General features: G+C 39.0%; 3 protein-coding genes, 1 long non-coding RNA gene and 1 pseudogene across 5 annotated transcripts; 4 read left to right on the forward strand and 1 right to left on the reverse strand.

Moving 5' to 3' along the window:
• Positions 1-206: 206 nt before the first annotated feature.
• On the forward strand, positions 207-14,851 carry LOC122641353. 2 transcript variants are annotated; one of them, XM_043834560.1, is made up of 7 exons: positions 211-587; positions 3,003-3,057; positions 6,182-6,256; positions 6,435-6,526; positions 11,977-12,058; positions 14,126-14,209; positions 14,325-14,851. In XM_043834560.1, the coding sequence occupies exons 1-7, from the start codon at positions 271-273 to the stop codon at positions 14,448-14,450; spliced, it is 831 nt and encodes a 276-aa protein (XP_043690495.1). In that variant the 5' UTR covers positions 211-270; the 3' UTR covers positions 14,451-14,851. The 2 variants fall into 2 exon arrangements, with proteins under 2 accessions (XP_043690496.1, XP_043690495.1); XM_043834561.1 differs by lacking the exon at positions 6,182-6,256 and having other exon boundaries at positions 207-587.
• Positions 14,852-18,785: 3,934 nt separating this feature from the next.
• Positions 18,786-20,705, forward strand: LOC122643017 (GATA transcription factor 12-like). Its single transcript, XM_043836647.1, has 2 exons — positions 18,786-19,308; positions 19,748-20,705. The coding sequence occupies exons 1-2, from the start codon at positions 19,171-19,173 to the stop codon at positions 20,420-20,422; spliced, it is 813 nt and encodes a 270-aa protein (XP_043692582.1). The 5' UTR covers positions 18,786-19,170; the 3' UTR covers positions 20,423-20,705.
• A 12,024-nt stretch (positions 20,706-32,729) lies between these two features.
• LOC122642535 lies at positions 32,730-33,164 on the reverse strand. The gene is made up of 2 exons (XR_006330059.1): positions 32,991-33,164; positions 32,730-32,950 (listed from the first exon to the last, which is right to left on the reverse strand). It is a non-coding gene; the product is annotated as an uncharacterized LOC122642535 (long non-coding RNA).
• A 1,042-nt stretch (positions 33,165-34,206) lies between these two features.
• LOC122642533 (pentatricopeptide repeat-containing protein At1g71490) lies at positions 34,207-42,669 on the forward strand. Its single transcript, XM_043836037.1, has 3 exons — positions 34,207-34,329; positions 34,427-34,438; positions 40,026-42,669. The coding sequence occupies exon 3, from the start codon at positions 40,050-40,052 to the stop codon at positions 42,330-42,332; it is 2,283 nt and encodes a 760-aa protein (XP_043691972.1). The 5' UTR covers positions 34,207-34,329; positions 34,427-34,438; positions 40,026-40,049; the 3' UTR covers positions 42,333-42,669.
• An 882-nt stretch (positions 42,670-43,551) lies between these two features.
• LOC122642534 lies at positions 43,552-45,541 on the forward strand (annotated as a pseudogene).
• The last annotated feature ends 26,548 nt before the right edge of the window (positions 45,542-72,089 follow it).

Genomic DNA, 72,089 nt, shown 5'->3' on the forward strand with positions numbered 1-72,089 from the left:
GTGTGGTTTTAGTGATTCCCGAAAACTACAAAAAAAAAGAAAAAAAGAAAAGGCATACACACAGACAATTACATTTTCATTTTACTCATATTGTACACAACATGTGGCTATCGGTTGTTGCGTGAACAAAAATTTCTTCCAAAATATTTTCTGCAAAAATCTGTGAAATCTCTTCCTTTCTGTCGGTGATTGAAGGAAGGCCTTAACGTTCCAACAGGGTTTTTCATCTCCTACGAGCCTAGGATCACAAGAACCTGAAGACCTTCGTTTATGATTATGGCGCAGTTCACAGTTCAAGAGGGTCTGAAGCTGTTCTTCCATGGGAACAGAGTGTCATTTCGTTTAGAAGCTAAAGACCCTTTTCATTATAAACTTGGTGATTTGTCAAGATTCGGGGAAAGCTACCCAACTCAACTTCTCAACAACAATGTCAGGTTATGTGGCTTTACCCGTGTTTTTAGTTCTAGAGATAGGAAATTGATCACGGTTAATGTAGAAGAGCATGACGTTGTTTACTATGAAGATGGTGAGTATGAAAAGGATGAGTTGGATTGCTTCCGAGGTTTGGTCTTGGACACCTCTTACAGGTACGTTAGCTTTTCTTCTACTTTGAAGTTTGTACTTGAAAATTTTAATGAGTTAGATTCGAACTACTTTGCATTTTTAGGCTAGACAGTGTTCGTTTTTTTTGATTGATTCGTCTAAAATGTATTGCAGTAATCTTGGTATTCAGTGCCGTTCAGTGCCGTTCATTTTGTACATTACTGTTCTAAAATCGCAATGATTTTGATTAAGAACCGTGCTTAGATTGAAAGTATGACAGTCAAATTGGAACAGTTGGATTGGGCTTGAGCGATTTAAGCGATTTGAACTGACTTGAGCTAGCCGGACTCATTGTGTTCCACATTGGTCATCTGGAGGCAATATTATAACTGGCAGTAAAATTGGAGCAGTTGTAAACAAATAGTACGTCCTTCCACTAAAATGGGTTGGAATGCCTGGATGCCTAATCTATGCAAAGTGTGTGCTCTATTAATCAATACTGGAATTAATAGCATAAAACATAGCAGAATAAAATTCTTTCATAGAAAGATGGGGGACATAATTTACATGGAAATAGTAAGCCTCGCTTGGGCTGCTATAATGGTAATATTTACATTTTCTCTCTCTCTCTCTCTCTCTTGTAGTATGGGGAAGGATATCAAAGGGACCATCCCAGAAGGTAATTTTAATGTGGCTGATGTTTCTAATCTTGTATGCTACTAACAATTGAACTATACCATTTGATCCATCTATCAGCAAAAAAATTTAATAAATGTGGGGGGATTTGACCAAGAATACTATTCTTCATTGAATCTTTTCCTCTTGGTTGAATGGTTTTATTTCGTTTATATTTTGGATTATTTGACAACGATGTGGTGGTTGGATTTTGATGCGTTTCTTTGTGTACTATTTTTTCACCACATCAAGGGCCAATGTTTTTCATTGCTTGTAACGATTGTTATGGATGGTCCCTCTTTTGAGCACACTCTCAGAGAGGCTGTCCTATTGAGGTCTGTATCATTTTCAGGACTAAATCAAGAGAATGAATTGTAACTGTTGTTTAAATGGTCAAGAGATGACATAGTTGGTCCCTCTGCCGTGAGCAGCCTTTGGGGAGAGTTTATTTCTCATCTCTTGGTCGTAATGCACTCCACAACAGCCTTTTTGACTGTTATTTTTTCCATTTGGTTACCAAATATGGGTAAGGAGTTTTCCTTTCTGGTCCAATGTAAATTGAGCTGTCTTAGAGGTAATGGATGCTTAACCACTTCTAGACGTCGCGGCAGTATTAAAGGTGAACTGTAACAAGCTAGAGGCTCTAAAAGGGGAAGGCAAAGCTGATAAGTACATGCACTAGGTAGAGTCAATATGGTGGTCAGGGGCATATGATAGTTCCTCTGTGTAGTTGTTTTGTAACCTAGATGACTCCTAGACAAGCTCGGTGTTACAAGTATATTTGCCATTTTTCATGTACTGTTCCTTATCTGAGGTATGTTTTCCTATTATAGGTATATTTCCTTCATCATTTGGGTATGGCACCTTGAAACATAAGGCGATTGGTTACCTTGGGCATCAAGGCCCGTCTTGTTCCTTGACGTCACTTAGGGTGATGCCTTGACAATTATGTCCTATGTGCAAGTTAATGAAGTGGCTGAGAGAGCTATTTTCTGTATATGCATTGAAGGAATGATTTGAATGTGCTTCTGTAGTGGATACGTGATTCCAATGGATGTTTTGTCAGATTCTGAGAAGTGGATATTGCCACCTGTGTTGTTGATGCTTTATTCATTGATTATAAAATGTAGTTGGGGCAGGGGTGGCTAAGTGGATATTTCATTTTTTGCTTAGGTAGATTCACATCCTAGACACTTATTACCTTGAAACTGTTAAGGCTTCCTAATGATGCTGGGTTATTTCATTTGGGGATGGTGGGTTATGCTTTCTTATTTTGCTTTTTGGAGAGTGGATTCCAGCCTTTGACAATGGATGAAGTTGAGTCCTTCGAATCTGTTATATCATGAGGCTTTCTGCCTAGAAGACAGAAGTGTTTGCCTTATTGGTGGTTCCTCAGATGTCCTTAAGGGTTGGTAATGTCATATATTTAATGTGTTTCCAGATCCTTTGAAGTCCAAAGGAATGTGAACTCGAGGAAATGTAGAGGTATGAGAGGATGCATTTATGAGTGGATTTATGTTCGGCTCATTCACCTTTTCTGGTTTTACATGTTTCTTGTTACTTCCCATCATTCACCACTGAAAGGTATACTTAAAACATAAGCGAACCTTCCCTCTGTTGTGCTGGAAATACCTCTTATTCATCTAGAATTGGACATTGTTGAAATATTAACTGAATTAACTGCCATAGTTCGTCTTTTGTTTTTATCATCTTAAGAAACAACCTTAGTTAAAAGAGAAATGTACAACTGAATTTCTATTTTGTCTTTGATTATTCTGTGTTAGGCCTATCAATGTTGTCTGCTGGAGGCGTGCTATCTGTTTGGAGTTCAGGGAGAAGGTTAGACTGGTAGCTTAGTTAATGGGACCTGCTGTTTTCCTTTCAATTGCTTGGACAATTTGTTACCGTTTTAATGGGTATCGTGTTATAAATTTCTGTGGCTTCTGCAGCATATTCTCTCTTTCTTCCTTATGATGACTGACTTATTTAAAAAATTAGAACCTTAAGATGGGATTATTATCCTCTCCAATCCCTAAAGTGTGGCAGTGCGGCAGCGCTAGGTGGAGATGTCGACACCTGGCAGCTGCGGCGCTGCCGCATCCAACTGTCCAATCTCATTGATAGGGACCATTGGATGCAGCAGCTGCCAGGTGTCGACATCTCCACCTAGCACTGCCGCACTGCCATACTTTAAGGAATTGGAGAGGATAATTTTCCCTTAAGATGCCTATAGACTGTAGGTAATCATAATAGTAGCCTACTGCCTACCTATGTTTCGTGCTTGTAATTGCACATGTGTGTGTGTGTGTGTGTGAAGCCTGCTATTGATATGCTGAAACACCAAAATGCATAAGTTGAGAAATGGAATATGGGCCCCAACATCAATTTGTTCAACTAGAGTCCATCTGACTTCAAGTAATGACTATAATCCTTCTCCCTAAATTTTTCTGGATCATTTCTACAGTGCTCTTTGTTTCTTTCTGCATTTTTTTTAATGGCAGTTTGGTTAGGAGAGAGATAAAGTATGATAGAGAGGGGTTTACTGCTAATCCCAAAACAATCTATATGGTAAGTACCCCTTCAATGTATCAATCCTTTCATTACTCATGTTTTTTAATACTCTACACAATGTTAGCCAGTACGGGCATCTTCAAGAACAATATTTGATAGCATATGCCAAAGAGTGGCCTTACCTTTCTTTGATAACCGGTCAATCACTATTGAGCCACTATTGTAAACCTGAGCCACTATTGTAAACCTTCCCGTGTCAAGAAGTGCTGCAGATCCGCGGCTCTCTGAAAAATAATCTCATCTCTATTCTTGCTGAATCTATATCCTAAATTAGGTCGGAAAAACCAAAACATATCTCTGAAGCTGTTGGCTGTTACTGAAAATCTCTCTAACTCCCGAGTCCTGAAGAAATTTAGTTCCTGGAGAGCAACCATCAAATTCAGCCTAGGAGTGCACAAGTGGTGCAACCCAGTCCTGATGGTTTTGTCGCAGATGGGGATATCACAGTTAAACTCCTAATGATAAAATCAGAATAGCAGGGATGTCCAATTGTTATAGAAGGCCAGCCTAGCCAAGCCAGTAGTAAGAGAGTTTACCACAGGAGAACCAACTACACTAAGAAAAAAAGACCCATGGTGGGGATCCTTGAAGACACTTTTTCAACAAAAAAATAATAAAATACAAGAAAATGAAACTCTTTTTTGACTTGCCTTATAGACGAGTATGGGAAATACAAAAGCAATCCCTAGGCCAGCCCATGTCGTGCAAGAACCATCAGATTTTGGTGGACTTGCTTATGTTGTTGCTTACGGGCTATGAGGGATGGTGTATCGTGGTGTGATGGGTCCGGCTGGCTCAATGACTGGTCACGATGATTGTTTTCAAGAAAGAGTCTCAATCCTATCTCTGTTGATCTTGTTATTTGGCCCCTCTCAAGTCTCAAGTGTTTCGTGTACCAACCGTCAGCACATTCCTCACCAAGGCTTGGTTGTTTTACCAGAGGGAATGAAGTACCTCTTTAGAGGAAATTGGTGATGTTATCAGGGTATATCCAAATTGGATTAACAGTGCAGGAACATTTATGTGAAGTTGGAGCCTTGGGAAGAATTCCTGTTGACAACCCTTACTGAAAGTGGTTGGATTTTTTTTGGAAGCCTTGCATGAGGTTGATGTGCATAACAATTGGTTGGCTATCAGAATTAGTTTGGTGGTTTGGTTGTTGGTTTTTTCATTTCATCTGATTCAATCTCTCTATTTTGGCGTGTAGGGGTACATTTGGTATTTTGAAACTATTATATGTTTTGTTTGGGTTGGATTTTTTGTCTATTCAATTTTATTGTTATTATATTCAGTTTTTGGTTGCCAATTTTAGTCGTGTTCTAGTTTTGAATTGTGTTGCCTTATTTTAGAAGTTTTAAGCTCAGGTTTTAGATTTTTCATAGTTTTGAGGAAATTATTTACAAATATTGATCCCGGGTTTGAAATTGTGTTTGGAAAACTATGCATTTTTGGTGAGAGAGTCAATAAGATGATCTCTCGGCAAGATAATTAAAATATTGACTTCAGATGACAAGATCATCCTATAGTTGAAACATTTAATTGTGAGGATTGGCTGAGCAAGAACAGCACTTATCCATAGTTGTTTGATTGTGGCACTGCATTGGTTGACCCATCATGGATAGGATCCGGGCCAGCTCAAATTGATCCTGATACTGTGATCCTTAATGGGAAGTTGGACGGACTAATGGAAGGATCATCCAATAGTTGAAACATTTAATTGTGAGGATTGGCTGATTCCGTACTGAAATGTAACACCGTGGATCACCCAATATGCTGGCAAGATCGGGACTTATCCATAGTTGCTTGATTGTGGCAGCATTGGTTGACCCATCATGGATAGGATCAGGGCCAACTCAAATTGATAATATCCTTGATGATCCTGATCATGTGATCCTTGATGGGAAGTTGGACGGACTAATAAATTCTCTTGCACCCATCATGTACATTTGTGTTTCTCACAGGTTGATTGACTGATGGGTTTCCTTCTTTTCACTCATGTATATGACTATATGCTTTCTTTAGTTGTTTCTTTGTTTTCCATTTTCGTGACTGAAGGTTCTTATAGCTTGTATGGTTTTCATCTAGTCTTATTTTGTACTCGAGGATCTCCAAGGTAGACTTACATGTTGGCTCCAAATATAGCACGTGTGTGACGTGTGTCAGGTGTGCTGTTTTGCTATTGTCTGGCTGGCTAGAACCCGAGGTTTTGTTTAACAGAAAGAAAAAAAAGTTTGTTAGTCGCCGATTAGACATACTTATATAAATACATGTATACAAATTTTTTTCCTGTTATTTTTGCATATAAATCCCCTCCCCCCCCCCCCAACCCAAAAAAAAAAGAAAAGAAAAGAAAAAAAATCTGATCAATTTTTTTGTCTTCGTCCTCTGCCAGGCTGATGTTCTAGAATATTATGATCAGACTGTAAACTCTTCCAGTGGATCCTTCTACATACCAGCTGTCTTAAGGGTAAAATGTCAATATTTATGGTTATGGTATTATTCTGTATGTTTACTTGGTACTTCACCTTTTTTTTTTTTCTTTCTGAGGTTCAAATTTTGTTCCATTAAAAACGTGCTTCTGATCTTTACTCCACTCATATCGGGATCCATCCATTTCAACTGATTAAAATCTCTTCTACTTCCAGGTTCCCCATTTACTGCAGGTTGTTAAGAGAAGAAGAATCAAACAAAACCTTAGTCGAAAAAGTATATTTGATCGGGATATGTTCACTTGTCAGTAAGTAATTACCGAAGCATATGGACTCTTGTGATCAGCTTGCAGTTCGCAGAACAATTAAGATAAATATTTGTAACGTTCAATGCAATTGGAGGCTCTAATTAAGTCATTGAGCTAATCCTTGTTAGACTGTAAGGTAGAGAAATTGGATGAAAGCATCTGTACATTACAGGTAATAAAAAAAGGGGCTGTTGTGAAGTAAACATATCACAAAATGTGCTATCAAGCCTGATTCATCAGTTCTATCCCAAGCTTTAGGATGACCTATTTTTAATACTTATTAGATTCACCCAAAATCTCTATTTTATTTTAATGTCTATTGAATGGAGGACCTTGAGGGACTTACCATTTTAAGGAATGGCTGGTTGATGTTCTAAGCATATCTAAAAGGGGCATAGGATTAAATAGGGGTGTGTTACACAAAGTTGATGGTTTTGGTTGGAGATAGTAACTGGGTATAGAACTTATTGGTGGGTTATGAGGAAAGATGGCTGATTTTTATGGAAAAGTAAAGGTGGCGTGGCATAGATGGATAGATTTGGTGGTCTGCATGATGAGATGGGTGATTGATTGTTTAAGGTTTGAGAACTAGGCTTTGAATAGAAGGCTGATTGTGAGTGGAAAAATGGGGAAATTTTTGAGAAACTAAGAATGGTTCCATAGAAGAAGAGTAAAAGATAAACCTTTAGTTTTAAGAGGCTGGACCAACCTGGCCTGTTAAACTGGATTTTTTAACTGTAAAAGCCACCTTTTCGTTTCCATCTGGTTTTTAAGAAAACAGGATGGTTAAACCAGAAACAGGAACCAGACTACTTTCCAGTTTGATGTCAGGTTGAGTTTCTAAACTATGAGACTTTAGAATCACCCTAGTAGGGTTATGTGAATCATCTGCATCCCATCTTCCATGGATTCGGGATTTTTCAACATCTAAAAAGAAACAATTGTAATTTTCCACTCACCTTTGAAAGGAACAATTACAAAAGCCTTCAATGGTGTTTGCTACATTTATTATCTCCCTAGTAGGGTTTTATATGAATCATCTGCATCCCAACTCAAATTTGATTTAAGCACCCCAAATTGATGCAAACCCAAATGGGTAAGCAAGCCAAGATCGAATCTGGAAGAGAATAAGGGCAGGAATGATGAAGGTTGGTGGTGATGTTGATTGAAGATGGTGATGGAAGATGTTGAGGATAGGTGTGTGGCAACTAGAGATCCACTAGTGCCCTGGCTCTTAGAGATCCACCAATTCCACCACCAAGGAGATCCACCTTGGATGTAATTTGTTGAGTCCACAGCCCACCTGAGATCCACAGGATATAGTCTTTCAAAGAAGGATTTTTTTTTGTTAAAATTCTGGCTCTTGAAGCAGTCTCCATGATTTGGTATTTATAGGGGAAGAGGAGACTAAGCATCCTCTTGAGATACATGCATTTGTCATAACGAGACTGTTGGGATTCCCACACCTAGAAAACAAAAACCAATGTGTAGAAAATAAAACCTAGACCTAGAAACTAAAACCAAGAAATAGAAAAATGTTCCCAAGACATAGGAACTACAAACAAGAATAGTTAAAGAAAACATTAAAACTGCCTAGCAACATCAAAAGACACTTAACTAGAAACTAGAAAAATTAAATAACACTTTGTTGGAATTGAGGAGTCACTGCTGGGATTGAAAGTCACTAGAATGTTGTTGAGACTTGGCAGTCCCAAGGGTCCATGAATTTGCTGTGAGGGACAGAGTTGTAATCAGTCCAGGTTGGACAGAACTGGGCTGGTTTTGAACCTGGAATGGACTTGAACCTGGGCTGTTGAACCAACCGGTTGCTCTGCATCACAAATACTTACAACAACAACAAACTCAGCCTTGTCCCAACTTAATGGGGTCGGCTACATGGATCCAAATGACACAAAGTAGAGAAAACATAGATCTACCCAAAACGAGAGAAAAAAGATGGGAAAAGCGGGATGGGGAAAGAGATGAGAAATGAAAAAGGAAAAAAAGACAAATGAAAGATAATAAGTAAATAGCAAATTAAAAGATAGTAAGAGGCAAGAGGCACAACCTAGCACGTCGGGAGAATCTCAGCTAACCAGGATCTGTGACATGGATCCTTGCCCTCCGATAGGCTCTGTCCAAGGTCATACTTGGTACAAGACCTAGACTATGCATGTCCTACCTCACCAATTCTCCTATGATCATTTTAGGTTGGCTCCTAGCTCTTTTAGCTCCTTCAATTGGAATCATATCACTCTTCCTTACTAGGGCTTCCCTAGGCCTCCGTTGGATATGGTCATACCACCTTAAATGACTCTCTCTCGGAGCTTGTCATTGATTGGAACAACTCCCAAGTCCGCTCTTTTATGTTTATTCTGTACTTTATCCTTCCTTGTTTTTCCACACATCCATCTTAGCATCCTCATCTCTGCTATACAAAACTTATCAATATGACACTTTTTAACTGCCCAACATTCTGCCCCATACATCATGGTCGGTCGAACAACAGTCCTATGGAACTTTCCTTTAAGCTTTAAAGGAATACGTCGGTCACACAACACTCCAAACGCACTTCTCCACTTCATTCATCCCACTTTAATTCTCTATGAAACATCATCCTCTATATCACCTTCTTTATTAATGATTGACCCCAGATATATAAAATAGTCACTTTGTGGTATCTCTCTTTCCTCAATTGGCACCATATCAGTACCCATCATAGTGTGACTAAAATTACACATCATATACTCCGTGTTCGTTCTACTAATCTTAAAGTCTCTTGTTTCCAAGGTTGACCTCCAAAGTTCTAACTTAGAGTTAATCCCTTCTTTTTTTCTCATCCACCAAAACGATATCATCAGCGAAGAGCATACACCATGGGACCTCGTCTTGAATGCTCTTGGTTATATCGTCTATAATAAGCTCAAAAAGGTGTGGACTTAAGGCTGAACCCTGATGTAATGTAATCGTAATTGGGAATTCCTTGCCCTGTCCTCCCACAGATCTCACACTAATTACCACGCCCTCATACATATCCTTAATAACATTCACATATCTACTTCATACCCCTCTCTTCACTAAAACATGTTGGATTAGATCCCTAGGTACTCGGTCATAGGCTTTTTCTAGGTTGATAAAGACCATATGGAGATTCTTCGTACTATCTCTATATCTTTCCATGAGCCTCTTCAATAAGTAGATAGCTTCTGTCGTGGATCTACCTGGCATAAAGCCAAATTGGTTAATGGAGATATGAGTCTCTCTTCTCGAATGGAATTTAATAAATTTTTCCCATAGTTTTATAGTGTGACTCATGGGCTTTATGCTTCTATAGTTATTACCATTTTGGATATCACCTTTATTTTTGTAGATTGGGACTACAATGCTTCTCCCCCATTCATTTGACATCTTCCTTGTGTTCATAGTCCTGTTAAACAGTTTGGTTAACCAATAAACCCCACAGCCTCCTAGGTTTTTCCAAACTTCAAATGGAATCTCATCTTGGCCTGGTGTTTTGCCTGCTTTCATCTTTCTTAAGGCTTCATTAACTTCCGGCACAGTAACCTTTCGTAAATATCTTTGACCAATGGTGTCTTGTTGAGTAATGTAATCGTCCGGGTCATTTCTGCTCGACCTATCTCCATTTAGTAGGCCACAAATATACTCATCCCATCTCTTCACAATGTCCTCATCCCTTACCAAAACTCTTCCGTCGTCACTTTATACACCTCACCTAATGGAAATCTCTACTCTTCCTTTCTCTCATCTTAGCTATCTTATAAATAGCTTTTTCCCCTTCTTTTGTGTTTAGGTTAAAATAGAGATCCTCTATTTCTTTGCCCTAGCTGTCCCCATGATCTTCCTAGCTTTGTTTCTGGCATCATAATATCTCTTTTTATCATCTGTTTCTTTAGTCCTTTGCCAAGTCCTAAAACACACTTTCTTGGTCTTAATAGCTGTTTGGACCTCATCGTTCCACCACCAAGTCTCCTTAGGGGCCTGCCGACTACCCTTTGCTTCCCCCAACACATCTTTGGCAACCCTCTTAATACAAGCACCCCAAATACTTATTGGCCTGATATTCAGCTCCCCCCCCCCCCCCCAAAAGCTGCAGATGTTTTGAGCCCACTCCCCTATTCTGTCTGTTGGGTATTTTGAAATGGAAGAAATCATGGAGTGGTATCCCATAAAAGTGGAGATCCATCCACATTTCAGCTTGAAGTTGATTAGTTTTTGGTTGATTGGTGTCTACATCTAAAGAACCCATAGACTTCGATATCTGGGATCATTGGGAAAATTAATGGTCGTTGTTGGACTTGGCATCAATCCAAAAGAGCTCCTTTCACAGGGTCCCTGGAGGGTTGGACTGGAATAGGTCCTGACCTTTGCCTTTCTTTTTATGCAAGAGAATATATTAGGGTTTTCTTGTAATAATCAGTGGCATGTATTGACTTGTGAGTGTTAGAAATATTCTATATAGTTCATATTCAGAAGAAAGGGGGTCTGCATCAACATTAGCTTCTCTGTGCACATGAATAATGGAGAGTCGTTAATAAAAGATTTTTGTCCCCATTGCTGTAAAGAAGCCTTTAGCTGTTTTTCTAGTGCTGAAGAGTGAAAAATACTCTTTTTTTTGTACCTTTGCCCTTCCATAAACACCATTTGAAAATGTTAACCACCATGTGGGATCTATTTCGATTTGAATGCGGAAAGTTTATTGCCTAGTTATTGATGAAACACCTTCCTCTTTGCCTTGAAGCTTCAGAAAAAATTTCTGTGTTTCATTTTTAAGGCTCTGGAGAAACACTAAGCAATCTGCCTTATCATCCTTGAATTTAAAATTCATGTTCAATCGCTTGGTTCAGTCACAAAGTCCCCTTCTGCCAACATGAAGCAACAAGGTTGCGTCCAAAATTCTCAGAGCATTATCTGTTCCCTGTCTCTCGGTATGGTAAATTACCTGTTCATGCCCCAGGTTTTTTGAAAGAAAAGCAGGTCTGGATAACCAATCTTTGATCTGCTAATATTTGCTAAGAGCAGTAACACCCCCCCCCCCCCCAAAATTAAAATTTTCCCTTAGGCTATGCTTGGAAGACAAGAGAAGAAAAAATTCAAAAAATTTTGAATTTGAGGAGAGAGATAGACACATGTTTCAATGATTGCGTCATCATGTTTTTTCTTTTCTTGCATAGCCTTATAGTATGACTCAAATATTTTCTCTAAAGCTGAACTGGAAAAAATGAATATTATATCCATAATTTTTATTAAGTAAACATTCTAAGAGATTTCATACAGCTTGTATTTCCTTGTCCGATGTTAACAGTCGTCTAGTGGTTTTTATTCTGATTCAAAAACAGTGGAAATTTTAGCAGGTAATTGAATGGGTAGTCTGAAAATCGGAGGCATATATTAAGAGCCAAGCTTACACATGTTTTTATCTTCTATAACAGGTATTGTTCTTCAAGACAGAGTTTGACTATTGACCATGTTCTGCCAATATCTCGGGGTGGAGAATGGAAATGGGAAAATCTGGTAAGCAGACCTAAAACTGTAATGTTCCTTGAGATATATGCGCAGGAGTACGTATGTTTTTGCCACTCTGACAAAATGTCACCCGTCTCTGATATGGTTCAGTAGATCTTTTAGGAGTTTTTAATCTTTTTTCCCCTTTAATTTTGTAAAACATTGATGCAGTTAAGATTGTCCAATTGGGTCAATTGGGCCTTACCTTTATTTTGGCTGACCTTAGGCTTCTTATTTTTGGGTTTATTGATGTAATGAGCCTAATTTATCAACCTATAAAGTGGGGATAATGTTAGTACACGGGATTAGTAGTTAAATTGAGTGTTAGAGTTTGATTAGGATACTTGAAAGCTAGATAAAATTCTGTTTTGAGTTTATTTATTTTATTGAATGTATTAGAGTGATTAGGAGTCCTTTTATGAGTCAAATTAGGAATTTTAGAAGGTCTATATATATGTAATACATCCCCCATCAATTAGAGATGATTTGGGTAAAGAATATGAGCTTTTTTTTAAGGGTTTTGGTACTGTTGAGCAGTGCATACGGGATTGGTATCCCAAATCTGTTTTCTTCTCTTCTCTTCTTTCTTCTTTCTCCCAAGAAGATCAATCTCATCTCTCTTCCCTCCACTTCCATCAATCTTATTTCTTCCCTTGACAACGCAGTTGCATCCTTTATCTCTTTGATTACAGATTTGATGCTAGAATGAGAGGATAGGATGCTCGTAGAGCAGAGTAGACTGAGTTCTCTCTTTACCTAGCCTCCCCTTACTTCGCTGCAAGTGCAAGAAGGTAGTTTACTTACGGGGACAGAACATAACTGTTTGGTTCTCTCTTCCAGGCAGAGGGCTTACTCATATGTCATACTTGTTGTAGCTCCTTTCGTTCACTCCCTCTATTTTATTATATACACTTAGTGAAAAGAATGTTTTTTGATACACCTACGACATGGATTCTATATGAACCAATCGATCGTGACAAGTCGTTACTACTAGTAATGACTTCCTCTTCCATTACTTCGTCCTTTCCATATCCCTCTCCCTTGTTCTCAGTGACTCATCAAATGGCACTCAGTTCAGATCTTTAAGTTAGATCATTGACAAGGTTCAAAGAAAGGGTGGGCTAAGAATCCCACTCATTATCTCCTATTTTTTTTTTACTATGAAAGGAAAGTGTTGTTCTAAATTCTGCCTTATTCCATGAGATCTAGAAGCACTTCTGCAACCTTCTCTCTGTCCTTTGGTGTTTGCTTAGAGATCAGTGATGACTTGGGAATAAGAATGGATGCCTATTAGAAGGCTATCCAAGACTTGGCGGACGAATATTGTGGGTTGGGCAACGACACGAAGAGAGCCCGTTGAGGTGCTCAAGGCCCAAATCCAAAATCTGCTACTATTGCTTCTGTGGGAGCTGCTGTCGGTACTGGAAACGTCCTTAGTTCCTCGATCCATTCCGTGGCAAGAAATCCATCATTGGCTAAACGTTATTGGGCCTACTTGCATCTGAGATCCTTAATCCATATTTTCAGATTGCATTATGTATGTTCTTGACAACTGTAACTTAAGTTGTCCAAGCCCTTAGGTTTTTCTTGGGTATTTGTAGAAGATTGAAAATCTTGGCTTGGACTTCGTTTTCTGATTGATGGTCCCTTCTTGGCTTTGAAGTACGACAGGTTTTTAGGATTGGTGAAAAAACAGAATATATTTGCACCCCACAAAATGAGAGAGCACACATAGACCTAGGGTAATAGTAGAGTCGTCTTAAAATAAAATGGGGGGGGGGGTGGTTTAGGGGTAGTCCAGTTCATTATTTGTGTGGATGGATCGGCCTGTTACTAAAGACTCCTAACAAACTGGCTGGCCATACACCATGAGGAGATAATATGACTTCCTGCCTTTCGTGGCATTTGCAGTTGCATGGTAAAGGCAAACCATTGGACACTATTAGATGAGTGGGTCCTCTTATAAGGGCATTTCTTAGGTCTCCACGTTCTTGCACTAGCCCATTTCTCACCCACACAATGCACGTCATTTTTGAGGTTAAGAACTTGTATAGATGCGATTATTCCTTACTGCAGGTTACAGCCTGTGCAAAATGCAATTCAAGAAAGGGTCAGATGACTTTGATGGAAGCAAATATGAAGCTGAACAAGGTCCCCAAGGTCTCTGCTAGTCCTCTCCTTTTTTTTTTTTGAATCATCACTATCTTAGGCGACAGGATAAGAAAACTTCCACTGCATCGTCACTTATTGGCACAAGAGCTTGTTCATCTTGCAGCCCCCAAAAGAATATGACATGCTAGCCATCCCTTTAACATTTGCTGCTTTGAAGATGCTGAGGATGCGAGATGGCACACCAGATGAGTGGCGTCAATACCTGGCGAAGCCATTTTCAGAGCCATGACGTCAATGGTACGTGGCTGTAATGTGCATACCTATATTCTGTACATAATTGATGCTATGCCTTACCATAGTGCCTGGAAAAGTTTACTAAGCGCATACGTTTTCCAGTAAGTTTCCCCACTGCATATAAAGTTCATGTATAGTTACAAAACCGCAGAATGTTATACTGTGATCCCCATTAAACCTTTGCTTTGTACCCACAAATTATTTCACAATTGGAATAGAACTATCGGTACGTCACCGTCATGTAAAAGTTTCACATTTTGATTCCCACCAAGGCCTTTAACGAATCAAATTTGTTCAGACTTATGCAGGTTCTTGTTTTGGGTTTCTTAAATTGGGATCAGATTAGAGCATTTTTCCATATTAATCATATAGTGAAGTGGTTGAAGTTATTGACTGCATTATCAGTTGCAGTGCTCCGCTGAACTGTTATTCCTTTAGTACACATTCGTGAAAAGTAAAAGAAAATCTTGCACACTCTGAAGCTACATATCGGCCTAAAAGTGAGAAATTATTTTTCTGAAATGTAATACAAAATTTTGGAAAATTACTTTCATTTTAAATTTCCGGGTGATTGGTTTGTGACACTATCACCACCCATGGAGGACACCAAATATAGACAGAATTTTTGCTGTAATCATCCTTAAACATACTTCCATGTCATGTTGGTAAAAGAAAAAATTGGCAAAGAAATACAAGATAAATTCTGTAAAGGGTAATATTAAGAGGATTTCAGGATTAATTGTAAATCAGTATCCATTATGTCTTACTAAAATAGTGTAGGTATCATAAATATTGGTACTCTTGGACTCTTGGTACCCATGGTAGACTCCAGCTCTATAATAATATGACAGGATTATTTCCTTCACTCAATCATGTTCAACTGTATATATATATATTCTTATTCATAGATCCCATACTAGAAGTGCTCTCCAAGAGGATCAGGATCGTGTCCAGGGAGCCCAGCACCCAAGGTGCTGCCAAGGGACATCCAACGGTTGAGCTGTGCCACACACATTTCGGCGCATGCCTAGGGATGTGTGTGGTACAGCCCAACGGCTGGCAGCACCCTGGGCATGCTGGGCTCCCTAGAGACGAGCTAAATTCTCTCCAAGAAACTGTTCCCTTCTCTTCCTCTCTCTCCCTTTCCCATCCTTCCCTCTTTCCTCCCAAATTTGGATTAGAAATTAGAATCTTCAACACATAAATACCATAATTTGTGGGATTGGAATGAGATTATGAATTTATTGTGTAGTAGATATGAGTTTTGACATAAAAACAAGGACCGAGTTTCCCTCCACCCACGGTGAACGGGATCCCATTCATCGAGGGGTGGGAGAGGGCAGGAATGGATATCGAAAGGGTATTTTGGAACATATTAAAACCTTAGGAGGGGTTTGTGAACCCTCCTCTATGGGTGGAGGAAAACTTTGTCCTAAAAACAAACTACTGAAAAGGAAACACAGCCCCAAGCCCCAACCCTCTTTTTCAAATGAAGCCATCCACTTCTATTTGTGAGATTTAAGTATTGGATTTGATTGGTATATGTATTAACTGATACGATACCACAATTTAAACTATGTTCATGACTGGGGAACAAACTGAAAATAGATAATAGAGTAAATTATACATCACCCCCTGGTTTTGAAATGAAACTCAGATTACCCCTTGGTCTTTGAAAAAACTCAAATCACTCCCTCTACAGTAACGATGTTAGTCTGCTATTAGTTGTTGGTGTGAAAGGACTATTTTACCCTTGTACTAAAACATTAGAATTAAATTTACAATACTATCCTTCTTTCATCTTCAACATTGGTCAAGGGAAGTTTAAAGATTTAAATTTATTTAACTGATTGACATCATCACTTAACAGCATAAAACTAACGGTAGAGACTAATTTGTCATATTGGGGTCTAAACCAGGGGATAATCTGAGTTTCGTTTGAAAACTAGGGGGTGACGTGTACTCTAGATAATAAATTCTTCCTTATAACAGTAGATAGAACAACGGAGCAACGAAAATGAGAGAAGAGAAAAAAACTTTTTTATGGATTTTACTGAATTGAAGAGGTGCAATTGGTAGAAAACTTTCATTTACATCTAAGGTCATCTTTATGAAATCAGTAGAATGGATCATCTACACGTACGTGCAGGGTGAACATAATACATGTGAGAGATAATCACTTGTCCTTTTTAATTTTATAAATATCCCTCCTCCCTTTATGTTGAAGGGGAACTGGACTCTGAAATCAGTATGTATGGGGTTAGATCTGGCTTTGAGACCCAAAATCAAAACCTACCGATTAAGTAATTGGTCCTCAAAGTCAAAATCGAGAACAATTAATATTTGATTGGTCGGTTTTGGTCTTTAATGGGTTTTAGCTAATCAGTTCTTAATCTTTCCATTTAGTCAATTTTTAAAAAAAATAAAATTTCTTTAGATAATCAAACAAATTTCACTCCCGGTTTTGGTCTTTCATAGGTTTTGGCTAATCGGTCCTTGATCAGTCCATTTATTAATTTTCAAAATCTTTTTGTTTTTTGACACCCCTAATAAGGTCATCAAATTGGACTCTCTTACTAATACCTTGGATTAATAAGAGTAAGCATTAGTTTAACTTTTAGTTTTATTGAAAGGTCAAATGTTAGGGACCAGCTTCAAAGGCATATGGAATTATGGAGAGAGAAGGGTTGTCCACACGAAATCCTCATTTCTTACTTGCCAGAAAAAAAAACAAGAAAGAAAAGACGGAAAGAAAGAAATCCTCATTTCTTCTTTTAAGAAGGAAAGGATGGTTCCAGTTCCACTACTGAAATTAGGTACGAAGAAGGTTTCTGAGTTCTGACTACAGTAGCTTAGGGTGGGCCTTCATTAAATTAAATTGAAGAAGCTCCCCTCCCAACCCAATCCTCCTTAAAAGTAGAGCAGTTCGTTGGTGACTGGTGACTGTTCACTGGTAAGGTCAAGCTGATGGATGAATTGGGTTATCATCAAATGCATTTTGATTTCCTCCTAATTACTGTCACAGGTCTTCTAATTATTTATGTGGATTTCTTAATTAGAGCTTAGGCTGCAACTGGATATAAAGATACAGTAATGGCATTCCCTGGTAATGAGGGATATTGATTTGGGTTCTCTGTAGATTCAGCTAAAATGGGTAATCTTTAAGAAATCATTCTGGGTAGTTGGATGTTAGGACAAAATCCTCCGTTATAATCGAGGAAAATAATATAAATCATCTGTAACAAAGTAGTAATTGGTTAGGACAAGTGCAGGAAACTTGTCAAGAGCAAGCCAGATGCTCAGTAGTGCCATCCTTCGATATTATTATGAAATATGAATTGTTTAGCCATTGCCATTTGTAGAGACTCAGAGATGGCAGATTGAAAAAAGCTTTCTGATAGAAGCAGAAACTAGAAACCAGAAATATGACCCAAGTGATGGATTATTTTCTTTTCTCCAATCTTTGATTAAGTTAATGCTGGGCTTTAACTCTCTCTCTCTCTCATGCTAAATTACTTGCTTGGTGATTTCACATTAGCTAGACAACTGAGTGACTGACAAAACATTAAGGACAAGGGCAGGACTCAGGAGAGAGCAGTTCCTGTATTTGAAGGAATGAAGTGTATACATACATGTCTGCATCATTGGTAGATGTACCCATCTTGGATTCTATTCCTCTGCAGATCTTTCCTGCTTATCTTAAGCCTGCCAATCCATTTGAGGTTTGAAAAGATTTTGAATGCCTAACCTGAAACTGAAGCTTAAACTCCAGAAGCAAAAGCCACCATATAAAATAGAACTGAAACTTAATTGACATTTGTCACTCGCATGGTTACATGTGGACAGAACTGGCATGTGCAAGTTTGAAATTTACAGTTGCATCCCATGTTAGGGACTTGAAAACAGTCCCCCACCCCACCCCACCCCACCCCACCCCACCCCTAAGCTTAATAACAATCACTACAGATGTGCCCTCAAATTAAGAAAGAAATAGAAACAGTACAAGAAGAAAAGAGGATGCTATACTGTCCCATTAGCCCATGAACACTCCTTTCCTTTCATCAGAAAAACTCTGCAGTCAATGTAGCAATTAGGACACACAAACCCAAAAGTTCAAACTGTGGTTTAACCAAATCCCAAAGGAAAAAGAAAAAACAAGGCAATCTCAGTCTCCAAAGCTTTCATGAGAGGGAGGAAGAGAGGGAAGGTGGGACTTGGGAGGGAGGGAATTTGAATGCATTAGTAATTACTGGGGCCCACAAAAGCAGGCCCACGTTTCCCTCTCTTCATAAATGGGGAGGATCAAATAATAATTTGCAAAATTTTGTTGAAATCTGGATAAATAGGAAAGAAAAAGAAAATACAGAAACGAAACGAAGTTGTGGGCTTTGTAGCCTGTGGCCCTGTGGGGAAGACCTTGTGGCCTGTGGGGGTGTGTCTGTGAGTGAGTGAGTGTGTGAGAGAGAGAAGGCGACAGAGAGAGAGAGAAAGAGAGAGTGATAGCGAGAGAGAGGTTGTGTGTGTGTGCTGTGTGTGGGGTTTCTCTTGACTGGTTATTGTGGTTCTTCTGTTTTTTGCTTTCTCTGCCGACAGAAAAGAGTCCTTAAAGATTAAAGAGCAGAAAAAGGCTATAAAACAGAGTGTTTCTTGTTTATTTCTCTCTTCCCTTCTTTAGTTCCTTTTGGGTGGCTGAGCATTCTATATACAGTCTGGACATGGATTTCTGTCGAAATCTGTCAATTTCCGGTGGCTTGCAGTCCGAACTCCCGCCGGAGCAGGTTATGTCTCCGGTTTGCTCAAAGCTTGATGGCTTATCTGGTTCTTTGGACGACCTTTTCCCCGCTGAAAATACGGTGAGTACCTCCACCTCGCCTTCTTTTACTTTTCCTTTTCTCTTTCTTTTCCCAGTATATTCTTTCTCCCCTCCCCCTTTTCTCTGTGGTTGTTTTTGAGGTTTGTCTTTTGGGTTGACGCTGAACAAAGCTTTGTGAGTTCTTATAGTTTTTCCTCATTTCTTCCCTTTTTTAACTAAATTTTTTTTTTTTGGGAGACAGAATTTGTTCCTCCTCAAGATTGGTTTTTTTTTTTTTCCCACCTTATTTTTCTTACTGGAGGAGTGAGGGTGGGGGGCAGGGTTTCTTTAGTCAGATTTTATTTTTAATGCATTATTCCTTTGTTCTATTGTGCATTTACCATATGTTTCTACATTTTTATATCTTTCAATTCTCTTTTTAGTGGGTATATAAGCTATGCTTCTGTTGAGTTGTTTTTCCTTCTTTAATTGAAGTGCAGGAAGGTGATGTTGGCTTGGAATGGCTCTCAATCTTTGTTGAGGACTGCTTATCCAGCAGTGGAATCTGTATCCCAGCACCCACGATTACCCAAAACAACCAAACCCCAGAAGCCTCAAAGCCCTCAAAGAGAAACCACCAGAACCCATCTCTAAGAGACTTTGTAATCCCAGGCAAGGCCAGAAGCAAAAGGAAAAGAGCCACTGCAACCCCTTTAAGAAATTGCTCTCATCTGTGTCTGGACCCACACAACCAGCCCCTCCTTCTGGGCTCCTCAGATCCCCCTCTTCTCCAACAAGCATACTGGTTAGCTGATAGTGAACTCATGGTGCCCAAGAAGGAGAACAATGATAGTCACAGCAACAGCAGCAGAAGAATATGTGAAGAGGAAAGAAGAGAGGAGAAAGTGGTGGTGTGCAAGGAAAGCTTAGAGGGTGGTAGTGTTGTGCAGCCAAGGAGGTGCACCCATTGTCTAGCACAAAGAACCCCACAATGGAGGGCAGGGCCTTCAGGTCCAAAAACACTGTGCAATGCCTGTGGGGTGAGGTTCAAGTCAGGCAGGTTACTGCCTGAGTATAGACCAGCCAAGAGCCCCACCTTTGTGAGCTACAAGCACTCCAACTCTCACAAGAAAGTGATGGAGATGAGGATGTCTGTTCATACTCAGACTGAGTAGTGACAGTTACTTTAATTTCTACTTCCAACTTATGTAAAGACCAGACTATCAGAAAGGAGAGAGGAAGAGGTAAATGTATATCAATGTCAGTGTATTCAGTGTTACTTGTAGTTTGTTTGAATGGAAGATGGTGAGAACTGAGAAGGAGAAGTGCCTTTCAGATTTAATACATCTACCTAGTTTATGATCAGGCCAAGTCTATGGCTCTGCGTTTTTTACTGGTAACTAGTCCAGAAAAGGCATTCTCTTCTACTTCACTCAAAAAACTCATTCTTGATTCTTTTTATTTTTTGGTAGGTCTTTCTCCGTTTACTTTTAAATTTTTACTGTTTTTGCTTTATATCTTTTGGATTTTATTGCCCTTTGTTTTTTTTATTTATTCCATCTGTTTTTATAGTCTTATTGCCTTTGCTGGCTTCCTTTGGTGAGATAAGATATGTCTCCTGGCATGCACGTGACTTTATTATTCTTTCATCCCTAATATTCGCACGGAAATGGAAAACAGTTCTAGGATTCTTTTGTCATTTTCTTGGATTCTTGTCCTATCTTCTGTTTGGATTACCAGAATACCCCGAAATTGTTAAAATTCTTATGCCAAATATGCCCTCTTTTTTTTTTTCCCCTTCCAGTCCCAGGAATTAATGAAACAAAACCCTTTTCAAAGAAAGACTAACACCAGAAGGTCCAAAAACTACTGAAATAGAAAACCCAATGTAGCCCATCAATTGGTTGAGGGAATACAAATATTAAAAGGGTTCAACCACTTGATTTGTAGTTGTATACATCTTGAACAACTCAATTCCACACAAAATTAAGCTTCCTTCCACTACATGAATCTTGTTTTGGAATTCTACTCTTTGTAGGATGCTTGGTTCATCAATATCCAGAGGTTTTTACAGCAAAAATACCAAATCCAAGTTGACATGTAGTTTGCTCTTGAAAATTAGCATAAGATATTGGAGATTGTGTTTAGTATTGAAGGATGGTTAACCCCTCCAACAAAAAAAACAAAAAAAAGGTTGGTGGGGAAGGGGGTTTTATGTAAATCACTTGATAGTCATTGATTTGAGAAAGAAAATTTAAAATTTCAACAACCATGTATGGTAGTTTGGGCACATAAAGAGCTAACAACTGATAATACCTCTCTACCCCCTTGCCTGGAAGGGTTGATTACTAAGGCGTATCTTTCAGGGAATTGGAGAGGATTAATTTTTCTATCTTTTAGCATCAAAATAAAAGAAAAAGAAAAATACGAGGGAGATGCTGATATTGGCATCATAAATGCTTAGAGGGGAGAATTTTGATGGACGTTGATTAATTTATAGAGTCTATATCATTAAATGCGGAGAGATGAGAGAATAAAGAGAATTTTTGAATGGTCTTGCACTCTTTTTTTTTCCCAAACAAAAATTGTTGATATTTGGGATCCAAACCAAAATTCATTTCTAAAGACATAAGCTAAAATTCAACCCAAACATCCCCCTCTTTGTAGAATTACCCATACATTTCTAATTAGGAGGAGAGGGTAGTGGTTTAAGCTGAGGTTACCTTACTTGCAAGAATAAAACAATCTTTCTTTCTTTTTTGTTTTCTCGATTTTGAAAGAGTACTAAAAGGACTTTCCGTGATAGGCAGGCAATTTGCCATTATCTCACTCCTTACATCTCTTTTCATTAATTCTTACCAAATAGGTAGGTTTAGATCTTCAATTCTAAAATTTAAAGATTCCAGAACTTTTGAAACTTAAAAACCATGTCTGATCCTTGTAGACTTAAGGTAACCCGCACACCACCCTCCTCCCCTCTTCTTCCTGCCAACACATACACCAGTGTATAGTCAAGAGTCAAAGCTCATACTTGATTGGTTGACCATCAATATATCCTAAGGTGGGATCTCTCTCCTCACAGATGACCCAATTGCATATTGCCACCTATGATTTTCAAAAATTGGGATTGAATTGGCCAAATTGTTCAAGATTCGTTCCGACTCGAGTTGGATCCCGATTTCGTGTTTTTATACCCTAATATGATAGGTCAACTTTATTCCCTCCTAATATACAGGATTCTTATTCATAAGCTCCATGCAATTGAGATTGGAATTTAAATTTAGATAGAAAAGATAATGTGTCCTTTGATTATGATGAACATGCAGGTCATGTAAAGTGCCGACCATTTATATAAAGATGTTAATGGAGATATTTTAGAAAAGGAACCATTACTGGGGTTAGCGCAGCTGGTTTGGAGGGGACATGAGACTCCGTCTCAAGAAGCGAGGTCTTGTGATCAAATCTTCACCGCTGCATAATTTCTTGGGGCCACCTGCCTGAGGCTCATGAGGACCCATACTACCAAGTAGTGATCTTCTACCCTAACTTTAAATGGGGTTAAGTGGGAATTGAAGATTATACTTAGATGATAAAAGGAAGAGATCACATCCATGAAAGGTGGAGATTAAGCACCAAATAAAATACTTTGTTGTGGTGGTGGTGGTGGTGATGGTGGGGTAAGGGTGGTGACTCCATGATTGATGAGTGTCTGTTTTAGTGTATGGGGCTATTGTTTTTGTCTGCCTCATGAGTCATGACAAGGGTCCCACCAGAACCCATCTATGATCTTCCTTTTTGAAATTTTGAAGAGAGAGAGCGCGCGCACAGAAAGAGAGAGTGAATCAATCAGTGGAAAAATTACGGTGGGCAATGCCAACGAATGAATAAACCCAGGTGGGGCTGAAAGATGTTAAAACACCGTTACGAGTGTTAATGATAGAGAGAGGGGTCCAGATCCTCTGGGGCGCAGCTGTCCGTCTTGTTAATTTGTGCTGCGTAGACAGAGGGCTGAACGCAAAAATTGCCTTATCTCTACTCGGGCAAGGTGCTTGGACAGGGGTACGGTGGTTTATGCGCACGGCCCTGTGTCTACGCAGCACAGATAGGATGGGCAGCCGCACTGTAGAGGATCCAAATCCGAGAGAGAGAGAGAAAGAGATGTACAAAGAGATGGTACATCTCTTTTACAAGAAAATATTATCTGAGTAAATGGCATAGAGGAATTCACCAATCAAGTGCAATGAAATATACATAAGAGGGCAGCAAGGTCATTTGATGTGAGCAAGAGAAAGAGATAGATAGACTGCACTCTAGAATACCCTCACTCCCCTGGCAGCTTAAAGAACATTTTCCCTCTCTAGTTAGATTAGTAAACGGATTTAGATCCTTTGCGGCTTGTGGTTAAGCAGTCATCGCCATGTCGGATTTCATGCCGATCTAATGGTCGATAGATGAGCTCCAACCATTTTGAATTTTGACCGATAATTTTGAATTTGAATTGAACTCATCTATCGACCATTGGATTGACATGAAATCCAACGTGACAGCCTTGAAGTTGAGCGCAACACGATGGCTGCTCAACCCCAATCCACGTGGGATTCAAATTCTTAGTAAACTTATATTAAAAAATATAATTCCTAAAAAAAAATGCTATAACAAAATTTAAAAAAAAAAAAAAACCAACAACGGCGGAGTAGGAATTGCTTTTGACAAAAGCCTTGGGGTGTACACCAACGCTCTTTCTCGTCATACAAAATGTGATACACCATTAACTACGGGTTTTTGAATGTTTACCACCTATTTATTGCCGGTTGGCCACAGGCCCACAGCACCTACTAGTCCTGAGTCCTGACTTTGGTGGTTCCCTCAGCCGTATTAATTAAAATTTAGAAGAGTCCGCGGTAGCCCAACCATTGTGCAAGCTTAGCACCCAATAACCCAAATTTAGTGAAAAGAAAGGTGGATAACCCAACCCAGCCCGCCCTTTGTTTCTTTATTTCTTTATTTAATTTTAAATTTTGGATTTTATATAGTAAGTCAAAAAGATAAAGAGAATAGGGGTTTTTAACCAAATATCTTGGATCGAAGTTTTTCTTTAATCCATGGTGAAAAGCAATTCTTTTACCAATCTTCATCATCGCGCTTAGTTGGGAGATGGGATCTAAATATAGAGAAAGACATTTCAGACCTCTAACAATATTGGATTGTGAGTGACTATGATAGTTGAATTGTGGGTAAAGAAAACTTTCCCTAATATCTATTTGGTGGAAAAGGGACACCCCCATCGACCCTTTGTTCATATATCAAGTTTCGGTTAAAAGCCTAAAAGAGTGTTGGCCAAGTAAAAAAATAGAGCTTTGATAATAAAAAGGAGGAAAAATTACATGTCTCTCCTGTATTTTATTCTAATTACACGTTCTTTCTCTTGATTTTTTCATTTTATATACGATTTCCCTGTAGTTTTAAAAAAATTACTAATTCCTCCCTTGCCGTTAGCATCCGTCTATTAAGTGTTGACATGGCATAGTAAGATTTTTTATAATGCCCAAACTAACCCTTGGTCATTGTGAGATAACCCATTTACCCTTTTGATAAAAACCAAAATAAGAAGGGAAAATTTGCCCTTTCTCCTCTCCCAACTTCATCTTCAACCTCTGAACTTTGTAATCGCCAGCAACGATACCCCTACCAGTGCCTGCGTATTTATGCTCACAGTGACCATTGCTGTCATCCAGATTGTTTCTGGGTTCTAAAACAGATTCCTTCCCAAACCGGTTTCTTTTTCTTTCTTTTACAATTATTAGAAGCCCATCCCCATTCTTGTATTATAGGATTCAGTTTCTAGTTTTAAGTTTCAGGGCAGCCAGCCCCCACTCTTGTATTTGTGGGTTGTTAACACAGGAGAGAGAGAGAGAGAGAGAGAGAGAGAGTGGAGTTACTTCTTCTTCTTTTGCTATCGAAACCCATTCCCACCTTCAGGCCCCAATTTCACCGACTTCTCTTCATTCCAGACGGTGCTCTGCTACAAGGTATGCTCTCTTTGTGTGTGATTTCTGTACACCTTGAAAAAGCCTGGATTTATGAATTACCAGCAGTAAAGGAAACAAAAATTCCATTGAAAAGAGTGATAAAACAAACTACCAATTATGTTGGTGGAAGTGAATCTTTGGTGCTATTTTGGGTGAGAAGGGAATCAAACAGCGAAAATGCCTGTTAGAATTCAAGAAGGAAAGACATAAAAGCACTGCCGAAATAAGAAGCGGAAAGAAAATAATTAGACCTTTCATCTTATCTCATCCATTAACAGATAAAAATTCAAAAGCTGATAAACAAATAAAACAAAAAGAAAATTTAAATACAGAATCTCTGCAACTGCATTGAATTCCGTCTTCTCCTTCAATCTCTCTCTCTCTCTCTCTCTCTCTCTCTCTAGTCTCTCCTTCCCGAAATTGATTGCCCTCTGGTCAGGAGAAACCAAAGGGCTCCTTCTGCCTCTCTGTTTCTTCTTCTTTCTTATTTTTCTCTGGCAATTATCGAGAAGATGATTTAGATGAAAGACATAAATATAAAACATGGGCAGAACCAGAGGTTCACGGGTGTTTTTTCTTTTGTGAGCAGGACAGAGGTTGCAGCGGTGGTTCGGTTTCTAATGTTTTAGTCCTACCTGCAGCAACCTTCCATGATCTTTTACCAATCGGTACCCCGTCTTTCTCCTCTAATCTCTTCTTATTTGTTTGTGGTGGAGGAGGAGGAGGCGGCCGCGGCAGTGGTGGCGGTGGTGGTGCTGGCACTGGAGTAGGAAAGATATGAGTGTTTTAGGTTGAAGATGATGAGAAGGGTAGAATTGAAAATGCAGTTTTAATTTGTTATTCTGTGATTCCTACGTGATAGAACAAGAGATGCTCCAGCGAGTTCAAGCAGAGCACTGGATTTTTGAAATCAACACCTTCTGTTGTGCTCTACACGCGGTAATGGAAGCTATGATGATGAACCCATTTGCTGTTCAGTCTTTGCAGTGCATGAATTTAAAGTTTTAGGGAATAAGAGTCCGAGGAGGAGGAGGCGGCAGCGACAATGGTGGCGGTGGAGAAGGAGGCAGCGGCTGTGGTGGTGGTGGCGGCGGTGGAGGAGGAAAGAAATGAGTGTTTTAAGGTTGAGGATGATGAAAAGGGTATCATTGTAATTCTACTTGTGGTGTTTTAGAATAAGGGTAATATTGTCTTTTCAAATCATTAACTTACAGCAAACTAACACCGTCAATCATAAGGGATTAAAATGTAATATGAAAAAATTAAGGGGAGAAACGTATAATTAAAGCAAAGTACAAGGGAGGCATATGTAATTTTCCCTAAAAAGAAACAATATCTTTAATGTAATTTGGGTTGGTATGTGGAAGAACATTGTGAATTATGAAACTATTATTTTTTTTATGAAATGTGAATATGAAATTTGATACGTGTCAATCTACAAGATTTTCAAATGGTCAAAGTTTCATTGCTACATCACCATTCGATATACAAATTTTGGTGTTGAATCAGAGGTACCCTTCAAACTTTTGCTTATAAAAAATGAGAAAAAGATTCTACACCAACAATGGAGATGTTTTTCTACATTATTTCACATATTAACCATGTTCCACATTGTTACTTTCTCTCTCCTCCTAACCATGTGCATGTGGCCCCTTGTAAGTGAAACCGTCAATACATTGTGAACCAAAGATACCCTTCAATTTTGTTAATCTAGAAAAACTTTTGGAAGGGGATCCTCTTCATGCATGGCGCATCTGACGGTTGGACAGTTCTTGGAAATAAATGAACATTACATGCCTAGTGCTGCTGAGCAGTCGTATGCACGTTCGAGAGGATTTTGGGTCCAAAACTTTTGCCCCATCGCCACCCCCCACCCCCACCAAAAAAAAAAAAAGAAGAAAGGAAAAGTATCCTCACATCCATAGTGTGGGGATGTTGATAAAATCATTTCTCATATCATAATTGGGGCAACGTGGATCTACTCCCACTTGGGACGGTGGGGACAGATCTAAACCCTTCACATGACGTGAGTCCCACATCCCAGAGGTGGGTCTCACAACCCATGGAGGGTTGGGATCTATCCCCACAGCTCCCCATGTGGATAGCTGATCCCAACTCAATTCTTCGTTTCTAAAACTAGGGATGTGGAAAACCTTCACCACCCTTACTTCAATCAAATATAAGAAATAAAAATAAATGAATGATTAAATTACTAGATATAATTCAATACAAGCGAATCATATGATTGAATTAGACTAACAAATTTCACTTGAATCTGATTTTCTACAATTTAGCCTCACAGAGCGGGGGGGGGGGGGGGTGTGTGGATTCCATCAAATAGGATGTTGGGACAGTGGGTGGAGGGGTCATTTTGCCTTTACCTATGTAAGGCCTTACGATGATCGCTCCACCACCCAGACGTAGAGGATCCAAATCTATTCTAAGCTATAACGTCAATCTTCCACGTGGCTAAAATTAGAGCGATCATTGTGCCAACCTAGCAAAACAGCCTTGGGCAACCATTTTTGCCATTAAAGGACTAGCAATGCAAGTCATCACATCTTCCGGATCTAACCTTAGTCCCTTACTCCTTGAACCAAAGCGAGGTTGGATTGCCAATGCTTGCTTCACTAACCGTGATTGCCATGTGTCCAACTCTCCACTGGTTGACGGAGACACAAGAAGAGTTTTAACTCATAAGAAAGACAGATTCTGTGACCGTACAATGGGATCGGTGCAGTCATTAGTAGTCATATTACCTTATCATAAATATGCCACGTATCTCATGATTATTGGATCGAGGTCATCATTGGATGTGAATTGGGTCCCAATCTCAGATTACATGAAATAAAAAAGTTTCAACTTTGAAGTAGTGAGTAGTGAGTAGTGAGTAGTGAGTAGTGAGTAGTGTGTGTGATTAATAACATTAACAATCACCTCTTAAAAATGTAGATTTATTCCAACAAAGACTTTCTTTTTAGGATAAAGGGAAATGATCTGTGGGTAGCCTTGTTGCTGCTCAGGTAAGCTGCTCATCTGCACACTTGATATTTGATTGGCTGCCTATAGGCCATGTGGCCTTGTGGTTTGCCACATCACACAAACACTTGCTACCTCATCAGGCCACCTCAACACCATGTCTCCAGGCCACCTTATAAGCCCCTGGTGGGCCCCCACACACTTATAAAACTCCAGCAAAATGCATATATATATATATATATATATACCATCATGCCGCCATTATGCATGATTTCAACTAATTAAACCTCATATGCCGAATGTAACCAAAACATACTAAACTCAATAACAATCATCTGACCACCTCACCTATCATTTCAGGGTCAGTACAGTGTAAAATTATTGAAACATCTTTGCAACAATAAATAAATCACACAAAATGAAAATGTCCTGTACACAGCACCAGAACCTGTGTATGATTATTAGAACACCCTTGGGCTTTCCAAACGCTCCACCAACCATACTCTAGGGTTATAGGAAAATTATGAAAATACCCCTAGGCCATAATAAAAACTCATCAAACATGTGCCGAATTATCCCGAATCACTTCCAACACTATCCCAAAACCAACACCAATGTACTGTTACCAATAATGACAATAAATACATCTGATCGAACACGCTAAACGCTTCCAAAGTCCAACAAAGCTGAACTTGGGCTCAACTTTGAGATGAACTGAGAAGGGCTAGGCTGGCGCTGAAGTTCAATTTGGGTTCAAAATTTATCCGTGTTTTTTTAAACCAGGCCCAACCCACTTGTTCACCCATCCACTACAATTCAACTAACTGTTGTTGCACGCACTCAAGTCCAACTCCCCGCCAGACCCATCAAAACTTTATAAGATATATATTGAACATTTCACTTGAACAAACAGGAGAAGTTTAAAGTAGAGTCCTAGTGTGATAGGAGTCCAGCAGTGGTGGGAGGGATTCTGACTTTGGGAATTAAGTTGAATCGGTATCGGTGGAAACCAATACCCTTTTGTTCTTCGTACTTGCCCTAATCACAGGTCTTTTAAAAACGATTTTTCACTGCCCAACATGCCCAGACACATCAATCGGACTTTAATTTTTTTTCTTATTGCAAAATGGATTAAGCTATCCAATGACAGCTTCCCATCCAAACTCTCGAGTCTTAGTCGATTACTTTCAATTTGGAACAAAAAGGTCTTTGGGTATATTGATCTTATTAGATTAGACTACTTTGATCAATTTGCCTTATTAGAGGGGATAGCTTTGGAACAACTGATGAGGACTCTGAAAACTTGATGCGCATTGCATCCAATGTGAAATGGATCTTTGATACTGAAGAAACCTTTTGATTACAAAAATCGATCACATTATATTTATATCAAAGATGGTGATAGAAACATCAAGTATTGTCATTCTATCACCAAATCTAATATTAGGAGACAACACATTGACTTCATTTTCGATGATTTGGGCAATAAGGTTGAGGACCCTAGAGGCATTGCCAATGTTTTTATTGACCATTTGAGTGACATCTTCACAACAACTAATCCCCTTGATACAAGTTTTGTGGAATGCCTCTTTCACCAATGCATCAACCCTGACCAGGCTAACCATCTAACTTCAATCCCTAACCTTGATGAAACCAAACTTGCTCTGGGTTTTGTTGTGTTCCCGATTGGAGCTTTTAAAGCTCTAGGTTTTGATGGCTTTCAAGCCTGTTCCTATCATAAATTCTGGGATCGCATCTATAATGATGTTCTTGCTTTTGTTCAACATTTTTTCTCCTCGATCTTCTCCCTTCCACATGGTTGCAATTATACTTTGAATTATTTGTGTTATCGCCCAAAAAAAAGACAATGCAACTAGGGTCTCTGATATCAGAAACATCAGTTTATGCAATATTTCCTATAAGATCATTGCAAAGACTTTAGCTAACCGCCTAAAGGGACACTTGACCTCCTTTATTTCCCCTTTCCAAACTGCTTTCATCCGAGAAAGACAAATTGCAGACAATTTAATTATAGCCCAAGAGATATTCCATTATCTCCAACACACACACACAAAAAACAAGAAATTAAGAAAGATGGTCTTTGTGATCATAAAAATCGACAAGACCAAGGCATATGACAAGTTGGAATTAAACCTACTTTATTACATTTTAAAAAGTTTGGGTTTCAATTCAGATCAGTGGGTATCTCACCTTAATTGTAGTTCTTGATAATGGCAAGGAACCAAAGGTTCTTTAATTGATGTTGTGTTTGTGGAAGAGAATCCAGCTCTACCACAGAACAATGGAGAGCTCAAGGAGAGTTGAGAGATTGTTGATTGCAGGCTTGATACCGCGGCTGAAACTTGGAGAACCATCTTTGGGATCACCCAATTTCAAACAAATAGATTGCAGAGTCAAAGAAATCAGAAGGAGCTAAGATGGAAAATGAGTTCAATGGAACGTAGAACATCCACTAATAGAAAAAGTACAGACTGGAGATTGCTTGCCAGTGTTCTTCATCACTTTCATTTTTTTCTTTTGAAAAAAAAAAGTGAGTGATGAAAAACCGTTGTATGTATGATTTGACGATGGAGACGGCATTTTACAAGTGATACAAGTGATCAATTCCGACCATTCACTACACATTTAGTAGTCAATCAAATTTGTAGCATCACTCTTCGACACGACATAACTAGAATTACTCATCAAAGAGATTCTTTTCAAACCAGTTGCTTGGGAAAATTTTTTCCTTTTGCCTTCATTTGGTTGCAAGGGGAATTGAAGGGAAGGGAAAGAAAATTTGTAATATTTTAAGAAATATAAGGAGTTGTTTACACAATTACATGGGATAATGATTAAAGCTTTATTTATTTTTAAGGAGATTCTTTCCCTGACCATTTTATTTTATTTTTTCTTATGGTACTTACAACTTTTGGGTACCCAAACACCCTTTTAATTGGACAAAGAGTTGACTGGGTACTACTACATAAATGAACAACTAATAAGAAAAGAAGAACTAACTCAGCTTAGTATGAAATAATCCTCAATCAATGTAGGTTGCATTTTTTCATCAAAAAAAAAAAAAAAAAAAAATGTAGGTTGCATTCCATTTGGTATGCATTCTTGGAATACATTCTAGATCGATTTTGCATTATCAGATGATAAAATATTTGTTTTATCGTTCAAGAATGTAAAAATTGACCTAAAAAGCATACCATTAGCAAACTATTTTCATCTAATCTTCCTTAGTGGCGTCCAGTGATGTTTTGAGAAAATTATAATGAATCTCTATAAGGCGGCCCTATATATTTAGCTGCCATATTTTCTAATCACCTTCAATTTCTCTTTTATTCTTCGTTGAAAGGTTTTTCTCACCATTTTCAACTTCTCTAAGGTCTTTTACTATTACAAACTTATCGTGTCAAAAAGGGTCAAGCATGTCGCATTCTCTCAACCCTAACTCAACCGGTTTATCAGGCGTGCGGGACAACGGGAGCATGCGCCCAACTGCGCAAGTTTCATAGGACGGGAATTCCACCTTTTCATGACGGTGCAGTAGTCATTCACACCCCCATATGTCTAGGCGCAGGGGCCACGAGCCCAGGTAGCGTTCTTCTCGTTCCGACCGTTAAGAGAGAATACGCAGACGAAAACACTCTCTATGCTCTTATCTCTCCCGCTCTTGGAGAGAAATTGGAAACTTCCGCTAGAAATTTCCGCCTCTTTATAAATCTCTTCAGCAGCTTGACGGTCTCTTCAGCAGCTTGACGGGCGGACGGACGGGCGGACGGACGGACGGACGGACGGACATCCTTCGAATCTCTGTATTGGTAATTCGTTTCTTCGTTTTATTTTAGTTTTGTGATCGAAAAGTGTTTTATTTTAGTTTTGTGATCGAAAAGTGAAAAACATAGAACCATTGCGATAAACAGCTAGACTAATTTGGATTGAAAGCTCGTTGGAGGTAAGTTTCTCTCTCTTGATCTTTTTTCCTGCTCGAAAATTTCTGCTTCGTCAGATTTTAGGGAGAAAGCTCCGGTAGCACCCGCTTGCCCCTTCAGTCGACATCTCTGATTTCATCCGTCGGAGGTAAGTTCTCTCTCTCTCTCTCTCTCTCTCAGATGTGTTAGGAACATGGAAAAATTCCATTAGATTTGGTCCCATAATAAAAGAAGGAGAAGTGCAGTCTTCCACCTTCACAAGTCAATACTCGTTCTTAAATATTGCTACTTGATCTCAGCGGAAAGGAAATCCTCCATACCTGGAACTTGAAGCACTGAGATTATCTTTATGATATATTGGTGGTTTCCCCTTCCTCAATTACCCGGGTTTCTTGTCTTTCAGCCTGAATATAGAAAAAGAATTTGGACCTGTCTGTTTCCTGGCAAGAAAGCCAGACCTAATTATCCTATCACAGGGAAATCGTTTACCTGAACTAAAGACCACGCTATACCTTATATTGCTATTGCATTTGAGACAACCAGATAAATTGGCCAATTTTATTGAAGAAATAAATAACAGTGGATGGGTATTCCTTGCCAGTTCCACCAAAAATCTTTGCCTATTCCTCTAAAATCCAGATATATTAGCATGCCAGAAGTATTTATATGTAGGAGGAGAGCTACTGTTTCCAACATCTGCATAAACAACTGGGATTGATTTAAGCTTTGATGCCCTTTGTAATTACTAGGCAACCTGATTTAAGCTTAGATGTCCTTTGTAATTACTAGGCAACCGGAGGCCTGAGCACATGATCATGGAATGTGTCAAGGACTACTGGAGGTATCCATTGCTACATTGGGAGTCCTCCATAGCCCTGAAAGGCTATCATCTGCCAGCCAGGTATGCAACTGAGGGTGGTGGCACAAAACCAGCAGGTGGAACAGTCAGGTCTTTCAACTGTTGCTCCAGCTTTTCTTTATCTACCTTAATTAGAAGCTTCTTGCTCATTCTTCTCTGCCTGCAATTTGATTGAGGTAAAATGCTAAACGCTTTGTAAGCTTTGAGCTGAGTTGGCACTTCAAATTGGAAAAAGAAAGAAAGTCTTGTAGCTGCAGTTATTGGAAATTCCTAAATGAGCTTGGACTTGCTGACGGATCCTTAAATTGTCCTTGTTAGCTTCAGTTTTGCCCTGGATTGATAGTACTACCCAGACCAACATCTCATATTCCGATTTGGATTCCTTAGGATGAAATATTGGAGATAAAGAAAGCAATCAAAACTTTGTTCTGTGTTTGCAACCTGGCTGATATTGGTTCCTTCTAAAATTTTTACTTCTGTTTGGTTCCTTAATAATTTACTGATATGTCCTATATTATAAGTGATCCAATTTGGTAGCTTGCTTCTACTCAGTGCATGCATATGGACTAGGAAATGTTTAACACTTATATTTGTAGTGCTTGTTATATTGTGTCCTATTATTGTTGTGCTTTATGATAATTTCAAAACTAGGGTGGTGTGGCACGCACCAAACCAGTGTATGATGGGATTAAGTCTTTAGCTGTTTATTGTGTTTTTGATAACTTAGTATTCTAGATGCTATTATTGTGTCTGTTGAATGATGTACATGTCTGCTGCATATTGAATATATGCCCTTTTTTGCTCCAGAATTTCTAAATATGACATGCATTATACACAAACCCTATTTTTATGATGGGCATTTTTTGCACTGAATTTTTAAAAGCATTATTGAAGTCCAGGCACGTTTAGTCCCTGTACTCCATGTACATGTCTGCACCCATATTTTTCCCCATACCCATATTTACTAACTAAGATCATTGGCGAGGCTCTCTCTGTTCTGTTGATTTCCTGCTATACTCAGAATCTCTCAATTCAATAGTTTTTAATCTCTGGTGGGTTTTGTTCAGAACAAGGGATTAAGCAAAGGACTCAAGAAGATTGGCAGCTCTTTTTTTTGAATTGATCAACAGAGCGGAACCTCAAAAGATTACCAACTTGTCATTCACTGGATGTTGTTGTTTGAATGAAGTATATGTTGTGTTTCTTGTATCAATTGTGGTGCATACATGTCAATGAGTGATTGATTGGTATTACTCTCGCAACTCTATTGCAAACTTATCTCTGCTTTAATTGTTGTTTTAATTATCAAAAACTACTATTAGAACTTGATTTTTTGGTCATTTGTATCTCCAGGTCCCTGTCAATCTCCACCAAATTGAATGGGTGAGCCCTTTCTCTGTTTATGTATGTCTGTTTTTGGCTTTTAATCCTGACATCTTTCGTAGAGACTTGTACTTGTCTGGTTTAAACCTTCAAACTGAATTATATGATACTTCTGAAACAAAACTGAAGCTAAAAATAATCTGCAGCCAGAGAACAAGAAGAAGAAAGCAAAGAAGAAAGAAGAAGAACCGAGAGAAGAAGGAGGAAAAACCGAGAGAAAAAAAGGCTTCTCACGATTTAGTTGAATTTACTAAATCGTGAGAGACAGATTTATTTATAACATAACTTAAGTGAATTACAATATGAAGTACCCAAAATACCCTTAAGACAAAGCTAATTAGAACTAACTAGAAAGCACAATAAGAGACATAAACAACTCCAAACACCTAAACATGATAAACCCCTAAACACGATAATTCTTAACACTCCCCCTCAAGCTGGAGCATAGACATCACCAAGATCCAGCTTGGAATAGCCATTTGCAAACTATGGTCGAAACAAAGCTTTGGTAAACATATCGCCGAGTTGAAATTGGGATCGAACAAAAGGGGTAGTAATCAACTTCTTCAGAACAGCATCACGAACAAAATGACAGCCCACTTCAATGTGCTTAGTTCGTTCATGAAACACAGGGTTGTTGGCAATGTAGATAGCAGCCTGGTTATCACAGTACATCTCCATGGGCTGATTACTGGAATAACCAAGCTCATGAGCAAAGGAACGAACCTACATCAATTCAGCAGTTGTGTGAGCCATAGCTCTGTACTCAGCCTCTGCACTGGAACGAGCAACAGTGGTTTGTTTCTTGCTCTTCCAAGTAATCAAGTTACCACCAAAGAAAGTACAATAACCTATAGTAGATCTACGATTACCATCAGAACCAGCCCAATCGACATAAGAAAATCCAACAATGCTAGTGTGTCCATGACGGCGATAGATAAGCCCCTTACCAGGAGCACCCTTAAGGTAACGTAAAATACGACAAGCAACCTCCCAATGAACTTGCTTAGGCGTCTGCATGAACTGACTGATAACACCCACAACAAAAGAAATATCAGGGCGAGTAACTGTAAGATAGATAAGTCTACCGACCAGGTGTCGATACTGGTGTGGATCACCAAAGTCTGTGTCATCAGAAGCACCAAACTTGACATGAGGATCCATAGGAGTATCAATAGGTTTACAACCCATCATACCTGTCTCATCAAGTAAATCAAGAACATACTTCCGTTGGGACAAGCTTAGACCACGAGAACTGTGAACAACCTCGATGCCAAGAAAGTACCTGAGGTTACCCAAGTCCTTATCAAGTAGATATATCTTCACCTGTGCAATCCCAGAAGCATCATTACCAGTAATAATAATATCATCAACATATACGGCTAAGATGACCACATTAGACCCCTGTCGTCTAACAAAGATAGAGTGATCAGAGTAGCACTGAGAAAATCCATAACCAGTAACAACACTGCTAAATTTATCAAACCAGGCACGGGGGGACTGTTTCAGTCCATAAATTGCCTTGTGAAGGCGACAAACATCGGACACTATCCTCCCCCTGAGCAACATAACAAGGAGGTTGCTCCATATACACCTCCTCCTGCAGGTCACCATATAAGAAAGCATTCTTCACATCCATCTGGAAAAGAGGTCAGTCAAGGTTAACGGCCAAAGAAAGCAAGATACGAACGGAATTCAGCCTCGCAACAGGAGAGAATGTTTCAAACTAATCGACCCCATAGGTTTGGGTAATCCCCTTGGCAACCAAACGGGCCTTGTGCCGCTCCACAGTACCATCGGGATTGTACTTCACCGTGTACACCCAACGACACTTAACAAGATCCTTACCAGGTGGGAGATCAACCAAAGACCAAGTCTTATGAGAGATGAGAGCCTCCATCTCCACATCCATAGCATTTTTTCACTCAGGGTGAGACATAGCAATGGCATAAGAAGTAGGAATAAAAGTAGAATGTAATGCAGTAGCAAAAGCACGATAATGAAGAGGAAGATGAGAAACAGACACATAGTTGGCCAGAGGATAAAGAGGACGGGTAGTGCCAGCACGAGTACCTTTTCTCTGAGCAATAGGGAGATCATCAACGTTAACAGTGGGATCAGCTGGTGGCGGTAGAGGCAGGGCCGTAATAGATTGAACTGGGGGCAGCGGCTGCTGTTGGTGACGACGCACATAAACCTGTACAGGCGGGGCAGCTATCGGCAAGGGAAGAGGAGCAGGGGGCAACAACCCAATCAACAGCATCAAGAGGAACATCAACTGTGGGACCAGCAAAATACAGGGAACTCTTGAAAAAGGTAACATCAGCAGAAATAACAGGGTCAAAGTAGTGATACCCCTTCTGGGTACGAGAATATCCAAGAAATAAACACTTAACAGCCCGAGGAGATAACTTATCAAGCCCTGGGCGAAGCACATGAACAAAACACTGACAACCAAAAACACAAGGAGGAAGAGAGAAAACTACCCGATCAGGAAAAACTATTTTGAAAGGAATTTGATTATTGAGGACAGACGAAGGCATACGATTAATAAGGAAACATGCTGTTAGCACCGCATCTGCCCAATAGAGTTTGGGAACATGCATATGAAACATCAAAGAACGAGTGACATCTAACAAATGGCGATTTTTGCGCTCTGCCACACCATTTTGTTGGGGTATGTAAGAGCAACTAGTTTGGTGAAGAATACCATTGCCAAAACAAAAATGAGAGACCTCACGCTGAATTAATTCAAGTGCATTGTCAGTACGCAAAGTCTTTAAAGAAACACCAAAATGAACTCGAATTTCATTATAAAACTGTTTGAAGACAGAGACAAATTCAGATCGATCCTTCAAGAGGTATAGCCATGTCATACGAGAATGATCATCAATAAAACTAATAAAACCCTAATCGACTTTTGACCCTACAAGGACCCCAAATATCTGAATGAACTAACTGAAATAAAGAAGCACTCCTAGACTGTGGACTTAAAGGAAAAACAGTACGATGATGCTTGCCAAGCTCACAAGCTTCACACTCGATACGGGAGACAGACTTACAACTGGGAACAAGGTGCTGCAGCTTAGATAGAGAAGGATGTCCTAGCCGATAGTGCCTATGTAAAGGAGATACGCCAGGAGAAGTAGCAACCGCTGCAGTGGATGTAGTTCCCAGATCAAAGTAATAAAGGCCTCCCTTCTCATACCCGCCACCAATCTTCGTCTTTGTTGCAAGATCCTGAAAGACACAATAAGAAGGGTGAAAGGTTATGGAACAATTCAAATTTTTAGTTAATTGACTAACAGACAAGTGGTTAAGAGGAAGCTTGGGAACATGAAGAACATTAGCTAAAGATATGTTAGAAGACAGAGCAACTTTCCCATGACCAGTGACTGGCATAGAGGATCCATCTGCAATAGAAATCCGAGATGACATAGAAGTCTGTGTGGAAGATGAAAACAAAGTAGGCTTACCAGTCATGTGAGAGGATGCTCCTGAGTCAATGACCCACGGAGAGGATGAGGATGCGAAACAAGCAGTAGTACCTGAGTGGGCAAGGACAGCTGTAGATGTAGAAGAAGAAACCTCAAGTTGCTGGACTCGTTGTAAGAGTTGAGAGACTAAATCATTAGAAGAGGTACCACCATCAGTGGAGGATCTTGGGGCAGGGTCGGAAGAGTGCACAGAATCAGTCCCTCCATCAGATATGGCAGAGTTTGCAAATTGCTCACGGGCCCACTGTGGTTTGCCATGTTTGAGCCAACACTTATCAATAGTATGATTAGGCTGATTACAATGAGTGCACCATCGAGAACTAGTATCACAGAACCAGAACCAGCAGTGTTAGATGTAACCCCACGACCTCCAGAACCAGCGGCACAGCCACGCCCAAAATTAGAACCACGACCGCGAGAAGAAGTACCACCACCACCACGGCCACGCCCTCCAGTAGAAGTGAAAAGGGCAGAATTATCTTTGTTGGTAGGAGCTGAATCAGACTTCACCATAGAAGGGAATACAACTCTCTGGATCCGACAATATGCTTCATTCATAGAGGGGATCTTCTCTCCAGTCAACAATTGACTTTTGACGGATTGAAGATCAGAATCTAGCCCAGAGAGAAATTTAGCAACCAAAAATTCAGATTGTTGGGACTTAATGACAGCAGCATCAGTAGAGATAGGCTGGTATACATTTAGTTCTTCCCACATCCCCTTCAATGAACTGTAATACTCACCAAGGGCTTTTCCATCTTGTTTAAAAGAAAAGAATTTCTCATAGACACATAAATTCGGGACAGATTTGTATCTTGAGAGTAGCTCTCTTTCAGTTCGTTCCAAACACCCTTGGCAGTTTTATGAAACATAACATTGGAAGCAATGGAGGGTTCCATGCTATTCCAAAGCCAGCAAAGAAGGGTTGCATTCTCAGCCTTCCAATCATCATATTTGGCATCAGTGGAATCCACTAGTTCCATCGTAAGATATTTCATCTTCCGGCGAGCAATGACTTAGACCTCAAAGGCTTGAGACCAAAGTAGATAATTAGAAGCACCATTCAGCTTCACACTGGTAATCTGAATATTAAAGTTGTCGGTAGAAGACTTAGCATCAGCCATTGGGGAAATAAAAAGGTGCAAACTCCAATGTCGATAACAGCCCAAAAGAAAGAAATCTCTGATCAGGGTAAAACCGATAGCCTTGAAGAATAGGGCAGAACAGCCCAATACAGAAGTATAGTCTTTGATAAATATAACCAGCAATAGTGAGGTATAATGACTAGAAGTCCAGCCACAAGAATGAAGAACATACCCCAGAAGAAAAAACAAATCGATTTCCTCAGGGTTTTGGAATATCGATTGTCAGGGTTTTAGGGGCAAGCAAATAACCAATCTTCAAGGACTTCGAACAGCAGCAGGAACATACACAATCAGTTGCAGCATAGCAGGGAACTCTAGTCCTTCATGAATATATGACTAGAGTTCAGATCAACATAGGCAGCATAGGTTGCTATAGACCACGATAACCAAAAGGGTGAAAAAGAACCTTCAAAACAGCAGCAGCAAGATGATTCTCGTGGATCAGAATTTAATGCTCTGATACCATGAAACAAAACTGAAGCTAAAAATAATCTGCAGCCAGAGAACAAGAAGAAGAAAGCAAAGAAGAAAGAAGAAGAAGAAGAAGAAGGAAAAACCGAGAGAAAAGAAGGCTTCTCACGATTTAGTTGAATTTACTAAATCGTGAGAGACAGATTTATTTATAACATAACTTAAGTGAATTACAATATGAAGTACCCAAAATACCCTTAAGACATAAAGCTAATTAGAACTAACTAGAAAGCACAATAAGAGACATAAACAACTCCAAACACCTAAACACGATAAACCCCTAAACATGATAATTCTTAACAACTTCAATTACCACTTGCATTAGTATATAATTTGATCCTTCACTTCCCCCCCCCAACATCCTAAATACTCTTCTTGCTTCTACCGTGAGGTTAGTGGAAGTTCATTTTTTTTTTTGAATTGCTATTAAGATGTAAATGTGTTTTAAGAAAAAATTTTAATCTTCTTGAACAGGGAAGAGTGGAAGATATTATTTGAATGCAATCCAAAGTAAAGCACATACAAGCATGTTATGGTACCAGAGGCTGTAGAAGGAAACCTAAATTAATGTTCAAATCATCTTCTGTTCTTTCAAGAGCCCTTTCTAAGTCATATTTCCAAAAGTTCATCCCTATATCATGGAAACGAAATCTCAGAAACAGTCTCCCAGACACTCCATATGAATGTGAAGAACCTGTCACAGATTCTAAATCTTTACCAAAAGACCCCCCTACAAAGGGGGAAACTCTTATAGATTCTCTTCAGTCATCCCTCAGGACCTTTACAAGTCAAGGCCAATTACACCATAGCTTTAAGGTCTTCTCTATCATCCAGTTCCATGCTGCTTCTTCCAATTCTTTTGATCTTATATTACACCCAATATCCTTGCTCCTCGCATCTTGCATCACCCTTAAATCACTTCCACAAGGGAAACAACTCCATTCTCACATTATCTCGTTGGGTCTTGAACAGCATCCTGTTTTGGTACCCAAACTTGTCACCTTCTATTCATCCTTTAACTGCCTTAATGATGCCCATTCTATAACTGATAATTCTAATACTTGGCATGCTTTGCCATGGAATATTTTGATCTCTGTGTATGTTAAGAAGGGGTTGTATAGTGAAGCAATGTCTGCTTATAAACAAATGGTCAACATGGGGATCAAGCCTGATAATTTTACATATCCTTCTGTACTGAAGGCTTGTGGTGAAGCATTTGATCTAGTTTTTGGAAGAGAGATTCATTGGTCAGTTGAAGCTAGCCATCTTGAGTGGAGCTTGGTTGTACAAAATGCTCTGATTTCCATGTATATCAAGTGTGATGAAGTTGGTATTGCACGTTCATTGTTCGACAAAATGCCAGAAAGAGATGTTATTACTTGGAATTCAATGATCTTTGGTTATGCTTCCAGAGGAATGTGGGTGGAGGCCTTTGAACTGTTTGAGAGGATGCGAGATAGAGCTATTGAAGTGAATATAGTAACTTGGAATACTATAGCTGGTGGTTGTCTTCAGACATCAAACTATAAGGGAGCGCTTGATTTGATTTCACAGATGAGAAACCGTGGGGTTTGGTTAGATATCGTCTCAATGCTTATTGGATTGGGTGCATGTTCTCGAATCGGTTGTGTAAAATTGGGGAAGGAGATTCACAGTTCTGCTATCCGTAGCTGTTTTGAGGAGGTCGATAGCATTAAAAATGCACTAATCACCATGTATTCAAGGTGTAAGGACCTCAGACATGCTCATGTCTTGTTCCGGTTGACAGAAACTAAGAGTATAGTTACATGGAATTCCATGATCTCTGGTTGCAGCTGCTCAGATCGATCTGAGGAAGCCTCCTTTATATTTAGGGAGATGTTGACATCTGGGATTGAGCCAAATTATGTGACAATTGCAAGTATTCTTCCTCTTTGTGCTCGAGTGGCAAACTTGCAACATGGAAAAGAGCTCCACTGTTACATACTGAGGCATGGAGGGTTCAAGGACTATTTGCTACTATGGAATTCTCTTGTGGATATGTACTCAAAATCTGGAAGAATCTCAGAAGCTCAAAAGGTGTTCAACTTGATGAGCAAGAGGGATGAAGTCACCTATACTTCTTTGATAACTGGATATGGGAGTCAAGGGGAAGGACAAGTTGCACTGAAACTATTTGAGGAGATGAACATGTCTAGGATCAAACCAGATCATATAACAATGGTAGCTATTCTGTCAGCTTGCAGTCATTCAGGTCTTGTGTCCGAAGGACAAAGGATATTTGACAAGATGACCACCTTGTATGGGATAAATCCCCAATTGGAGCATTTTGCTTGCCTGGTTGATCTGTTTGGGAGGGCGGGTTTGTTGAGAAAGGCGGTAGAAATCATCACACGGATGCCATTCCGACCAAGCCCTCCAATGTGGGCCACACTCATAGGGGCGTGTCATATCCATGGGAACATGGAGATTGGAGAATGGGTGGCTGAGAAATTGTTAGAGATGCAGCCTGATAATGCAGGATACTATGTGTTGATTGCTAACATGTATGCAGCTGCTGGGTGTTGGAGCAAACTAGCAAAGGTGAGGACATTCATGAGAGACTTGGGTGTGAAAAAGACTCCTGGTTGTGCTTGGATTGATGTGGGCAGTGGATTTTACCCATTTCTGGTTGGGGATAGATCAAACTCACATGCACAAGAGATTTATTCATTGTTGGAAGGATTGACTGAGGTTATGAAAGATGCTGGCTATGTTGCCTCCAATAATTTGGGTTTATTAGCAAGTGAAGACTTTGAGTGAGAGTATGGACAAGTAAACTCATCTGAAGCTCATGCGCAATACAAATTGTACTCGGGAGATCCTGTTTGCAACGGACTTGTGATAATACACCTACAAGCGATTTCTTAGCAGCACCAGGAGGATAGCTCATTCGAGAACCATTCAACAAATTTCTGTACATTCTTAGTGAAACTGCAAGCAGCCAATGTGCCATGGTTGCTGATGTTGAGCATCCTTGTTAAACATTGGAACTAAAAAGTAAATGGGAAAGCTGTAAGCAAGGATAGAAAATGTTTAAACTCGAACTTGGAAAGCTTGATGCCATCATATTGGAGTAGTTTTATGTCATTTCTCTCTCTCACCAAAGAATGTTTGTCTGCCCAGCTCTGCCTATAATTTCTGGTAGAACTACTTGTTTCCAAGCAGTTTTATAACCTCCCGGTAATCTCCTCTCTCTCCCTACCTAAAGGAAATTGATATCTGGGGAGAACTTTGGCCCTTTTCAAGCAGATCTCCAGTAGTCCAGTGGCCAATACTCAATCTTAGTTTGAGCATTTTCTAATCTGATGCTGACCTCTCTAACCTATTTTTGGTTTCAGATTGATGACAATCTTCAGTTGAAGTCATCTTCCACGGTTCAGAGAATTGTTTAGTTGAAGTAGGTAAGAGATTAGTTTTGTATGCATTATGCTGTGGATTATTTTATATAGTAGATTAGGGAATTGTAGGCGGGATGATGTTTATTTATTCCTTGTTTCAATGTTGATGGAATTGGTGTTCTGTTATTAGTTATTAGATGGCTTAATTATTTTAGAAAATCTTATTTTCCAAACGGATTATAAATCTTTGTTCCTCGGGGTTTTTTATTTTATTTTATCTGATTAGTCTTTGTTATGCATGCTTTGTATAATGAGTTCTTATATTCTTATTTAGAGATGGAGTTTTTGTATTTTTTTTATCAGTACCCATCTTTTCTTTATGTTAGTTCTTGTCAAAGTTGAAGCCCTTAGTCTCAAACTTGAGTTTGCATTAGTTATTACAGATTTTAGAAATTATGCTCTTGCAATCCATGTATTGATATTAAACTATTCAAATCACCAGCATCCCATTGCGTGTAACTGCCTTTTACTTTGAAATAAAAATTGTTTGGGTGTTCGATGGCTGAAACGGTTTCCGTGTATCAATAACTCAACCAGATTTTTTTTTGGGGTAGAAAGCCAACCATATGTTTAATATGAGTCAAACAGTTGCACACTAACTGTTTGATATAATTGCCCAAAAAATTCAGTTAACAAATATGTTGCTAATTTTGTATTTATGGGTAGGATCTTGAAATGGAGAATGGTAATGGAGGCAACCTGCAACAACTGTTTCGGAGGCTGGTAGCAGTGATCTGTGATATCTTTGCAAAAGCTGTTTTTTATGGTGCTCTCAGTAGGTCCCATCCCCAACCACATTGCCTTCATTATGGATGGGATCCGAAGGTATGCCAAGGGCAGAATACTTGGTCCAGGTGCTGGTCCCAATGCTGGGTTTTCATCTCTCATCCGTGTTCTTGAATGTTGTTATAAGACCGGGGTGAAGTATTTAACTGTCTATGCTTTCAGTATAGACAACTTCAAGAGGGACCCTAGTGAAGTTCAGTCGATTATGGATTTGATGCTGGAAAAAATTGATGAGTTGCTTAGGGAAGAAAGTGCTAGAAAACCAGAATCCCGTACCAGACTTAAGGGGAAGGAGGAGAAAGAAGAAGAGAATCACACACCAAGTCATGGAAACCTGGCCAGCGATCTTGGATAGACAAGTCAAGATCGCTGGCTCTGTTATATGTATGATATAAGGAGTTAAAACAGCAAAGGACAATTTTGCCCCTAGCCTAGCCGACCTACTTACAAGAAAACAATTAATAACTAACTAAAACAACCTCTCCTAGAGGACTAACTCTAAGATACTTTAATTGACTAAAATACCCCTAACATTAATATCTCAACAATCCCCCTCAAGCTGGAGCATACACATCCCCAATGCTCAGCTTGTTACAACTAGTACGAAAGTTAGGGTTAAACAGGGCTTTAGTAAACATGTACCCCAACTGATCGGTAGAGGTAACAAATGGAGTCGCAATCAGCTTCTTCAAAACAGCATCGTGAACAAAATGACAGAAAAACGAAAAAACACCAACTCTAGAGATCGAGCAGCAGATTGAGAAGAGAAAACCCTAAGTCTGATTACAGTAGCTCTGATACCATGTTAGAAAACCAGAACCCTATAACCAGACTTAAGGGGAAGGAGAAGAAAGAAGAAGAGAATCAACACCAAGTCATGGAAACCTGGCCTGCGATCTTGGATAGACAATTCAAGATCGTAGGCTCTGTTATATTTATGATATAAGGAGTTAAAACGAAAAAAGACAATTCTGCCCCTAGCCTAGCCGATCTACTTACAACTTTACAAGAAAACAATTAATAAATAACTAATAAAACCTCTCCTAGCTGACTAACACTAAGATACTTTAATTGACTAAAACACCCCTAGCATTAATATCTCAACAGAAAGCATTGTGAATAGTCATGGGATTAGAATTAATTTCTTTGGGGATTTGAAGCTCTTAAGCGAGCCTGTGAGGATGGCAGCTGAGAACTCAATGTCAGCAACTGCCAAGAATACCAATGTAGTGCTTTCAGTTTGTGTTGCCTATACTAATGAAATTGTCCATGCTGTTCAAGAATCATGCAAGGAAATATTGTCATGAGCTCAAGTAAATTCAAGTGTCAATGGTGGAATAAAAGATTCTTTCAGAGGATACACTAAGCCTTCAGAGGAAGAATATTCCATTACTCTGGAAGATATGGAGAGGCAAATGTATTCAGCAGAGTGCCTGATCCTGAACTCTTAATTCGGACATCTGGGGAGACTCGCCTGAGCAATTTCCTTCTTTGGCAGACTACTTTCTGCTACCTGCATGTTCTAGATGCTCTTTGGCCAGTGATTTCACCATGGTGGCTGGGATGGGTGATCTTGCATTACCAAAGAGCGAAGCCTTATATAGATTCAAAGAAGGCGGCATTATAACTTCTGTTTCTTCATGTATGTGCACCTGTTGTACCATTAAGCTCCAATAATTTTTTTTTTGAAGAATCATTAAGCTCCAATAATTATTTGATGCCAATTTAGAAACTGAATGACACTTGCCATATCCTCATGGTGAACATAACGTTTTGATCAGATAATGTTTCTCTTTTATTTCTTTTCTATTCTTTGTTGTTGCTATAATTTTTTTTTGGCTTGTTAATTTTTATACAAGCTAGCATCTGCTGAACTCAATGGAGGCAATCTTTTTTGATTTGTCCTTTCTGTGAGCAACCTGAGTACCATTTGAACATCATGAGTAATTGCAACCTAAATGGTCTTAGATTTCCAATGCATGGCTTTCAAACAGTTATCCATTGTTCTCATCACGATTTTGTTTGATATTTCTTCTTAATGTTGGGAAAAGCATGAGTAATTGCAACCTAATCGGTTTTGCACTAAAGACTGGTTTTGTAGTGTATAGGATCTCCATGGAATAGCCTGAATTTAGTTATTGATTGCTTCTTATCTTCCAACCTTATTGGAAGATGGTGACCGACATTTTAGATAATGAAGCCACTAACTTGGTTGATGTATTGCTAATAACTCATCAATGTTCTGGTGTTACTTTCTATTTTGCTTGTAAAGTTGTATTCATGCTGCTTTAATTGTTAAAATGAAGACTGATTTTTATTTTCTAGAAAAACAAATTTTTCGGTAAAACTAAAATTTTCCATTGGTTCTTTTATAATTTGGAAAATTTTCATTGAAAATTGTACACAAGACCACACATTTTCTGGATTAAACTTGGGTAAATTTTATGTTCCATTTGTCTGTAAAATATTTCGTGCTTTGCTGGACATGAGTTTTCAAAATAACCAGTGCAAGGCCAAGCTGCGAATCTCTGCCACATTGAGTCCCAGTTCAAATTTCTGCAAGAGCTTCCCCAAGGTCAACCCTTCCAAGGTCAGTCCCTTATCAGAAGACTTTCTCTGGTCTCCTTACTATCCTACATGCCAGCTTTTCTTTTTGATGTCTGTGATATCCCTGACTTACTATTGTGTGTTTCTAGGGATTTTGTATGTAAGAGCCTTGGTTGATTATTCTTCCATTTGTTAGGGCTTGTACCGATGAAATGGTAAACGATTTTTGTTTTATTTATCATAATTTGTTCTCCTTTATGTTTTAAATATCAATTTAAACTCTCACCGGTTATGCTGTCCTTTTTTCCTCTTTTGTGTTTATTCTGTGATGTTTGAAATGATAAATGGTTTTTGTTTTATTAACATATTTTGTTCTCCTTTATGTTTTAAATTTCAATTTAAACTTTGATCAGTTGTATTGCCCTTTCCTCGTTTGTGTTTATTATTCTGTGATGTTTGATCTTCTTAGCTTGTACTGGCAATGGTTTGAGATAGCTGAGGGAAGTTGCAAGGACTGGGCAGATGCAAACATTATGCCTTTTTCTCTTTCATTGGATCATATATTATAGAGTGAGCTAACTTTATATCAAATATAGATGGAAGAAAATTTGGAGATCTTCAATTCATTCGTAAATGGCATATTTTACTATCCTTTTGAGTGGTGGGCATTGAGCTCATATCTTTCCTAATTTGAATGATCTAATTAGGCATATACATGACAATGTCCCTTTGTTTCTGTTGTTTCTGTGATATAGATAATGAAACCAGAAATGGGGTTAGTTGAAAGTTACAATTATGGAGAGAGTAAATTTCATAAAGTTTCAGAATAAACACAGTGCATAGTGAAGACAATAGGGGGTTGAAATGATTAAACCCCCTTATTTGACGTATCATTCGATCACCATATGTGAACGTGTATATATATTTATTTATTTATTTACGTTATGAAAAAAAATTTGACCATTGAATATCTATGGACGGACACACCTAATGGTGAACTAGGTGCCCATCCAAAGATTTTTGAGAACGGGGTGTTTGTCTTAAGTTTAAACATATTTATAGCAAATTCCCTGTTGATTTTAAATAATGATAAATTTGTCTTCGGAATGGTTAATGATGAAATTGTTAAGGATGCTGATGTCGTTTGCTAGGAACGCCAGGACAAAGAAGCTATAAAGGATGTGTTGACATTTTTTTTAATCTGTTATTTTATTTATTTATTTTTTCACTATAAAATAAAGAAGAGATGCTTATGTGCCTCTACTTTTCTAACACATGGATAAGATAATTTTGCATTTTAATATTTGGACAAATGAGGAACTCCTAGGATAGACAATATGTTAAATTTGGTGACTTGTTTCAATCATGTGATTCAACTTGTATGAGACATTTCTTTTGTTATTTTTGTGGTCTCGGTTTTTTTTTTTGGTAAGTAAAGCTTTATTAATAAGAGCATATAGTACACATTGATTTTGAATTACAAGCTTCATGAAACCATGGAAAAGAAGTGGGCCAAATAGTTTCACATGTCAAGGATTGGGCCTTCCTGACAAGAGAGTCAACAACACTGTTTTCCTCCCTTGAAATAGAAAAAAATTGAGAATACATTATTCCAAACTAGATGCCAAATGAGTTGCAATGGTTATATCCGTTGGGGCATTACTTGCAGAGAATCTTTATAACGTCACAACATTGGGCATTCCATTGGCCAGTTGTGTCATTACGGTTAGTGCTACTTGATTGTTGAGAAATTGAAAACTATTATGATTCATAATTGATTAAAGAAGTTTATTGCCACTAAGAAACTGCTTGCCCCCATAACGGAAGTGTATCAAATTCTTACTTGAAGAGATTGATGAGCCCCAAAATAATTTTAAGTGTATCAAACGGAAGAAATTGTGGTAACTTATTCTTGTTCGGAGATGTTGTAACCATTGGTCAATTGTGGAGGTTGACAAGCGTTAAACCATTGTAGCAAAAAGTATGGTGTAACCTTTGGCCACATGTTGAAAATTAAAATGTGTAACTGTCTGAATAGAGTTATGACCATTTAATGTATAGGCTGGTTGAAGGGAACAACCATAAGGAATCATTGTAACGGCATCGGTGGTTGAGCTACCCTGTTGGCAACCAGTATTCACGACACTGACAGTTGAGGTTGGTGGTGGAGTTACAATGGCATTAGAGGCCCAAGCTTGTGAGTTCTCATTAGCATAGTATAACATCACTCTCTAAATTGAGAGATAGTGAATGTCATGAAATTGTATCCATATAGCAATGTATTTGAAAACTTAAGCTCTATCATCATCCGCCTCCATCATAGAAACATCCATGTCTACTTGAGTATGCCAAGTCAAAACTACTAGAGCATGAATTCAGGCTATTACAGCTCTGTCCTCAAATTCGTCTTACTACGAACTCATCTTCGCTTTCATCTTTGTTTTCATCTTTGTTTTCTACTTCATCTTCGTCTGGATGGGTGATGGGATTCAAATGATAATATTGTGACACGAAACCTCTACACTCTTCTTAAAAAATCTGCCAATGCTTCTGTAAGAGGATTATTACATATTGTGCTTTTCCTCAATAGATGGTCCCTATCATTCAAACTTCCATGACATTTTAAATCAAAAGTTTGGAAATCACCATATTGGAATGATAAATTAGATTTGTTCGAAATTAACACATGTCAGGTAATATTATGGAAAACATCTCCATTAATTAGACACTTATTGCCACATGCCAATTATAGGAAATTAAAGTGGAGGGGTTTTTAAGATGTTTTCAAGAGAATCCTTCCTATCTTTATATCCAACGTCCCTCTCTTGCTTTCTTCCCAAATCTATCAATTGCAAAATAAAGAAACTCTTCTTAGAGTAAGGCACCTTACAGAGCCGGATAGGGGAGTGCACCAATGAGGCATAATAATACAATATCATATATTAAGGGGTAGTAAGGTCATTTTATGTGAGGAGGAGAGAGATAGACACAGGTATTAGCTTACCCTACCTTGGGGGCAAAGAGAAACAAGATATTCTAGACATTATTGTGCACTTTCTCAACTCTAAGTGGAAACATATGATATAAATTAAAGAAGGAGAGAATTTTTATGCACGGCTGTATAAAATGAATGACTCAGATTTATCTTGTGATTTTCGCAAACATTACCTTCCATGTTTTTTGGGTAATAACATTAACATCCATTGTTCATGCATATCTACCCCCTAAAAAGAAACAAATAAACAAAAACTTATATTGGGCCTACTGGCAAGGATACCAAACAAAACACACACACACATGATAGATTAGAGAGGGCTATATATGCCACATGGCAGATTACTGGCTCCCCAAAGCGTTCTAAAACGGTTGTCTACTTGGCAAAACAAGTGAAGCACTATCTGTAATCGATTGAGAATCATCTTCAACATCACCGGAGCTTCTTGTTATTGTTGAGCTAGACTTTGAAGGCCTTTCTGGGCACCCCAATTTGCTCACAGAACCGGTTGGTATCATCCCATCTCTCTCTCTGCATCCTCTTCCCAAGACTATTTGCAAATGAAAACATGCTTTGCCTCTGCTCGTCCGTAAACCTCATCTTTGTCCTCCTCCTCGAACCACCCATCTGCTCAGCCACCACTCCTTGCTGCTACTGTTGTAGTTGTTCTTGTTGTTGATGCTCTACCACTTGGAGGAGTGCTCGCAGGTCCTCCTCCTCCTCACTTACTTCCACCACCTCAGTTTTAACATTCACAGTGCTTCTGCTACCCTCTCCCTTGCCACCACCACTAGTATTGCCCACCACAGCCATTTGCTCATGGAAGCCCCACTCCTTGTTGCTGTTATTGCTGCTGTTGTTGCTGTTGAGGCTCTACCACCAGGGGGTGTTCGGGTTAGGGTTAAAGCACAAGGTTGCTTAAAGCATTATACCCTGAGTATCTAGTTTGGAATACCCAGACTGCTGCTTTCAGCTAGTATATATAGGGAAACTAGGGTTTAGGTCAGTTGGACTAATTACTAGATTGCCCCTCACAGTTTGGGCATTAATACAAGTAGGATTATATTAGAACATATGAAGGGATATTACATAAATACCCTTATAATCTCCTCCTATGTTCTACATATATCTACCACACATATATAGAAACCATTGTTCAATCAGTAATTGAATCAATATAAATTGAATAAGTTGAATATCAATAATCCAATAAATCAAATAAGCAATAAGTAAATTTCAAGAAATAAAACTAGGGTTTTAGATCAAAACTAAACCCAACAATAAATCCGAAGTTCCACATGCAAGTGGCTAAACCAAAAGAAATAATCAAAAGGAAAAGTCCTTGCAATCCATGTGACTTTACTCATCAAGTAAGTCATCCTCATCGAGATCTAGATTCAACCGTTCTCCTCCATCTTTGTCATTCTCTGTAATTTGTCAAATATGAATTTCATAAGATAATATGAATTTAATCATTTGCATAATAGCATCTAGTTCAACAATAAGAACTTAGTACATTTCATACATGGCTGAAGGTAAATCAAAAAACAATAAGCATAATCATCAAGTTTCTTTACAAGAACTCAATCCTATATAGTCTCTATCATAAGGACCATACCATGTTTCCATTTGGAATACTGTGTTCGTCATATCAGTCATAGATTTATATTGTATCATCAAATTTGGAATGGTACACCATACTATGAAAGACATGTCATCAAATTTAGAATGACATAAAGACTAGCACAATATTATTGAAACATATCAGACATTTTCCATATTCCTTTGTGGAATAACAAAGTAAGGAAACTTCACATGAAGAATTTGCTACACCATCAAATTTAGAATGATTTCACAAACCCCCATACTTAGTAACCTAACTAAGTTATCCGAAACATGTAAACTGTCACGAATGCTTACCAAGGCTAGATGAGATTCGAATAATTCAAAATAATGCAGGGTTAGGTTAAGACCTGACTAAATGATCTTTAACCCCATCTCCCCCGTAGTTTTGAATGTTTGATCTTTGTTCAATCCCTTTGTAAGAGCATCTGCCGTATTATCCTTTGATCTCACATCAAAGTGATAATCCCTTGTTCTGTTCGATAATTCAGTATGGCCTGTTTTTGCCTGATGTATCTCCTCTTACCATTAAAGAGTGAGTTATTCACTATCGTCTTTGTTACTTGATTATCACAGAATATAGATATGGAATTTAACTTAAAACTCCTCAATGGAATATCCATGATAAGATCCTTTATCCACTCTGCTTCATCTCCCGCAGAAGCTAGAACATAAAGTTTTGATTCCATAGATGACAGAGCAATACTAGTCTATCTCTTGGACTTCCATGCTACAGCTGCTCCTCCTAGTGTAAATACATAACCACTGGTGGATCTGTTGTCTCCCAAATCTGAGCACCAAGATGCATCAGAATATCCTTCCAAAGTTGGAGGATGTCCAGTATAACATAGAGCATAACCTAGAGTACCCTTAAGGTATCTCATCAGCCTCGTCAGGGCATCCCAATGCTCTTTTTCAGGATTACTAGTGAAATGACTCAGCATGCCTACCGTAAAGGCTATGTCTGGCCTAGTGCAACTCATTGCATATATGAGACTACCAATCAGTTTAGAATATTTTGACTGATTCATGGTGTCGTTTGTGTTAGGTTTCAACCGTTTGTTATAGTCATAGTGTCACACCCCTATCCCGACAAGGGATAAAATACAATATCAGGGTATGATTGGGGTGACACGCGTCATCCCACCTCACCGCCAGGATCTCGATGCAGTGGCCAACTCACAGTCATAAACCAATATTAAAATACAATAATATCAGAGTACGAAAGACAAAGGAATATTACATTCCAAGATAGGTCAGAGTTTGCGAAAGCGTAAATGAAATGATTATAAGATGTTCATTGGCTAATGATAATAAATAACATAGTTACAAAATTCCTATGACCATCAAGTAGCTACCAAAAAGGTAAAACATAAAAGTTTATACAAAGCACAATATTCTAAAATAATAATAAAACGGGAACGATCCCAAGTAACAGACAACCCGTAGGCACAATCATCATGGGCAACCATCGCCATGATCCTCGATCCACGTCTCGGCTCCACAGTAATCATCTGCATCCAAATCTAAAAAGAATGTGTACACGGGGTTAGCTCCACGAGCTAGTGAGAGAGAAAAGGGGATGCACAATCACACAATCACAAATAGTCCATGGTGCATGCTATTATTAATTCATTTACCACCTAACACACAATGCTAAGTCAATGGGTATATGCTACGCAATAACTCGGGAAGACATTGTGGATCCTTCCATTCTCACCACAATGCAACCTCAATTATTACTATGGAGCCCGCGCCGGTCGTAGTCATCACCACCCAGGCGACCCCGATAACTATTACTACCCCTGGCCTGGCCTCTCTAACTCTCCACAGGCGTGCAGGTGCTCGGCTACCCAACACCTAAACCCCTGTTGGTAAGGGTCGTAGCATAGGGAGCCAGCCTAACCACGGATATACTACATGAATCCTATCGTGTTGAGAGGTACATCCGGTGTGTCAACGTCCCATTCCATCTAACACCGGTACCGACAACACGGCGCATACGAGCAAGAATGAGATGTAATATACAATTCCACGTGTCTGGGGTTCGGTGCCGATACTTCCGCACCGTAACCCAACACAAATCCATATCATCCAAATCATCATCATCGAATAAGAATAAATGCAAATATGCAATCATGCTTGAATGATAATGTCACAATATAATTCATAAATGCATGAATAAGCAATAGTAAACAAGCTCAAGCAGTCACCCAAACCCACTCACCAATTACTTCAAATGGAATTTGTATAAGCGCAACGATTCCCGCTCAAAATCACCCCATTGCACATATGTTGGCACCTATGGAAGTGAATAAGAGTGTGAGAGAGTGTAGGGAGGCCTCATAGAGAAACCCCACCGTTTACATAAGTTATAAGCCTTAAAAGCGCATCGGAGGCAACGTCGGACTCAGAGGCCTGCCTCGACCTTGCCTCGACCTTCCTGCGAGGCTCGGGACACATCGGAGGCAAACATCGGACTCACGCGATCTTGCCTCCGATGCAACCCAAGTGTGATTTCAAGGTCTTTAAAAGCCCGGGGTTGTCCCATTTGGTTCTCTAAGCCTCAAGGGACTAGGGAGGGGTGTCTTGGAGTCTATTTGGGTCTTAGAAACACCCAACATTCAAAGATTTAAGGGGTTTAAAGGATCAAAAGCTCAAAAATCCAGATTTGGGGTTTTCTTTGGTGGTTGAAGCTTTAGAATCAAATAGATTCAGCAAGAGGTCAAAATAGAGGTCTTTATAGGATTGTAATGAAAATGGGATAGCATCCTACAAGGGAAACTACACATGGCTCGAGCTAACCCTTTGGGTTTCCAAAAGAAATCCCCATCTTGGGGCTGCAACCAACGAACCACCCAAGCTCAAGCGAGCAAGGGGGAAGAGAGAAAAATGGGGGAAAAGGGCACTTGGCTTACTTGGTTTGAGGTACACACGATGTACCCTCTTTAAAGCTCAAACCCAGCAGCCATTTCCTTCTTCTTCTTCCCTTCCTTCTCCTTCTTCTCCTCCTTGCCGCCTCCTCTCTTCAAAGCTCTCCTCCTTTTCACGATTAGGTTAGGAAAGAAAAGAAAAAGAAAGACTAAGGAATAGTCTTACCCCTCTCTCTCATATAGAAAATCACTTTTAATGGCCTGTTTGGATAAGGCCTCATAAGTGTAACCTAGGGTCTATTTGGGTAGGGTCAAACATGGCGGGCACCAATAGCACCTTAGCCACGAGGTCTCACCCACAAGGGTCCTTGTTAGCGCATTGGATGCGGGGTCGGAGGCAGCCGGTAACCTTGCCTCCGATGCGAGTAGGAAGGTGGTTCCCACCATAAGAGGTCGGGGCCTTTGGACCACACTTGAGGGCTTTGAGAGGGCGATAAGCACACAACAAATTTGGTCAACTACTTACCCACGACACGTCAAGGTGCAACCTCCGTGGTCCCGACTAGTTTCAATAGGCAACCTCGTACTATGGTCAATATAGTGGGTTTGACCACCGGTGAGAACAACTCACGGCATACGTGGTAGTGATAACTACACGTCACGGGGAAGAATTAATAATTAATTATACTCTGGGGTGCGGGTATAACATTCTCCCCACCTTACAAGAAATTTCGTCCCTGAAATTTGAGGCGACTAGGGTCTCAAGTGATAAGGGTTGTTGGATAACAACATCCCAAGTCACCCACATCTTAAACTAAGTCAAAGGTCGGGTCAAGATGAGGCGGTGCCTACATGTCATAGCAAGTCGGGTTCCACAACTCTCTTTTTCTTACGGGTCACATTACCACGGGGGTGTGGTTCACAATAACCCTAGGAAAGCAGGGTTCCAACTACTAAGTTAAGTCTCAAGGAACAAAGGTTCCCTAGATCTTCCGGATCGGGTGATACCACTCTAGCCTTGATACTCTGGTCATTCTTGGGTTACGGATTTAACTTGTCCATGACCCAACATAGGGTTTACATTAGAAGGCTTTCACATCTGGTTGTCTCATTACCTAACCCAACTTTAGAATGATTTGGAATATTGATGGAATCTCCTATTGTTCCTCGATGCGGAGGAACGCATTTGGTGATCCATTACCCCATTCATATCTGTCGTTGGAGAAGGTCTTGTTACATCCTTCGTTTCAACTTTCACAACCTTTAAACCTACTACACGGTTATCCCACAAGGAAGAGTCCACATCGGTCCTCTTTCGAGAACCAATAACCCTTTAATAGTTTTGGTCCAAGTCAACTCTTCAAGCAGGTCTCAATAAATTAACCTACTCGGTCATTAAATCCATTATTCATTACCCTAAGGTTTGGTCAACCAAGGTCGGGCTCCAACTAGTTTCACGGCAAGGTCGAGGTAAGTCATACTTATAGTACCGGAGAATCACTCTAGTCACACAAGTCCAAGGTTCTAAGGGATAACTATATATATATATCACACCAATATGTAGGCATAGATTCAATAATTACATTCAAATTCCTATGGACATATCATCATCTAGGTCAATCCACCGAACAAGAAGTTCTCAGTCTTGTTCGCTAAGTCCTTTCTTTGGAAAGTCGAATCACGGTGTAGGACTTTCTCTATGAGTCTAAACAAGGTTTGGATGGACCAAGTAAAGTCCAAATAGAGTCATCACTAGCTTGAGGTGTTATGAGTGACTTCCAAATACACGTGACCTTCATGGCTTACTCAAATAAACAGCCCAAACCAGCCTATTACTTTCCTTTCCTAGTACCTACCCACAGGTTTAGATTCTACGCACCCCATTAAGGGTCTCTACCTGCATAGATTTAGGTTTCCCTATCCATAAGGTTTGGGTCCTTACATTCATAGGGTCTAAGGATCTTCATCCTCAAGGGTAACTCTTCTCCTTTTAGGTAAGAGAGGAGTCACGTGTTACCAATGCTGCTAGTTCTCATTAGCTGGCCATCGGGTACAAGTCCTAACCTCTTTCAATTTTTAGGTATTAACTAGACTCATGTGGTCCCCACAAATGGGTCACACAACAGGGTGTCCGATCTAGGGTATAGGCACAAGATCATCACATATAGGTGTGGTCAAAGGTCTCCAAAATAGGCTCAAAATCTTAAAGAAAATCGGGTGGACTCACGGCGATGTCAAGCACTCACGGTGCATTCGTGGCTCCTCCGTGAAAATAGGTAAGCGAGACTAACGGGCGGATGTGGAATGCAAATCCGTTCGTTCGTCCGATCTCGAAGTCTCAAAGCGAGAGAGAGTTGAAGTCAAACGGATCTACATACGACGCATGAGTGTGGATCCGTTCGTTGATCCGCACGATTTTAAAATGATAATTTCAAGTTTTGTGCGGGCGGATTCACGACAAGTGGATCCGTTCGTTCGTTTGTTCGTAGAATTTTAACAAAACAGAGCCACGAGTTTTAAAACTCATTTTTGGCTCCAAAAGAAAAGGACATAACCGCAGGGAGAAAAATCTCTGAGGGACTTCCGAAGCTCCCCTTAGGTGGTTTTCTTGTAATCCTAAGCCTCAAGGTTCAACTCTCGGTTGTTCAAGATATGACTTTCTTCTCATTCCTACTTTCTCTTTCTTGGATTTGGGATGAATCATCTCAAGTTGTGATCATGTCTTGATTTTGCTTGTAATCCCATGGCCATGTACACCAAATTCATACCAAACCGATTGGCGAAACTAGGGTTTTAGGTGTAAATCAAGTCCTATTTGATCGATGACACTAAGTTGTTGGATCTTTGTTTGATTATTGCATCTTTTATAAATTTTCAAGTCTTTGCGCATTTTAGAGACTGTTGCTATGTTTGTCAAGTCTAGTTGAATTTTACTAGGATTATATTCAGGTTTTGATTGTGGTAAAGTTATCAATTCACAATATTTTGGGAAAACTCTCCAAGTTCAAATCTAATTCTTTTACATGCCATAAAATCTCATAGAAAATTATCACATTGTCTTATCTTCAAACATATTTCCTTGTATACATGATTGTTGATAAAATCCTTAGAATCTTTCCTCTTCTCTTTTGCCATATTTGATTCGGTCTTACTAGATAGGGCTTAGCTTACATTCTCGAGTTGTCACAAATCATATTTACTTGTTTCCTAAGATTCAAACTTCCAACCACAAAATCTGAAAATTTTCTTTGAAGTTCAAGGCATGCTCCATGATTGAATAAACCCATTTCTTGCTTGAACCCACTATTTTGTATAAAATATTACTTTTTAGGCATATTATGACCATGAATCTTCATTATTTATCATGTCATTCACATAATGGCCATGCCTTTCCTTTTTCTCCAACTTCTTAGATCACAATTTGATAAAAAAATCAGAATTTTCTAGCCTAAGAATCCTGTTGTAACTTAATTGCCTTAAAAAAGAATCAAAGGCTAGGTTTTAAACCCCATAACCTTACATTGATCATCTACTTAGGCCTTAACATTCAAGGTATTACTTTGCTATCTACTTGGCTTTTGGTGCTGCAGGTTAAAACAATCAATGGCTCCAAGAACACGACGTACATGCGTAGAACAAATTGCACCAAGCTGTCCTAGATCCACTATGGTTCCAAAAGATAGAGGACCAAGAGCTTTATCGAGACTACTTCCGCTTGAAATATAATGGAAGGCGGGATGTAGTGTTGGATGATCTCAAGCTTACAAGGTGGGGCGGAGATTTGAGGCATTGGGGTGGACCAATATTCTCAACCTTCCGAACCATACTACCCAAAACTCATCGGGCATTTCTATGCAAATCGACACCGAGAACCAGGGCACACAAAACTATCGGGTTGTTTCATATGTAAAGGGGTTCCTATAGCCTTCAACTGCGACACGGTTGGCCGACATTATCAATGTCCATTGGAGGAGCAAAGACCTATTGTTCACCTAGAAGGAATCCCTATACCTTCATCGAGGTGGGAGGTATTGACATTCGGCGACCATAAGGCGGTTGAACCTATGAGTGGTGGATGGCTTCGATGAGGTCACGAAGCAACTCTTCGACCGGACTCGGCGCCTAGAGGGTATCGAGAGAGGGTAGATGACATCAACACCTTTCTTGGTCGCGATGGTGGCGGTGGTGCAAATGACTATCCCAACTTTCTCTCAACAAATTGAAGTTATCTCGGATCAGTTCTTCTAGTTCTTGTCTTAGGATGAACAATGGGAACTTTTAGAAAGGGTAGACTTGTATATTTAATGCGAGATAACAGAATCAAATGTTTGAATTGGAACAAATGGGGTCTTGCATTCGAGTTGGGAAAGGCACGATTATGTCCAAACGGAGAATGGAACAATTATGGTGTTTAGATTGGTATCTCTTGATTGAAGCGAGGATGGAATCATATGTTTTTGTTGGAATAGATGAAATCATGAATGTTGAAATAGGAAGAATATGATTGCCTCCCAAGAAGATTTAGAACAATTGGATATTTGTAATTAATCTTATATGTATCTCTATGTATTTGATTAATTCTCTCTTGTTTAAATCATTGCTTGATATTTGTGCTTGGTTATGATTGATTCATTAGTGTTTATGAATTATAGCATATAAGCTGTCCATCTATGACCTACTTAAGACTCAACCAAGCAATTACATAGTTGTAGCTTAACGACCTAAGGTTCAAGTCCTAAGTTCCATGTTACCTATTATCTTCTAAGTCCTTGTTTCACCACAATCGAGTCTTCTCCTATGTCCGCACACAATCATTTATGTTCTTGAAGATTTTTAGTTTAGAACCTAATTGTGGAGAGTAAATCAAAGTCCGCAAGCGTGGTCGGTGCGAGCATCATTGCTCGATACCATGTTGTCACACCCTATCCCGACAAGGGATAAAATACAATATCGAGGGTATGATTGGGGTGACACGCGTCATCCCACCTCACCGTCAGGATCTCGATGCGATGGCCAACTCACGTATAAACCAATATTAAAATACAATAATATCGAGTACGAAAGACAAAGGAATATTACATTCCAAGATAGGTCGAGTTTGCAAAGCGTAAATGAAATGATTATAAGATGTTCATTGGCTAATGATAATAAATAACATAGTTACAAAATTCCTATGACCATCAAGTAGCTACCAAAAAGGTAAAACATAAAAGTTTATACAAAGCACAATATTCTAAAATAATAATAAAACGGAACGATCCCAAGTAAGCAGTACAACCCGTAGGCACAATCATCATGGGCAACCATCGCCATGATCCTGATCCACGGTCTCTGGCTCCACGTAATCATCGCATCCAAATCTAAAAAGAATGTGTACACGGGGTTAGCTCCACCGAGCTAGTGAGAGAGAAAAGGGGATGCACAATCACACAATCACAAATAGTCCATGGTGCATGCTATTATTAATTCATTTACCACCTAACACACAATGCTAAGTCAATGGGTATATGCTCATGCAATAACTCGGGAAGACATTGTGGATCCTTCCATTCTCACCACAATGCAACCTCAATTATTACTATGGAGCCGCGCGCGGTCGTAGTCATCACCACCCGGAGGCGACCCCGATAACCATTACTACCCCTGGCCTGGCCTCTCTAACTCTCCACGGGCGCAGTGCTCGCTACCCAACACCTAAACCCCTGTTGGTAAGGGTCGTAGCATAGGGAAGGCCTAACCACGGATATACTACATGAATCCTATCGTGTTGAGAGGTACATCCGGTGTGTCAACGTCCCATTCCATCTAACACCGGGTACCAAGACAACACGGCGCATACTGAGCAAGAATGAGATGTAATATACAATTCCACGTAATACGGGGTTCGGTGCAGTACTTCCCAGACCAGTAACCCAACACAAATCCATATCATCCAAATCATCATCATCGAATAAGAATAAATGCAAATATGCAATCATGCTTGAATGATAATGTCACAATATAATTCATAAATGCATGAATAAGCAATAGTAAACAAGCTCAAGCAGTCACCCAAACCCACTCACCAATTACTTCAAATGGAATTTGTATAAGCGCAATGATTCCCGCTCAAAATCACCCCATTGCACATATGTTGGCACCTATGGAAGTGAATAAGAGTGTGAGAGAGTGTAGGGGAGGCCTCATAGAGAAACCCCACCGTTTACATAAGTTATAAGCCTTAAAAACGCATCGGAGGCAACGTCGGACTCAGCGGCCTGCCTCGGCCTTGCCTCCGACCTTCCTGCGAGCTCGGGACACATCGGAGGCAAACATCGGACTCACGCAGATCTTGCCTCCGATGCAACCCAAGTGTGATTTCAAGGTCTTTAAAAGCCCGGGGTTGTCCCATTTGGTTCTCTAAGCCTCAAGGGACTAGGGAGGGGTGTCTTGGAGTCTATTTGGGTCTTAGAAACACCCAACATTCAAAGATTTAAGGGGTTTAAAGGATCAAAAGCTCAAAAATCCAGATTTGGGGTTTTCTTTGGTAGTTGAAGCTTTAGAATCAAATAGATTCAAGAGGTCAAAATAGAGGTCTTTATAGGATTGTAATGAAAATGGGATAGCATCCTACAAGGGAAACTACACATGGCTCGAGCTAACCCTTTGGGTTTCCAAAAGAAATCCCCATCTTGGGGCTGCAACCAACGAACCACCCAAGCTCAAACGAGCAAGGGGAAGAGAGAAAATGGGGGAAAAGGGCACTTGGCTTACTTGGTTTGAGGTACACACGATGTACCCTCTTTAAAGCTCCAAACCCAGCCCATTTCCTTCTTCTTCTTCCCTTCCTTCTCCTTCTTCTCCTCCTTGCCGCCTCCTCTCTTCAAAGCTCTCCTCCTTTTCACGATTAGGTTAGGAAAGAAAAGAAAAAGAAAGACTAAGGAATAGTCTTACCCCTCTCTCTCATATAGAAAATCACTTTTAATGGCCTGTTTGGATAAGGCCTCATAAGTGTAACCTAGGGTCTATTTGGGTAGGGTCAAACATGGCGGGGCACCAATAGCACCTTAGCCACGGGTCTCACCCACAAGGGTCCTTGTTAGCGGCATTGGATGCGGGGTCGGAGGCAGCCGATAACCTTGCCTCCGATGCGAGTAGGAAGGTGGTTCCCACCATAAGAGGTCGGGCCTTTGGACCACACTTCGAGGGCTTTGAGAGGCGGTAAGCACACAACAAATTTGGTCAACTACTTACCCCTGACACGTCAAGGTGCAACCTCCGTGGTCCCGACTAGTTTCAATAGGCAACCTCGTACTATGGTCAATATAGCTGGGTTTGACCACCAGTGAGAACAACTCACCGGCATACGTGGTAGTGATAACTACACGTCACGGGGAAGAATTAATAATTAATTATACTCTTGGGGTGCGGGTATAACACATAGGGTGTTTCAATCGATTTTCAATCACTGTATCCCCAACTAGAAAGTAGCATCTCAATGTAATGAGATTGACTAAGGGTGATCCCTTGCTCATCGAAGCTTACTCTCATTTCAAGAATGGTGTCCACCACACCAAGATCTTTCATGTCAAATTCTTTGGACAAGGTTTCTTTAATGTCTCTCACTACAGAGAGATCAGAATCGAGAATCAACATGCCATCTACATACAAGCAAATAATCGCAACCTTGTTTGACTCAGATAAAAAATAAAGGCACTTATCCGTGTTAGTGGTTTGAAAACCAAGGCTCTTTACGATCTTGTCGAACTTCTCATGCCGCAAGAAGAATCCTTATCGTTGCCAAATGACAGACCGGGGAGTAGATGTCAAAATAATCTATCCCTCTCACCTGTTTATAGCCCTTAGCTACTAACCGTGCTTTATACCTGGCTATAGACCCATCCGGATTAAGTTTCTTCTTCAGTATCCACTTACACCCTATTGTCTTGGCCCCTCTAGGCAGATCAACAAGGTGCCAGGACTCATTCTGCATTAAAGAGCTCATTTCCTCATCAATGACTTCTTTTCATAACAGTGAGTTTCTAGATCTCATCGCTTCCTTATAGGTGGATGGATTAGCCTCTAAATGGTAGGTCACAAAATCCTCACCAAAATTCTTGGGTACTCGATCTCTAATAGATACTCTTCTAGATTCTGATTCAAGAAGCATTGTGGTAGTGTCAGAAACAATTGGTTCAGATTCCAAAGGTGATTCTGTAACCACTTCAGTCAGACTAGGCAAGGTCAGGCCTTTATCTCTAAGGAATTTATCTTCAAAGAATATAGCATCCTTAGATTCTACCACCACATTGGTTGATAGATCCAAAAATTGATCTGCAGCACTGTCTTCTGCACAATCTATACACAAGTGTTTGCTCTAGTTCCCACCTTAGGTCTCCTAGGGTCTTATATCCTAATACAAGCTATACAGCTCCAAACCTTAAGAGTGTCATATCTACATGGATGATTAGGCCATAGTTCATAAGGTGTAGAAGTCAATTTTGAATGTGATAGTCGATTTAGAATGTGATTTGCAGTCAACACTGCTTCTCCCCAATAGCAAGAGGGCATGTCAGCTGTCAATAACATAGAGTTTAACATCTCTATTAACGTTCTGTTCTTTCTTTCAGCTATGCCATTTGATTGAGGTGAGTAAGGAGCAGTAGTCTCAAGGATTATGGTCGTAGAGGCATAGAATTCTTTGAACTCTGTCAATTTGTATTCTCCTCCCCTATCACTTCTAAATCTTTTAATTTTCAAGTTCAACAGATTTTCTACCCTATTCTTGAAAATTTTCAAAAGGTTCATCTTTAGATTTTAACAGGTATAAATGACAATATCTAGAAAAATCGTCTATAAATGTTATCAAATACTTCTGACCTCCTCTAGTTGTGTAGCTTTTAAAGTCACAAATGTCAGAATGTATAAGTTCAAGAAGTTGAGTGCTCCTAAAAATCGATCTGAAAGGTTTCTAGTTATTTTGATTTGAGCACACACTTCACATCTGTTAAACCTAATTGAAATGTCTAATGGTAAATTATGAGTTTTAGCTAGTTTGAGCATTTTCCTATTGTTCACATGTCCTAACCTACAATGTAGTATTTTAGGATCAAGTGAATTATGGTTAACCTAATTTATTGACTCATTAGTTAAACTCAACCTAAATATACCATTCAAATTATAAGCACATCCAAAATAAAAAGAGTTAACAGACAATGTTACTCTACCACTACTAAAAGTAATAGACATTCCAGCATCAAGCAAAATTTCAATTAAAATTAAATTCTTTTCAAAATCAAAAAAAAATTTAACATTTTTCAAAATAAGTATTTTACCTGATGAAATAACCAAGTTTGTTGTCCCTTGTTGTATCACTTTCACGACGTCTCCATTTGCAACAGTGACAGTCTCTGCTACTTGAACAATATCAGTTAGCAGGTCCTTGTTATTGCAAACATGACAAGTTGCCCCAGAGTCTAACCATCAATCTGAAGATGTACTGGACGACCCTTTACCCTTGCCAACCATGGCAACAAAGTTAGTAGGCTCAGTTTTGTCCACCAACATGTGAACATTCTTCTGTGGTGTGTCAGTGTTCCCTTTTTTAAGACTCCTATACTCAGATGCATAGTGACTCCATTTTTCATAATTGCGACACTTGCCCCTCTTTTTAAAATTAGTCTTTTTGGCCTCCAACTGTTGGGATTCTTTCTTAGGTGGTTTGGACTGCCTAGGATATTTCTTGGATTGTGAAATCAAATTGGCAGATCCTTATTGTTGTTTCACCATCTCCAAGTTATTCCTGGCTCTGTTCTCATCTTCGATTCTAATGAACCGTTTGAGATCATCCAATCCCACTTGTGTTTTCTTTCTATGCATCTCAGTTTTAAAGGAATGTCAGGTAGAGGGTAACTTAAAAATAATTGCACCCACTAAGAATGCATCAACAACAAGAATATTTTCTTGGTTCAGTTTTGTTCTCAAGTTCTCAAAGTCTGTAACTTGAAGAGTGATTTCCTTGTCTTCTTGAAACTTGAAATCTATGAACTTATCAACTAAGTGGATCTTTGATAGTTTCTCCTCCTTTTTGAATTGGGCATCAAGATTTTTTCAAATCTCTTTTGCAGTCTCATATTTACTATAGGTAGAGAGCCAGCCTATCTGACAGGTAGTTCAATAGATAGTCTTTGCAAAAATCCTCATCACTTATCCATTGGGCTTCAGTTAGGTCCGTACAATCAGAAAAGGTATTTACCACAGTGTAGAAAATATTAAGGAACTTCAGTCCAAACTGAATCTTCCTTTTTCAAGAACTGAACTCAGAGCCACTAAAGTTTTCCAATTTGATCATCTCAATTGGAACAGTATGTTTCTCCATTATTATGTGATTTGTTTATATGTTCAGGAAAAAATTCAAATAAAAATAAATGGTCCAAGGAACAATCATACCTGATATGGAGAACCCTGGATTTAGACAACGGAGGAAAAGATAGCGGCGGTACAGCGGAGTCGACACTCGTGGTGCTTGTTGGCACAGGTCGCTGTCTGTTGGCGCAGGTCACTGGCACTGGCTGCTGGTACGGTCACTTGCGGCTTCTCCCTTTTTTTTTTTTTTTTAATTAGGCAATCAACCAATTAAAAACTTTGAAGAGAAGTCTCTGCCAACGTACTCTGTCAAAAGCTGCTTTTGATTTGCATTTTTTTTTTTAATCAAATCAGAGAAAGCATTAATGTCCTTTCAAATCAAAAGTTTATGAGAAAGGATAAAACCCTTTTCAAATAAAAAAAGGTAATCAATGCTTTTTAGAAGCTGCCAACGTTTACTTTTTTTTTTTTTTACAAGCAAAGCAATCAATTACTTCCTCTTTATACAATGGATTTTGCAGGTGGCAGATGCCAATCGCCAAAACTGAGAGTGAAGCCGAATGCTAAAACCGATGAGGTAATCAATGCCTTGATCCACAGCCTTGGATAGGTAATCAATTCCTTGATCCACAGTGTAGAAACACGATTCTGTTTTCTAAAAACAAAATCGAAGTCGATCATACAAATCGATCAACAAACCAGAAGTGATATGTACGAATGTTGATCCCTCAAAAGAAAAACGATCAATCACATCGAAATTGATTGGAGAAAATCACCGAAGCCGAATGTTAATCCGAAATCCAAAGCAGATCATGATCGCAGGGAAACGAAAAACCTAATGCTTTAAGATTGTTAGGGTTAGGGTTTAAGCACAAGGTTGCTTAAAGCATTACACCCCGAGTATCTAGTTTGGAATACCCAGACTGCTGCCTCCAGCTAGTATATATTGGAAAATTAGGATTTAGGTCAGATGGGCTAGTTACTAGATTGCCCCTCACAGCCTGGACATTAATACAAGTAGAATTATATTAGAACATATGAAGGGATATTACATAAATACCCTTACAATCTCCTCCTATGTTCTACATATATCCACCACACATGGATAGAAACCATTGTTCAATCAATAATTGAATCAATATAAATTGAATAAGTTGAATGTCAATAATCCAATAAATCAAATAAGTAAACTTCAAGAAATAAAACTAAGGTTACATTTGCCTTATTTAGGGAGTTTTAATGAGATACTTCAAACAATCTTTTTGGGCATATTTTTCATTACCTTTGTGAAATAACGATGTGCATTGCATATCACCATCTTGTATAGTTAGAATGACTGACTGATAGGTTTGATTAATAACTAAAAATTAATGTTCAATGAAAATGCTTGATTTTTAGCGATTGGTAAGAATACTTGGTTGATTAGAAAATGCAATGGCTAAGAAGAATGTCCAGTTAAATGTTTTTTATATCTTTATATCATAATGCGATTTCCTTAAAAGAAATTACGACACATACAATGAAAAATCCTATAAGAGCACCAAGATGCATCAGAATATCCTTCCAAAGTTAGCATTCTTTTTACCATATAGGCATTGGTTTGTGTCTAGGCACAGGAACCACGTTAACCACACGACCGGTTAGCTTTCTTTTTCCCATATTAAGAAATTGAATAGTTGTATTACTCGCTCTCTTTTTAAGTTGAAGGTAATTTAGTTTTCTACGTTCTCTCCCTTCTTCATTCTTCTTCTACCACCTACTGCTCACCTTCTTGTTTACAACAATAGTTTGACTGGCAAAAACTATTGCACATACTCAAAGTTACGGAGAAGAGGCCATTATGATGGAAAGGGCATCTGCAACACTAATGGTGTGTATCTTTCTTTTCTTATGACTTCACATTAGAAATCCAATAGTGGCAGCAAAACACTTGCTTATACCCCATTGGCCAAGTTTGTTGGCAAAACACTCACCCTTAATGCAAAACAACCTAAGAAGATGTATTGTGGATGATTGGGATGGATCCATACATAGACGACTTGTTTGTTTTGTTTTTCGTTTCCCATTCAACCTGCTTTATGAATGAATATATGTCCCATATATGCATGCATGCATGCTATATGTTAGTACTTGTAGTTCTCTTACAGTACTTTATGGTCATGACGATTCTCCAATATGTATATATGGTAGTTATAGCCATCCGTCTAAGTTGTCGATTTCTTTCGAAATGGAAGGATTTTTGTTTCATATCTATCTGCCCATTTGCATAATATTTGTCTTGATTTGTATCTTGCATGCAGTTTAGGATTCATGTAGCTTCCTGCATCGGCGCTTCTTACATGTTTCCCTTCCTTACATGATTTCACCATTAGAAATAGAATTTCCATCCATTAAGGCTTATGTCTTCGTTTATCCACTTGTGTGGTATCCTACATAACATATCAATTGTGTTACACATTATTTTATTTTAATTTTCATGTATATTAACCATGTAGCCAAATACTTTAGGTATGTTTTCTCTACTCCCTCTTTATTTTAAGGGAAAAAGATCTCTGTCCGGGAGTGTGGCCTACGCCATCACTCCCATGAGTCTATCTCTCTCCTCCCCATGTGAAAAGACACCTCTGCCACCTTGTTTTAAGGAGGAGAGAGATAGACTCATGGGAGTGCTGGCGTAGGCCACACTCTCGTACAGAAAACTACTTCCCTTATTTTAATTTCATGTATACTAATCGTTGTCTTACATCCAAACCTCCGGTATGTACGTACATTCTAATCCCACTTACCTTTTTGTATTTATTCCTGTGCTTTATTTCATTTTAAACATGTTATATTGTTAATTTAGCTAAGTAATAGAAATTCTGGCTTAGCCGGGTAGACCGGGGTGCCAAATACCTTTCCCAGACCGATGGACTAATACGTCCCAAATGGGCGGATAATTTTCTTTTTTTTTGGGGATCCTAGACCCTTATTCTAGGAAAAATTATTGCCCCCAGTACTGGGGGCGATAAAGATCCTTATTCTAGGTGGTGACTCCAACATTCAATTTACTTCCATTCTCTCAAAAGAGGAGTGAAGTGGAGGACGTGTGGCGATCGCTCGTGATGGTATTGTCCTCACAAATCCCTTTCCCCTGACTTCTTCTCCAAATCAAGCATTCCCTTTCCTTCCCTTTCTCAAAATAGGGAAAGCTTTCTCTTTAATCTTCACCTTCTTTTAAGATTAAGAAACCTCCATTGTTTATTCTCTATATTAGTCACAAGCATTTTTGTCTTTCCTTGGGGATTGCAAATCTAATTTGAGGTCGAACGAAAACATAGCAGTTGGGGGAAGAAGAAATTTGGCACTGCATTGAAGCAATTACCGCTTCAACAACAAATAAAAAAAAAAAATCTTATCCCTAATGTGTAAATTGCAAGAACTATCTTCTTCAACTAGGATTTTGCACCTGATATCATATTTGCTACTATAATAATCATAGGTAGATTGTAAAATTTGGGTTTAAAACTCAGAATCTTTTTTTTTTTTTGTGTTGGATCTGTACTCAAAAGCTACGCTCACTTACAGATGCAAAGTGGGCGTTCGAAGAAATGTCTGATCGAAGCTTGGTTTTATGATTTCACAATCTAATAGAAATGGGTTTAACCAACTCTGCAGCAGCCTTAACAATGATAATATCATCATTCATGTCTTGTTTCCAAAATTTTCAACGATCACTGCTTCAAATGCATTAAAATTTTCATCATTCATGTCCTGTTTCCAAAATTTTGATTCAAAATTTTCAAAATGCATTATCTAATTGAAATTAGTATGCCTTGTAGCCTTTATCGAGTTAGTTTGGTACACTTTGATTTTATCCTTTTCTTAAAGGGATTTTCCTAACTTGTAGTAACCTTTTAGCCCATTACATTAAGCACTTACCAATTAATAAGAATAATTACTACTTATTTTGGAGTTTTTTGTTCAATTAGAATGTTATTATCCATTATCTAACACCTCACATTTAATATATATAAATGGAATAAAAACTCATAACAAGAAAATTAAGGATAGATTTTGATGGAAACATATGAGATTTACACTGTCCAACAATGACTCCAAGAGGAGATGGAGAGATACAAAATTATATTAGATTTATCCCTTAAAGAAAAGCATTCATATAACATTCACCCTAGAGGATGAGAATGCTTCACTAATTTCACTAGCAGATAAAGAGAGTGATAGGGGGAGAGGGTGTAATCACCAGCTTCTTCATCCTCTGTGACATGATCATCTCTATTACTAAATTGATACATAAAAGACTGGAAACTATAAAATCTACCTTGTGATTTTTGCAAACATTACATTCCATTGTTAAATTGATATCTAACCACCCCCCCCCCTAAAAACAAACCTAATACTGGGCCTACAACCAAATACCCAATAAAACACACACACACACACACATAAAGAGAGAGAGGGCTATATATGCCACATGGCAGATTATTGGCTCCCCAAAAGCATTTTGAAACGGTTGTTAACTTGGCAAAACAAGTGAGGCACTATCCGTAACCGACTAAGAGTCATCTTCAACATCTCCGGTTGAGCTTCTTCTTGTTGTCGAGCCAGACTCTGAAGGCCTTTGTGGGCACCCCAATTTGCTCACAGAACCGGTTGGTATCATCCCATCTCTCTCTACGCATCCTCCACCCAAGACTATTTGCAAATGAAACCATGCATTGCCTCTGCTCGTCCGTAAACCTCGTCTTTGTCCTCTTCGAACTACCCATCTGCTCAACCACCTCTCCTTCTTCTTGTTGTTGTTGCTGTTGATGCACTGTCACCTGGAGGAGTACTACCAGCTTCTTCTATTCCTCCTCTTCCTCTGCGTCATCATCATTGACTTCCACCACCTCAGCTTTAATTTGCACCATGCTTCTGCTACCTTCTCCCCTGCCACCATCACCATGACCACCACCAGTATTGCCCACCACAACCATCTTCTTGTGGAAGCTTAGGTGGTACCCACATGCGACACAGTAAGAGCCATCGTTAGTTGGGAAGAATTCTCTGCAGCCATCGGTGGCATGACCACCAAGCTTTGCCGTATGATTTCTCATGCAGGTACCATACACAAACTTTTGCTTGGGGTTCTCCATACTTAATTTACTTATTATTAAAAGCTTGAATCTGCATTCTGAAATTTCTCTAAGTCACATTATATATTGTTGTGTCCTTGGAGTTAATGCTGTTGTAATTAACTTACTTTTCGCTTCGTGATAGGGGGTTAAAGCAAAGAAGACGGTTATTAATTTGCTTTGACTTTATTAATAATTATCTGTCGGTTACATTTGCCTTATTTAGGGAGCTTTTAATGAGATACTTCAAACAATCTTTTTGGGCATATTTTTTATTACCTTTGTGAAATAAAGATGTGCATTCCATATCACCATCTTGTATAGTTAGAATGACAAATTGATAGGTTTGATTAATAAGTAAAAAATAATATTCAATGAAAATGCTTGATTTTTTTCAAGAAAAATGCTTGATTTTTAGCAATTGATAAGAATGCTTGGTTGATTAGAAAATGCGATGGCTAAGAAGAATTTTCAGTTGAATGTTTTTTTAAATCTTTCTATAATATGCGATTTTCTTAAATGAAATTACGACACATACAATGGAAAATCCTATAAGAATGTTTCAATCGAAAACTCAACGGATAAGAATGTCTGATCATATGTCTCTCATAAATTTTTGTTGTGTCGCAATTTTTTTAGATGAAATTGTTATGCACGTAAAACGCGTTGGCTAAGAATACTATTCAGTTGAATGTGTTTGATACCCTTTCCTATTGTGATTTTTACCAATGAAATTAGGACAAATACTTTCATCGACAGATAAGAATGTTAAATCAAATGTTTCTAACAACTTTTGGTTGAAATTATTATGCGCGTAAAATGCGATGGCTAAGAATAATGTTCAGTTGAATGTCTATGATGTCTTTCATATTGCGATTTTCTTTAGTTAAATTACAATACATGCTTTCAATCGAAAACTCAACGGATTTGAATGTTGAATCAACTATCTCTGACAACTTTTGGATGAAATTGTTATGCGCGTAAAATTCTATGGCTTAGAATAATGTTCAGTTGAATGTCTTTGATGCCTATCATATTGAAGTTACGACACATGTTTTCCGTAAAAAAGATTCAACGGATAAGAATGTCTAATCAAATCTCTGACACTTTTTGATTGTGTTGCAACTTTCTTGGATGAAATCGTTATACATGTAGAACCATTAATAACTACATTTAATCCGATGATCATGGTAAATTGAGAAAATCTGATAATTGTAGTATTATTAGTGATGATATTTCTTAGGTGTCATTAAGTAATTTTATTAGTCAAATCAATCAAGAGGGACGATCGAGGGTCTCTAACACATGGCGCTGAATTGCAACGTTCTCAATAAAATTAATAATGTTACAAAGATTAGGGAGTGATGTGTGATCGACACTTTCCATTAAGACTTAAAAGGAAAAGTTTACAAGATAGTTATGAAACAAACAACATGTTAGGAAAAAAGGAATATTTGACATCAATTCATATAGGAAAGACTAAGGGCAATTTTGGAAGTTGCTAAAACCTTGCACGCAATGGTTAGGCTGTATATAGAGATATATAGCCGAACTCTAGTGTGCGCAACATAACGAAATCATGGCCACCCTCTTGTTTCAACTAACATTCTCAAAAAAATATAGATGTATTTAACGAACCAACAAAGTTTCAATCAACATTCTCAAAAAAATAAAATAATGAATCAAGCAAAGGGATGGATTAAAATGAAGTTACCAGCAGACCACAAACCAAAGATGAGGTGTTTTGCTCTTCAAAACCATTGAAGAAGACAACCCAGTGAAATCGAAGAAGAACGTTACTAGACCAATTACGATTCTTAAGAAATCCCAAAAAAATCACAAAGCATGATCATATTGGTGAAATCAAAGAAGAACGAAACCAAATCAGTTAGGGGTTCTGAAGAAATCCGCAAAAAATCATAAAGCATGATCATATTAATGAAATCGCAGAAGAACAATACCAGACCAATTAGGGTTCTTAAGAAATCCCCAAAAAATTGCAAAGCATGATCAACCCAACCCAGTGAAATTCACATAAGAATGATACCAAACCTGTTAGGATTTATACCAGTAAGGTGAGGTAGAGAACTTTTCGAGCAATAGGGTGTCTATTCCACCAGAGATGTAGAAGAAAGTAACCGCGCTAGCTCCAAGCTACTGGGAGTAGACCACCAGAGGAAATCTAGTTTCATTTCTTCTGAAGCTCGGAATTATAATGGAAGGAACTATTGAGCGAGGAATGGACCAAAAATGAGGATTTTGAAATCCAATTTGGGGATTCTATAATCGAAAATCTGAATTCGATCCGCATCCGTATCCCGTTTAAGGGCATCCGTATTCGATTAGAGATATCCAGAAAAAAATCCGAATACTCCGATAAAAATCCAAATCCGAATACTTAATTATAAAAAATTAAGTAAATAACGATTTTGAGGGTTTTTGAAGATTCAACAGGTTCTAGAATATGAGGCGAAGAGAATCATGATCTAAAACTATGGATTGAGAGTGAATTGTATCCACTAGGGGGAGGAAGGTCCGGGTTACACAATGCAGAGGTGTAAACGGATGGTCGAAAATCCGAATTTGATCCGCATCTGAATCCATCCGAATCCGTTTAGAGGTATTCGTATTCGACTAGGAAATATCCGAATCCGATTACATCCGATCCATATCCAAGCCGAATCCGATCCGTTTACAGGCCTAGGTAATTTTAGATCCAACAAACAAAATGGGTCTGAGTAAGGCTGCAACAGGTTTGGGTTGGGCCTGGATTTTTAAAACCCTAGTCCAACCCTAAGTCCCCTTAGTTGGGTCCAGGCCCTGTCCGATCCCAC

The sequence above is a fragment of the Telopea speciosissima genome, chromosome 10 (assembly GCF_018873765.1).
Source record: "Telopea speciosissima isolate NSW1024214 ecotype Mountain lineage chromosome 10, Tspe_v1, whole genome shotgun sequence".
Classification (NCBI taxonomy): Eukaryota; Viridiplantae; Streptophyta; class Magnoliopsida; order Proteales; family Proteaceae; genus Telopea; species Telopea speciosissima.

Bases quoted from the DNA above. Each gene is read 5' to 3' on its own strand.
- LOC122641353 (XM_043834560.1), top strand. From the start codon at position 271: ATGATTATGGCGCAGTTCACAGTTCAAGAGGGTCTGAAGCTGTTCTTC. The intron at 6,257-6,434 runs GTAAAATGTCAA...TTCTACTTCCAG, and splicing joins ACATACCAGCTGTCTTAAGG to GTTCCCCATTTACTGCAGGT. The intron at 12,059-14,125 runs GTAAGCAGACCT...TCCTTACTGCAG, and splicing joins AATGGAAATGGGAAAATCTG to GTTACAGCCTGTGCAAAATG.
- LOC122643017 (XM_043836647.1), top strand. From the start codon at position 19,171: ATGGATTTCTGTCGAAATCTGTCAATTTCCGGTGGCTTGCAGTCCGAA. The intron at 19,309-19,747 runs GTGAGTACCTCC...ATTGAAGTGCAG, and splicing joins TTTTCCCCGCTGAAAATACG to GAAGGTGATGTTGGCTTGGA.
- LOC122642533 (XM_043836037.1), top strand. From the start codon at position 40,050: ATGCAATCCAAAGTAAAGCACATACAAGCATGTTATGGTACCAGAGGC.